Source organism: Hevea brasiliensis, chromosome 2, assembly GCF_030052815.1.
Source record: "Hevea brasiliensis isolate MT/VB/25A 57/8 chromosome 2, ASM3005281v1, whole genome shotgun sequence".
Classification (NCBI taxonomy): domain Eukaryota; kingdom Viridiplantae; phylum Streptophyta; class Magnoliopsida; order Malpighiales; family Euphorbiaceae; genus Hevea; species Hevea brasiliensis.
Window position 1 is genome coordinate 98,074,785 of NC_079494.1, and position 72,089 is coordinate 98,146,873.

The 72,089-nt window shown below is 37.3% G+C and overlaps 2 protein-coding genes across 2 annotated transcripts; both read right to left on the bottom strand.

The window, feature by feature from the left end:
• Window positions 1-11,790: 11,790 nt before the first annotated feature.
• LOC110636722 (uncharacterized) lies at window positions 11,791-12,540 on the bottom strand. Its single transcript, XM_021786544.2, has one exon. The coding sequence runs from the start codon at window positions 12,418-12,420 to the stop codon at window positions 12,124-12,126; it is 297 nt and encodes a 98-aa protein (XP_021642236.1). The 5' UTR covers window positions 12,421-12,540; the 3' UTR covers window positions 11,791-12,123.
• A 3,775-nt stretch (window positions 12,541-16,315) lies between these two features.
• Window positions 16,316-18,571, bottom strand: LOC110636721 (uncharacterized). The gene has a single exon (XM_021786542.2). It carries the CDS (start codon window positions 18,496-18,498, stop codon window positions 16,447-16,449), a length of 2,052 nt encoding a protein of 683 aa, XP_021642234.2. The 5' UTR covers window positions 18,499-18,571; the 3' UTR covers window positions 16,316-16,446.
• Window positions 18,572-72,089: the final 53,518 nt, after the last annotated feature.

The following is a 72,089-nucleotide window of genomic DNA, read 5'->3' on the forward strand; positions in this document are numbered from 1 at the left end:
ACCATGAGATGGTGACACATGGCACTACACATAAGCTTGCCATTTGTCTTTTAATCATGTAAGATGATCAAAGTCAAGATTAAATCTAGGTTTGACACTTGGCACAATATGATTGGGTCAATTAAATCAAGAGCCAATTGGGTGATGACATGTTGTAAGGGTTTTAAGTGATGACCTAGCTATATAAGGGAAAGGATGAAAGAACAAAATAACAATCTACTCTTTCTCTTTGGTGCCGCCACCTTTGAGCCTCTCCCCTCTCATCTTCTTCATCTCTCATCAATTCAAAGAGAATTGCCAACATTCTCTTGAATTAAAATTGCTAGAAATCGTTTCTATTATCCTGTATGCATCTGTAATCTCTCTAAAGGCAAAACCTAAATTTCAAATTGATTGGAAAGGCTTGAGAAGCTGTTCAAGGGGCTGCCATTGGTGATCTTGGTGTGGACAAGCTAGAGGGACAACATCTGGTGTCCTAGGTGCATCCCAAAGGTACCAAACACAACTACAGTGCATCAAAAGGTTAGTGCACTTGTTCTTGATTTAATCTAGGGTTGTAATGAATTAATCTGTTAATTCTAAAATCTGAAATGGCAAATGTAAATCCAAAAACATATTAAAAGAGTTTTAATATGCTGTTTAATATTGAAATCAAATAGATAAACAATGAATCTTGCATGATGCATGACACCCTAGAAGAAAAATTTTGAATTTCAATGATCTAAACTTATGTTTTTCATGCTTCCACTCCTTCAAGCCAGTGGGTTCACCGATTGCAACAAATAACTCTCTTAAAATTCAGGATGGCAGCATCTTAGCAAATGCACAACTATATCACAGCCTCATTAGTTCTCTTCAATATCTGTCTTTCACACGTATAGATATTCAGTTTGCAGTCAATAAGCTCGCCCAATTTATGCACTAGCCCACTAACACACATTGGCAAGCACTGAAGCAATTGCTTTGTTATTTGAAAGGTATAGTGTACTATGGTCTCCATCATCGTCCTTCCATGTCCATGTCTTTGGCTGCTTACTCTGATACTGACTTGGCCAGTGATAGGGATTGATTTCTCTCCACTAGTGCATACATTATCTATCTTGGTGGTACATTGATCTCATAAACCTCAAACAGATAGCGCTCCATCGCTCGGTCCTCCACAAAGGTAGAATACCGAGCTGTCGCTACTACCACATTAGAGATTATTTGGCTTTTTTTCATTACTTCAAGAGCTACAACCTTCAATTCAATACAAACTAATAATATTCTATGACAACATTGGAGCCACATACTTCTATGCTAATATGATTTTCCACTCTCGCATGAAGCACTTGTCTTTGGACTATCACTTTATTCATAAACGTGTCGCTGTAGGTCAATTACAAGTTCATCACATCTCTAGTAAAGACCAGCTAGCCAACCTCCTTACAAAGCCATATCCAAAGCAATGTTTACAATAATACAAGTCCAAGATTAGTGTCTCTGATGAAACCACCATCTTGCGGGGGCATGTAAAAGATAAGCTCAAGTCATCTGTAACAGTCTTAGTTACATAACAGATCCTATCTCTTGTTTAAATATTTCTGCTGTAACTTATCTTGTGTTTATCTTCATTGATCTCCTGTATAACTGATCTTTAGGAGTCTGTTATTTGATGTATCTATATATTATTGTACTTAAAGTAGCTTTCTCACCTCTTCTTTGCCAATGATATGGTGTTGTTTGGGGAAGCCTCTGCGGTGTAAGTGGAAGTGATGAAGGGTATCCCTGAGGATTAATTTGCTTCTTCAAGGCAAAGGGTTAGTTTTATGAAGTCTCAATTTTTCTTTTCTAAAAAAGTGAAGCTGATGGAGAGAAAAGAGTTTAGTAGACTAGTGGGGATTAATGAGTCTAATAACTTGGGAAAGTACCTTAGAGTGCCCTTACTTCATTTGAGGGTGAGGAGGGGTATGTATTAGTATGTGCTTGATAAGATGAAGCAGAGGATGTCTAATTGGAACACCTCTCAACCAACCTCAGTTGGTAGGATCACTCTAGTTCAAGTGGTGTTGTTTGCCATTCCTTTGTATACTATGCAAACATCTCGGCTTCCCATAGGGGTGTGAATGAGGCTAGTAAACGATGTAGACAGTTAATTTAGGGAGCTACAGATGGTAAGAGAAAGATGTCCCTTTTGGCTTAAAGTAGTGTGGAGAAGTCCAAGAGGGAAAGTGAGCTTAGTTTTTGTGAAACACATAGATTGAATATGGCTTATTTTATGAAATTAGGTTATGGTTTGATTGCTAAGCTTAACGATCTTTTGGTTAGAGTTTTAAGATCCAAGTATAAGTTGCATCAGCAAGTGTTCCCTAGAGAGATTTTGTGTGCTAATTGTTCTGTGATTTGGAAAGGTATTTGGAAAGTTTAGCAGTCTGTTTTGAAGGATATTAGATGATCAATTGCGTGATGGGGCTGGTATAAGGTTTTAGTTAGATTATTAGTTATCAGAAGATATGAGGTTGATTGATTTAGCATTAAGGGAGTTTCTAATGAGTGTGGTGGGTAGATGTATTATGGATTTTGTTAATAGTGCAAGGAGTTGGAATTAGTCAACTTTTGCTAGCTATTTACCAGAAGAGGTTATCTTGTTAATTGATGGGATTTTACCTCCTCATGATTCTTAAGGGAGAGATGAAGTGTTTCATGGAGCTTTGAAGAATGTGCAGTTTTTTTATTAAGCGTGCCTATGAAATGTTAGAGGAAAGGGATAACATAGAGGATAGTAGAAATTGGATAGTGATTTCGATATGGCAGGGGCCACAAAGAGTTAGAGTTTTTTTTATGGATGGTGCTTAATAATGGCTTGCTTACAAATGTTGAAAGGCAGAAAAGGCATACAACTTAGTCAAGTGCCTATCCTATGTGTTTATTTCATGCGGAACTGCAAGAACATATTTTAAAAGATTGTGTGTTTACTGCTTAAGTGTGGGAGAAATTGTATCCTAAAGAATTTTTAATAGTTTAGTGGAAGGAAGTAGGGACTGTAAGGGCTGGGTTATGGAGAATTTGAAGCCCCTGTTAGGCATAGTAATGGGGTGAAGTGGCCTGCTCTATTTGGAATTCCATGTTGGCAGCTATGGACTAGGAGAAATAAGGTTATCTTCACGGAGGAGGCTATGAATGCTGAAGGGTTAATGCAGCCCTATATGGTTTATGTTTAGTCCTTTTTTTTTACTGTTACGGAGAAATTAGGAATGAAGTTAAAAGTCAAAAGTCAAGTTGAGAATCATTTGATTTGATGGAAATGTCGTCATTAGTCTTAGTATAAGTTGAACATAGATGGGGCCTTTAAAAAGGATGCTGGGCGTGCGTATAATGGCCGGCCAATACGTAATGACAAGGGGCAGTGATTAAAAAGGTTTGTAGTTAACTTGGGCAGGTGTGGCATTACTGGTTAGAGGTGTTATAAATAGCTTGTATGTTAGGCAATATAGAGAGAGAATTCCTATATTGTTAAAATATAAGAAAGTGAAGGAATGACAAGAGTGAAATATGTATAGAATTATATATATATATATTATTCTATTATGGCACTTGGCACATATATGTGGGAAGTAAAATAATTATCTTATTGTAATTTTCATGAATAAATTATGAACAGATGTGTTTATTAACAAGTAGATATGTCTATTAATAAACAGACATGTCTATTTTATACAAACAGTCACAACTATTTGTATAAATGTCTGTTAATAAATAGATATGTCTTTTACACAAACAGTTATATCTATTGAAGATAGATAGATGTGTCTATCTAGAAAAGGTGCTATAACTTTTCATTCTTTATAAATATGGATGAGTTTTTCAATCCAGATATATATACTACTTCTACTTCTTCTTCTTTTCTTCTAGTCTCTCTAAATTTGGTTTGCATAAAGAGTTCTTAAGGGAAATCTTCAGGAGTTACTATCTGCAGATTTCAGGCTTTGTTGTATCCTAAAGGTATATTGCCATAACCTTACAGCAATCTAGTGGAGGCAATTAATACCTTAAATATAGTAATTCATCATGCCTCAAAGCCTATTCTACACCCACTGCCTCAACAATTTTAAGGTATTATCGCAATGGAGTCTAAGGCTGTTTCCGTGATGATTCAAAAGTTCGTGAAACTTGATCGTTTTGATGGGACAAACTATGTTCGCTAGAAAGACAAGATGCTATTCTTACTCACCACATTGAAGATTTCTTATATACTTGATCCAAGTCTGCCTACCATTTCACCACCAACTCCAGAAGATTCTGAACAAGTGAAAGCAGATCGAGACAAATGTGAAGAAGATGAATTGCTATGCAGAGGTCATATTCTTAACAACTTGTCAGATAGGCTATATGATCTATTTACTTCTGTCAAGTCTTGAATGGAAATCTAGAAATCACTGGAGTTCAAATACAACTCAGAAAAATAAGATGTGGATAAATTTCTCATCATGAAATATTTTGAATTCCAAATGGTTGATAATATATCTGTATGGATCAAGTCCATGAGTTACATGTTCTTGTTTCAAAACTTAAAGATGTTAAAGTGATAGTTCCTGAATCATTGCAAGTAGGAGGAATAATAGCAAAACTTCCTCTTAGTTGGAATGATTATAGGAAGAAATTACTACATACCACAAAAGATTTTTCTCTTGAATAGATTCAGAAACACTTGTGCATTAAAGAAGAGACAAGAAATCGTGATAAGAAATTTGTTTCTGAATCTACTACAAAAGTTAATTTTGTGCAAAGAAGTCAGAATTTTCAAAAGAAAAATTCTAGAAGCAAGAGAAAGTTTTCTGAAGCAGCAGGCAACAGTACTAGTTATGGCAGCAACAACAAATCAAAGAAAGGAAGAACTTGTTATAATTGTGGCAAGAAAGGGCATTAAAAACGTGAATGCAGGTTTTTAAAGAAACATAAGAAAGAAGATACAAATAATAGTGCTCAGAATTCCAATAAAGCAGATATAGTTGAACAAACTACTGAATTTATTACAATGATATCAGATTTGCATATTGGAATGGTAACAGAACTCAATATGGCTACAACAACCAAATCCAATGATTGGTGGTATGATTCTGGGGCTACTGTTCATGTTTGCAATGACTAGACTTAATTTAAAAATTATGAAGAAGTTGTAAATGGGCAGAAAGTTCTAATGGGCAATCATGATTCCGCTAAAGTGGTGGGAAAAGGAAGTGTTGAATTAAACTTCACTTCTAGAAAGAAGCTATTATTAGTAAATGTGTTGTATGTGCCAGAAATAAGAAAAAATATTGTGTCTGCTAGTCTATTGTGTAAGAAAGGTTATAAGGCTATTCTGGAGTCTGATAAAATAATTGTGTCCATAAATGGACTATTTGTGGGAAAAGGTTACTCATGTGATGGAATGTTTAAACTCAGTATTAATAATAATATGAATATTTCTGTTTATACTGTTGAGTCATCTTTATCTTTATGGCATGATCGTTTAGCACATATTAGTTTTAGATCTTTAAAATTTATGGCTAAACATGGTTTAATTTCATATATAGATAACAATAAAAAAATCTTGTGAAATCTGTATACAAGAAAAAATGATTAAGAAATCTTTTCCAAAAGTTGAAAGATCTTCTAAGTCATTAAAACTTGTGCATTCTGATATTTGTGAATTAAATGGAATATTGACTAAATGAGGAAATACGTATTTTATAACTTTCATAGATAATTTCTCCAAATATACTTATGTTTATTTAATGAAAAATAAAGATCAAGCATTCCAAATGTTTCAGATTTATTAATCTAAAGTTGAGAATCAAAAAGAAAAAAAAAATCAAAATTTTGAGAAGTGACAGAGGTGGTGAGTATTTTTCCATTGAATTTTCTTCATTTTGTAAAGAAAATGGAATTATACATCAAATTAGTGCACCCTATACACCACAACAAAATGGGTTGGCAGAAAGAAAGAATAGAACCTTAGTGGATATGCTTAATTCTATGCTTATAAAATCTAATTTGCCAACAAACTTATGGGGAGAAGCTTTACTTACTGCTTGTCACTTACATAATAGAATTTCCTCTAGAAAATTTAAGATTTCTCCATATGAATTATGAAAAAATAGAAAATCTAACTTGAACTATATAAGAGTATGGGGCTGTTTAGCATATTATAGAGTTCCAGATCCTAAAAGGACTAAATTAGGTCTTAGAGCTTTGAAATGAGTTTTTGTTGGTTATGCTGAAAATTCCAAAGCTCATAGAAATTTAAATTTAGACTCAAATGTAATTGTAGAATCTAGAGATGTTGAATTTATTGAAAATAAATTTCATAATGACCCTATACATGAGCCCATGAATAGTTCAAGTCAAAGCAATGGTTCTAGTATTGATATTAATTTTGAATCGACTTCTAGCAACAAAAGAAAGTTAGATTCTTCTAATAAAATTAGAAGAAGTCAACGTATTAGAAAAGAAAAGAATTTACATCCAGATTTTATATCTTCTCAGGCTATTGTTTTTCTAGAAGAAGGCAATAGGTCAGTTGTACATAAGAAAATACCAATTTTGTTAAATGTAAAAGATGATCCTAAAACGTTTCAAGAGGCAATGACTACAAGGGATGTGGCTTTTTTGAAAGAGGCAATCAATGATGAAATGGATTCATTATTATTTAATAATACATGGGTTCTAGTTGATTTGCCACCTGGTTCCAAACCAATAGGATGTAAATGGGCTTTCAGAAGAATATATAACACAGATGGATCGATTCAAACTTTTAAAGCTAGATTGGTTGCAAAGGGTTTTAAACAAAAAGAGGGAAATGACTACTTTGATACATATGCACTAGTGGCTAGAATAACATCTATTAGAGTACTTTCATCTTTAGCATCAATGTATAGTTTATATGTACATCAAATGGATGTTAAGGCAGCCTTTCTAAATGGTGACTTAGAAGAAGAAGTATATATGGAGCAACCAGAAAGATTTGTTCTACAAGGGAATGAAAGAAAAGTTTGTAAATTAATTAAATCTTTATATGGTTTAAAACAAGCATCGAAACAATGGCATAAGAAATTCAATTCTGCAATTTTGGAATATGGCTTTAAACATAATAGTGCTAATAAATGTATTTATTCCAAGTTTACAGATAATTTTGGTGTGATAATTTGTCTTTATGTTGATGACATGCTTATAATTGGAACAAATATGGAAGGTGTGAATGATACAAAGAAGTATCTAACCTCAAAATTTAAAATGAAAGATTTAAAAGAGGTAGATACAATCTTAGGTATCAAAGTAAAAAAACATTGTGGAGGTTTTGCTCTTTACCAATCTCATTATATTCAGAAAATATTAAATAAATTTAATCATTTAAAAGTCAAAGAAGCAAAAACTCCATATGATGTTTCTTTCAAATTAACTGAAAATTCTGGCAGGGCAATTGCTCAAATTGAGTATGCTAGTGCAATTGGTAGCTTAATGTATGCTATGCATTGCACTAGACCTGATATTACTTTTACAGTATGTAAATTATCAAGATACACTAGTAAGCCTAGTATTGAATATTGGAAAGCAATTTCAAGAGTTCTTGATTATTTAAAAAGAACTATAAACTTTTGTTTATTTTATAATAAATTTCCAAGTGTGTTAGAAGATTATACAGATGCTAGCTGGATAACTAGTATTAATGATAATCAATCAACTTCCGGTTGGGTTTTTACCATAGGAGGATGTGCTATTTCTTGAGCATCAAAGAAACAAACTTGTACAACTCATTCTACAATAGAATCAGAATTTATAGTTCTAGCAGCAGCTGGTAAGGAGGCAGAATAGTTGAGAAATTTTTTACTAGATATCAAGTTGTGGCCACAACTAATGCCTGCTGTTTCCTTACATTGTGATAGTCAAGCAAAAATGTCTAGAGCTTATAATAAAATTTATAATGGAAAGTCTAGACATATTAGCTTAAGACATGAGTACATGAGACAATTAATCTCTTGTGGAATTATAACTATTACTTATGTCAAGTCTTGTAATAATCTGGCAGATCCGTTTACAAAAGGGCTCTCAAGAGATATGATAAAATATATGTGTGCTGGATTAGGATTAAAAATATTCTATTAAATTTACTAATGATTGAAACCCTACTTTATAGTATTATTACTAAATAAAGTTTAAAGGGTAACAACAAGTCATTAGTAAATACTGTAATTAAGTACTTAGTGTACTAAATTAATAGAATGATGATGAGTATTTATACTCTTAATGAAGTTTAAAATTATTACAAAAGAAACTTCACCTATATGAACATAGGAAGTGGTGCCGCTTCAACAAAAATGAGAATAACTTTTGTAAATGTTCATGAAAACAGGAAGTAGCACAAGGCCATATTCGTGCTAAAATTTTGGTGAACTTTTTAAGTCAAACTAATTGATTTGTGTGTGTAGTATTTTCGATTCTATTTAATAGGAATCTAGGTTTAAGCTAAGGCTACCATGATTTCTTTAGAACTTTAAAATACTTATACTAAGAAAAAGTTTAAATCGAAAGATACTTTTCATTATGCATAAAACAATGGGATCTAACAATACAAGCTAAGTAGGAGATTATTATAAATAACTTGTATATTAGACAATATAGAGAGAAAAAATTCCTATATTGTTAAAATATAAAAAAGTGAAGGAATGACAATAGTGAAATATGTATAAAATTTTATATATATATATATATATATATATATATATATATATATATATATATATATATATATATATATATATATATGTATTATTCTATTATGGCACTTGGCACGTATATGTGTGAAATAAAATAATTAACTTATTGTAATTTTCGTAAATAAATTACGAACAGATGTGTTTATTAACAAGTAGATATGTCTATTAATAAACAGACATGTCAATTATATACAAATAGTCACAACTATTTGTATAGGTGTCTGTTAATAAACAGATATGTCTTTTACACAAACAGTTACTTCTATTGAAGATAGATAGATATGTCTATCTAGAAAAGGTGCTATAACTTTTCATTCTTTATAAATATGGATAAGTATTTTAATCCAGATATATATACTACTTCTACTTTTTCTTCTTTTTTTCTAATCTCTCTAAATTCGGTTCGTATAAAGAATTCTTAAGGGAAATTTTCAGGAGTTGCTGTCTGCAGATTTCAAGCTTTGTTGTATCTTGGAGGTATATTGCCATAACCTTGCAATAATCTAGTGGGGGCAATTAATACCTTAAAGATAGTGATTCATCACGCCTCAAAGCCTACTCTACACCCACTGCCTCGACAAGAGGTGTGGGCTATTTTTGTTGGTTTGAAAATTGTTTAGGAGTTGGGGATAAGGAGGATCATTGTTGAATGTGATAGTTTAAGTGTAGTGCAAATGATTTTGAGTCATGAAGATGTAACGGGTTAGCTTAACTTTCTGTTTCGGGCTATTAACAGTATGTTGGAGCTGAATTGGGAAGTTAAAGTTCTTTATGTTTATAGGAAAGCAAATGTTTGTGCTGATAGAATGACCGGATTTGCTGAGACCTTTTCATTAGGTGCTCATGTGTTTGATTAAGGATTTGATTGAGTTGTTGGAGCATGATCAAGTTGCGATTGCTTATCCCAGGACTGTTTGTGTTTAGCTCTTGTTGCGCTCTCTCTTTTTTATTTTAAAAAAAAAAATAGTGTGTGTGTGTGTATATATATATATGTATACACCTTTCATTTCACATACTAATTCTGCGAGTTTACTCGGTGAACCGATAACTAAATATAAAATCGAGTCTGTTCTCTTATTGAACTGGATAAGGAATTGACTCAAAAAAAAAATTAGATGACTCGGTGGTTGAACCAGTAATCCATTGACATAATGATCCATTGACCAACCTAAATTGAAAATTTTTTAAAAATCAATAATATTAATATTTTAATAATTAAAATTTTATATTTACATTTAATCAGTAAATAAGATATTATTTAACTCTTTTATCTTTTTATTTATAGTTAAAAAGTTTTATAAAATGATATGTTTATTTTTTATTTTTAATATATAATTAATATTTCATAAATACTAGAAGATAGTTATTTAAAAAATATTATTCAAAAAAATTTTTATTCTATACGTTAATTATATATTTCATAAATACTAGAAGACAGTTATTTAAAAAATATTATTCAAAAAAATTTTTATTCTATACGTTAATTATATATTTCATAAATACTAGAAGATAGTTATTTAAAAAATATTATTCAAAAAATATTTTTATTCTATACGTTAATTATAAATTTTTAAAATAAAAAATATTAAAAATTTAAATATATTTAATATATTTATATAAAATTAATACATACATGTATAGACACACACACCTGGAGAATATCAGGTTGAAACCAAGTAGCGGGAATTAGTATAGTGCCTCTGTGCCTGCAAACTTCAAAGTGGAAAGACGTCCATTAATGATACGTCCTAGTTGCCGGCCAAGCTTGACAATGTCAACAGATTTTAGTGTCACCTACTTTCACAGCCACTTGATGTAACCAAAAATAAATGCCCACACAATAATTTGTTTAAAAAAAAACATAATAATATAATTTAGGTCAATTGAATAAAAAAAAATAAAAAATAAATATTTTTATTAATTAATAATTATATCTAAATATACTAATTTTAAATAGCATATTTCAACCTTGAGGATTGATAATAATTACATTTATATTTCACCATTTTGTAATTAATTTTGTTAATCACAATAAAAATTATTATTTATTGATTTTTTTTATTACTTTTTATTACCAATCACTATTTTATGTGGATAAAATTTAAAATTTTTCAAATTAATTTTGAGGTTGTAGCTATAGTTATTTTCAATTTTAAAAATTTAGATATACGATATGAAATTAGAATGTTTGAATATAATTATCAATTAACAAAATCATTTAGTTATTTTTTCTAATAGATCAGCAATTTATACCCATAAGAAAAAATAATTCTAGTGGTAGCCTGATCCACTTTTTAATTTATTACCTAAATTTAATTATATATATATAACACCAATATTAAATAAGCTCTTAATTGATTTTATTGGGTTAATTTAATTTAGATGAAATCGTTTCTTTCAGGAATATAACTTTGTTTTTTTAATATATTAGAATTTTTTTTTATTTAATTGACTTAATTGAGATTTTAAATTTAAAATGCCAAATCTTTTTATAAAACTGCAATTTAATTATTCTAATTTTAGTAATTGTAATCAAATTCAATATATTTATTGCAATTTTTATCAATTAACTAAAATTAGACTTTCAATTTTTGATAATTTTAGCTAATTTTTGTCAATTTTTATAAAAAAAAAATTATAATAATGGAGATGTCCATAATTATGTAACATCTTGCATTTAGTGAGGTGGGTAGTCCAAACTAGAGTCATGTAGAGGAACAGGGACGCAGGTTGAGTCAATCCAAGGGACCATGTGGGGGCATGAATAAGCTATCCCACATTAGAAATGAAGGAAGACGAGGTCTTCTTAACTATGTATTGGTCTTTTAGGCCTAATATTAGCGAAGTTCAAAGAACAAGTCTGTAAAATTAGGTAGGCCAAAAGTAAACAATATTATGCAACCGAGCCTGTCCATTACAATTAGTCTTAAAGTGGTTTGGAGATGAACAAAGCAAAAGCTAATAGGCCTGTAACATCTCGTGATCTTGAATCGTGTAAAGGAAAGGTGATTGTAATTAGCTAATTGCAAGCCAGCTATTAGTAATGAAGAAAAAGAGATTGTAGAAAACATTATTAACGGCCATATATACATGTGACAATATTCTTAATTTTAGATCTCTTTCAGATTTAAAATCAAGAAATTAAGGTATGCTAATCTGGGATAGAGCTCACAGGCATCCTACTATCACAGCTAGCCCTAGCAGCTTCATCTCTTCAACTTACAGACAACACAGAGAAAAATGGGTGATGAAGTGAACGAAACATCTCACACTTATGAATTCTGAAGAGAGGAGAGAGTTGATGTACGCAGCCAACACAGAGAAAATTGAAAAATAAAATAAAATAAACAATTAATGAACAAGAACATAAAGATTTGATCTTGTTTTTTCTCTAGGCACCTGTAACACAAGAAAACATTCTATGGCTCCTGAACCTCACAAGCTGCTTCCGAGGAGGAGAAACATGGGTCACCGTGAAATCTTCTACAGAACTGAATCGCCTGTGGAGTTTTTTCCCTGCAATATTCCCTTTCTCGTTTGAAGCTGCAGCTTTGAGGAATACCTCAGCTTCATTATGAAAATCCGCAGGGTTGTAACCAAGAGCAGAACCAGAAGACAGACACTCGTATTGCTGGCGGGTTTTGTTGTTCTTTATTGCCTTGTACACCAAAGGAATGAGGCCCTCCATTGATGGACTTCCTTTGTTTCTTTTGTAGTTGTTTCTGTGGTGTGGAAAGTAGGAAGAAGAAGTTTAATGTTTGGACAAGGTTTGGGGTTTAGAGAGACTTTTGTTTTCAGTATATTGGGTTTGGTGGTGATATATACTTCCACAAACACTTTTCTTGTTTTGGGGTTTCAAAAGTCCAACATGTAAATTTTGATTTTTTTGTAATCGGAGAAAAAAAAAATTATTAATTCAGAGATCACAACTGTGATGTCTAAAAAAATTAATTTTTTATTATAATTAGTTTATATTCTCTAAACTTTCCCTTATCTTTTTCTTTTCTTGTAAATTTTTTAGAGTAATCATCTGTACATATTTATTTTTTTTTTCAATAATTTCTAAATTTACATTCTTTAAGAGCATATTCATGTTTATCTTCGATCTATTCTTATTAATATATCTAGATTTTATCGACTTCTTTAAAAGAATTTGATATTTCTCTTTTATTATAGATTTGATATTTTTTCTTTTACAGAAATTTATTTATTTCTCCATTACAATAATATATTTTTCTTTTTATCAATTCAATAATTGAAAGTATAGATTTCCTCTTCGTGAAAATATTAATAATTTTTATATTAGATTTATATAAAGACTATGAAGTGAAACACTGATAGAATACTATTAAGTGAAATGTACTTTCTGTTTAATAATTAAATTAAATTAAGATAATTATTATTATATTTTATATAAGTGATTTATTTTAAATTTTTTTTATGTAAATATGAAATTTTATATTTTAAATTTGTATTTTATTTTTATAAAACTCTACTTTTTATTTTCTAAAAAAAAACTGTGATATTTAATTAATTATATTACAAAAAAATCCCCATCATTTAATGAGAATAATATTGCCGTGATACTCGAAGTGTTAAACTCACATCATCCAATAACGAATCATTATTTTCAAAAAAAAAAAATAATTAATTAATTATTAATGATAGATACATATAACAACAAAACGTAAATAAAGATCATTGGCAGCATACACAGTGGCCAAGTATTGAACACGCAAAAGATAAGAAATAAATGAAAATTAATAAATCTAACCACCATAGAAGTTTCTTCTTCAACTTTCTTTTCTTCTCTTTAGTTTTATATATTATTTAGAGGATAAAGAAGCATATCCCTTCTTTTCATTTACTCAGTCAAAGGTTGCGCATGCCATCTCAACGAACTTATGCTTGCCCTTTTAAATTACCTATTCAGTTTGCATTTGGCTTCTCGCCTTTTCCAGTCAATTCTCCATTGGAAAAAAAAAATTTCTTATTTCACAATTATATATTGACTTCATTTTTAAATAAAACCAAGTTGCAAACTGAGAAGGAAATTTCATGGAGATATGAACAATTAGACACGTCATGAAGTTGATAGGCTAATTAAGGTCTCTAGTCACTGAATTATTACCAGTTACATCTGCCTGCTCATACTTAATCTAATATCAGATTAGTGTTATCTATTGACTATTGTCCACACAAGCATAAATTGTCATATTAAAATTGTTTTTAAAACTGTAAAATCTAAAATTTAAATTTCAAAGCAAATAAAAAAAAAAACAACTGTATTTGTTGATTGTCTTAACAAAACACAGCCGCCTTAGGAGTGTTCAATGAACTAATTGTTCTCTACAGTTGATAGCTGACCATGGCCGGCATAGTGGGTGGATATTGTGTTCTAGAACAAGTCACATAGGCTCTATTGTTTGTCTTTCTTGTCACCTAATCCTCTTAGAAGATTTCTGAGTGATATAACTTAGAAAAGAAAGCGTCACAGATGATTGTATATGTAGTTTAACTAATTCTTTGCCTCTCTCTCCTCATTGGGATAGATATTATTGCCAATGAGCTTTAATTCAATGGTTCGAGTTTCAGTCAAAGTCAATTGTATCAAAAAAAAAAAAAACTAAATTAGTAATTTGGTCTTTCGCAATAATTGTTATTTGGACTAAGATTATGCATGATTTTTTGTTCTTCGGATCAAATCTAAAAAATCAACATCATGAGAATCAAACCATATCGGACCAAACCAAGAAACAAGAATTGGATCGAATAACCCAAAACTTCAGTTCAGGTTTTAGTTTCAGGAAAAAAAAAAATGTGATGTAATTGTTTAGAATTTTGTCAACAGAAAAGGCATGTGCAGCACACATGAATTTTATATATTTCTTTAGAAACCTAATAGGATGTTTTCTTAGGAATGTTAATCTGTGATTTCTGGATGCATGACATGGTTGGATAAGCTTGATAGATAGTTCAGTTGAAAATTTGCAATTTAGGCATATCTCTCTGATGTGGATTTTTCCTTGTAGGATCATCCTTTACAAGCATATCTAATGGAAAGTCTTCTCTACACCATCTAATTTATGTTTTGTTTTATTCCTGCTTTTTACTTCCCCCTGCTTTGTCCCATACTTAACGCAAAATCACAGTTTGATCTGCAACATCTCAGAAAAGAAAAAAGAATGCCAAAATGAGCCATGATTACTTAGTATCAATATGCTATTAATTATAGCAAGAGGTACCTGTTAAATACATTATCCTTAAAAAAAACAAGAGCAAATATTTGATGAAAAGAAAATAAGATACTGCAGAAAATTTTGCCTGAAAGTCAAGGTGTAGTTTAGGATTTCACATGCATCAAGAAATTGAAGTTTTCAAGAAAAGAAAATAAGTTTTATTGTTCATGAGTTGGGTATTAGCTATGACAAACAAAGATCAAAATGAAATATTTTGGGAAAATAGATTCCATTCTCAGACCTGTTCAAGCTCTTATGGTCTTGCAGAAAGTGCTCCTCTAATTGTCGTCCTCTGCAAATGCAACAAGAAGTTCATTTCTTCTACAATTACACAACTGCAATTATTCAAGAATTGGAGTTCTTCTCTTATCTATAAAAATGTTTCCAAAAATAAAGTTGCAACTCTTCTAATAATTAGTCTTCTTCCCTGATGTATGCCTTTGAGAATCAGGAATCAAAACCAGTCTGAACCATGTGCATTAACTCATACCATGTGACATTTTAGAATGTCAATCTGCTGTTAATTACTTTTCCCATGGTAAAAGTTCATTCTATATTTAGCATAGTTGTTCATTTTAACAAATTTTTCTGCCAATCATGATCTCAAACTCCACTATAAATGGATCACTCATTCATCTCTGTCCAATAAGCACCTCTGCACACAGTTACCACCTCTTTATTTATTTTTTTTTTCCATCCTGCAATTGTTAATGTAGCATTCCACAGTGGATCACTTATTATTTCTTTGCACTAAATGATAAAACAACCATCTTTCCATGTAGAACAAATGGATTTTCTTAACTTATATTCACCGCCCTAGTTTTCCCTATTCTGTGCGGCTGAACCATTTCCTGGCTATCAATCAAAGGGCTTGCTACATATCAATACCTTCAACCTCCGAAGATAATCTAAAAAGTTTATATTACTGTAAGGGTTCACACACACCTAACAGACACTGGATAAGCATATTTGCAAGGATGAAGGATCTATACGATTGCCCAACCATGGAACTAGTTAGTTACATATACAAACAGTTGCCTAATAACAAAGGGTAGCATCTCACAGAATTTCTCATAGATATGCCTACTGCAATACTCTACATTGAAAAACGAAAATTTTTATAGTAAATGATCCCTCTGGTGCGTCTGTTTTGTTCATCTTTTTTTATCATAACAGGAATGAATGATACAAGCAACCAGTAAAATATATAAGTGTAGCAAAACATTCGGTAAGCTCTTGAAATTAAAAAGAAATGGGTTGAAATTTTAAAAAGAAAAAGCGGAAAAAAGTTCCTAAATACATTCAAGATGATACAACAAAGAGCAGTATCTTAAAATTAAGAAATTCAAGAAAACCGGAATTCAAATACAAATTATGGAACAAATAGATTACAGTGGTGGTCCTTGGGAACCTTTTTGAGCTGAGGCTAACAAGGTTATTCTATTTGAGCTAAGGAATAATAAAGAGGGTCATCATTATGATTGAAACAATTGGTTCTTGTAGCATAAGGTCCAATCTGAATCCTCTGAACAAACAAGACCACCGCCATCAGTGCTTATAGACTCTGCACATGAACATGGTACCTGAGGAGTTCCATCAATTCCATGTTCACTGTCTACAAATATGGTAGATACAGAACCATTAGTTGAAATATTTTCATTCACTGCATCAACATTGAGATCAGGACTCCAGAGAGATTTTAAGTCATCGTTGCAGCTCTTGGCATCATCCTCTTCATCTGATAAGCATCGGCATGAATCAAATTCTTCCATCTCAAAGATCCGACTAACCAATCCTTCCCTCCATGATATCCTCATTTGAGATTGTGAGACACGTTCTGTTGCTGAATTAGAAAACCAAGAAGCCTGATCATCCAAAATTTTCTGAAACTGGGAAAGGTCAATAGAATTGGAAGATGTAGCCAAATGATCAAACTGAAAACTTGAACTGGTTGGATCCCATATTGACACATGGCTCTTGGGAGATAAATTAGCCATCTGAAGATGCTGAGCTACTGTATTGAGTTCGCAATCGAAGTTACTATTCTTTCTATCACCGTCTTTATTTAACCAGGATATGCCAAATCGTCCATCTGAGCTAGAGTCAGACTGTGGGGTTTGAATTACATTTCCATTCCCCAAGGAATCTATGGACAATGGGGAGTTCTCTTCATCAAGTTCATAGCAGTTCTTCCTCCCTTCTTCCGAACATATAACAGCATTATGATCAAACAAAGGAGGCCCCACAAGTCCTTCCCTTGGGGAAAGCAAAGATGCACTCCTTGTCTTGCTCCTAGGACTGGTAGTAGAAATACTTTTATCAGTGTCATTATTGCATAAATGTGATGAGAACACATTATTGCCACATGAAGGTGAAGCAGGAAAATTGTGTATGGCAGTCTCCTTTAACCTCCGTATACAACATGAACCGTCCTCAGAAATTTCATTTTGATCCTCATCCTCATTACAGGGCGATAAAAGCCAAAGCATTGAAGCCTCAGCAGGCAAAGGCAACATGGGAATACTAGAATTGTTGACAATAACTGGGGCATTCTCTTGTTCAGATTCATCATCGCTATCAAAACAATCAAGAGGCTTAGCTTCTCCTACAGTGAGTATCCCTCTAGGCCTACACTTCCTCTTGTCAGTGACCCCCGACACAACATGGCCAGCACCATAACAAACTGGGGTGATTGTTTTCGTTGTCGCAGACATCATAGATGACCCGCATTGTATCTCTGGAGATACTGAGGCCTGAACTGGAGGCGTCTTACTATTACTACTTGTTGAGTTTGTGTTAATATTAGTTTTAGTGTTTGATTTCTCGTCATCACCATCCTCATTTCTAACCTTATTGTCGACTACGAGATTCAAACCCGACCCATATGCCACCTTATTTAAAGGAGTCGAATTTGATCCATCACAGTCTCTAACTCCATCAACTACTACCTGTTTCAACTCTCTAGAGCAAGTTTTCATTTTATTTTTAGGACTGCCACTGCTGTCCAAAACTGAAGAAAGTTTCGAATTTGAAACATTCCTCGAGTTGGGTTTGCTTCCAGATTGAGGAAGGCCTAACGTAACTTTCTCCAACTTCTGCGAAATGGGTTTACAAAAAATGGTTCTTCTCGACAAGTTCTCCTTCGCTGGACGCACATTAGGGGCAGTCTTAGGAGTTTTCGAGGAAAGGAGTTTTACTCTAGTGGGTCTGTGACTAGTACTAGTGAAAGGGGTTTTGGTAGAAGAAGAAGTATGAGAGAGAAAGAACCTGAGACAGCCCTTAGGAGCTTCAACGGAGGACAAAGAAGAAGCATTGCTGCAACTATCATGGCCATCGACGTTGGTGCCGGAGCTAGTAATGCCGCCACCATTATTGAGATCTTGAAATGGGTTTCTAGACCTCTGTTGGTGCTGCTGCTGCTGCTTCTTCTTCTTCTTTTGGATCGTTATAGTCTCAGGGCTTCCAGTGGAGGATTTGGATTTGTGGGTATGGGATTTTGATGAGGATGATGATTGAGATTGATTCATGTTGTAAGCGTGTGAGAGGTAATTGGGTAGCGGAAATAGAAAGGTGAGAAATGATTCTGATTTGAAAATGGAGCACAGAGAGGGGGAAGTTCATCTTTTTGTCAGTTTCCCCCTTTTTTTTGGTATTATTTCGGAAATGCCATTGATCCCGTCACCAATGTTAACGTTTGTTTTATCTATAGGTCGGCCCAAATTCAAATCTTCGCCCCTTTTGGTCTCCTAATTACAATCAAGGGGGACATTAATGAAAAAACAAAAATTCAAATGAGCCCTTAATTTTACATCGAAGTCCAATTAAGTCCCCTTTTTTCTTAATAATTCCAAAACTTTGTATTTGAAACAAAACAAGTATTTTCTTGGCAAAAAAAGTTAAAATAATAAAATTTTAATTTTTTTTAATAAAATATGAATTTTTTATTTTTAAATAATAAAAATAATTTATTATTTAATTAAAATTAGGAAATTTTACAATTTGATTTCTAAATTTTACTCTATATTATACTTTAGTCTCTGAATTTTAAAAAATTAATTATTTAGTCCTTAAATTTTATACTAAACCTAAATTTTGAGAAATTAACTATTTAATCCCTTTAATTTTAATATATAGAATAATTTAGTATATGTAATTTAATATTTGCAACAATTTCATTTATTGATAAAAGGACTATATTGTTCTATATATTAAAATTATAAATACTAAAGTACAATATAATATAAAATTTAGGATCTAAATAATTAATTTCTCAAAATTCAGGGAATAAAATGCAATATAGTGCAAAATATAGGAACTAAATAATTAATATTTCTAAATTTAGGGACTAAAGTATAATATAAGGTAAAATTGAGAGACTAAATTATAAATTTCCCCTAAAATTAAATTAAAAACAAAAAAAAATATGAATAACCAAGAATCACCCAACCCCAGATTGATTACCCAAAATCACAAAACCCAATTTGCTCTTCTTCTTCTTCTTCTTCTTCTTCTTCTTCTTCTTCTTCCCTCACCACCCCCTGCACCATCCCTTTCAGCAATTATCAAATCCCACCTTACCCACACTAGCTTCAATCCCCATTACAGCTGTCGACACCATATTTTGGTCGATCCCCAAAATCAATAAAACTTCGAAACTGATCCCCAGTACTAAGTCTCCCTGTGATAGCTAATCACATTTCCGATCCCTCTTTGATAGACAGTCACATTTCCGATCTCTCCTCACAAAGAATTGAATCAATGCTAAGTCCTCACATCAGTCAAAGCCTTACCAGTCTATTAAATCGCTCACCGATCTCTCAAACCCATTGTCGAATCTCCGGACCAGTCAAGTATATTCCTGATCTCTGTTGACAAACGAAATGAACTGATACTAGATCTTTTCTTACCAGTTTTATTGCCGATCTCCCTTTCAAAGGTTTAAGAGCTAAGGTTTTGGTCCGGTTTAATGAGGATTCCGATCTTAAGTGTTCAAGTCAAATTTCCAATTTTAATCAAGTCCCGTTTAGCATTTCTTCCCTACCGATCTCATGCTTATTGTTCTTTCCGATCTCTTACGCTTAGATTAATAATTGCATTTAGTTCTTGTTTTGCTATGCTCAGATAATCAAATACTTAGGCAATTCAGAGATTTTCCAATCACATCCAATCATTGAACAAAGAGCGATTTCATTTCATACCAACATTTGTACAAGTCATTCCCCCAGCCTGATCTACATTTTGCTCATTTTCTCTCTCACCCTCAGCCTCCTCTTCGCTTTCCTCCTCGCCTCCGGGAGCCAGGTCGGCCATCCAAGAGAAGTCCTCCTCTGGGTAACGCTTTTGGAGCTCGGCCAAGAGATCCTTGTGAGCGTTCACATAAGCACCGGCTATTCCTGTCACCATCTCTTCATCTTTTGCCTTAAGCTCCTCAGTAAGGTGAGCGACCTGAGCAGCTTCGTTGGCCCGGAGCGCCTGGACTTCTCCAAGAGCATGATCCCTTTCAGCCAGAACATGAGTCTGTTCGGCCAGCTTATCCTCATAGTACTTCATACGCCCCTCAATTTGAGATATGTAATCCTGAGCGGATGAGAGTTGGGATCGGAGGGATGCCACTTCTTGGCTCTTCTTCTCGACCTCCTTACCCAGGCGGTGAGCCTTTTCCTGACTACGTCTTTGGTTCACGGGCACTCTACATTGAACTCATGGATCGGGTCAGGATGTCATCAAGATTGTCCGGAGACAGTCTGTCCCGATCCTCCCGAAGGCAGATAGAAGACCCCAAGACTTTGGCAAAACCGGGGTTCTCCCGAATAGTCCGGTTATTCTCCAGGGAAGTGATCAGCACTTGAGCGCCACGAGAAGGGGGCCTCGCAGAAGGTCGAGAAGGACCCCCTTCTGTGCTTGGAGCAACTGGAGGAGGTCGAGGCGGCTCTTCTCATCGAGGAGGAGATCGGACAGCTTCTGCGATCGGCAGTCCCGAAGGTCGGGGCGGGCCTCCTTGTGTCTCCCCAGGTTCATGACCGGGAGTTTGAAGCAGTTCCGAACGCTTCATCTCTTTCACCTTCCGGGAAATCTCTCTTTCTTTCTTCCGCTTCCTGGAACCCTCACCACCCGCCATACCTGCACAAAGAAGAGGTCAGTGAGATCGCTAAGGTCCTGAGATCTGAGATGTAGAAAATACCAATGCCGAGGTCAGAGAGCGGAAGTTCGCGATCTTGGCCGGTGATCAGCTGTATGGTCCAATGGTGCAGCTCGGCAGTCACCGCATCTAAACAGGAGAACTTCTGAGTGGCCGCCTGATTCTTCAGTTCCATCACTATTAGGCTTTCCTCCTTGTTCAGGGTAATACGCTTCGGAATCAAGGGCCCCTGGTGCCACCAGCTACGGGGGAAGTCCTCAAAGCAGGTCGGATTTTTGCTCCTCAGAATGAAGAAGCGGTTCTTCCAATTCTTAAGGGAGGAGGGCAGATCGGTAAAGAGCCCACAATGAGGCTTCGCCTGAAAAAACCAGTGCTCATCGTCCTTTCGGCGAGTTAGCCTGTGCAGTTCGGCGAACACCTTAGCCGTAGGACTGATTCCCTTAGCTCGGCACAGGCCTCGGAAGGCTACTAAGATCCGCCACGAGTTAGGGTGAACTTGAGCAATGCACACTCGGTGATATTTTAGGACCTCCTTGAAGAAGTCATCCAGAGGGAACCGAAGACCGGCCTTTAACTGTTCCTCGTATACCATAACCATGTCATTCTCTTCAAAGAAGTGATCGGCTCGGTGATCGCCGTGACACCGGATAAGTTCGTACGAATCAGGACGAATATTGTACTCCTGGCTAAACGATTGCAGATCGGATTCTTGCAAGATCGATGGCAGCTCGTCCATAGGAAGATTCTCCCTCCCTGAAGAAGGTACAAGCCTCGATGGTGCGTTTCGCCCCCGAGCTGGAACGGAGACCCTAGGAGGTTCTGGTCGTGCGCTTGGGCCGACCACCTCTTCTTCATCAGACGACCACGAGAACTGAATGGAAGGAGGGCTCGTCGCTCTCTGACCCTCGGCATCGCTCATTTTCAAAAGAAATAAAGAATTTAAACTAAAAGAAAGATCAAAGCCCTTACCGAAATCTGATCGGCGTCGGAAGAACTTGAGAAAACGAGAGGATTTTGGGTTTGTTCGCGAGAAACTGAAAATGGAATAAGAGAGCAACTGGCTAACCCCGCCCCCTATTTATACTCGTCCGAGCATTTAATGCTCACGATGTTCCAGGCACTGCATCGGTTAGCGGGACTCGCCAGCTGTTCTGACACGTCTCATGCATATTCCCAAGATTCCATAAAGAGATCGGTTAATTATAGAGCGGCAGATCCAGGTGTTTCGAATTACGGATCGGATAAGTGTCATTCAGGTAAAGAATCAGATCGGATAATCATATTAGAGCTCGGAAAATAATTAATAAGATAATTATTGACAAAATAAAATCTTTATTTCCAAAAGATCGGATTACATCATTTGGGCGATCTCAAGAGATCGGAATACATTTCCAAAAGTCAGATTACATAATTTGGGCGATCTAAAGATCGGAATACATTAGAGATCTGATTACATCAAAAGGTCGATCTCTAAAAGATCAGCGGAACATCCTATCTAAAGAGGCCTGTGTCAATAGTCAACATTGTGACTGATCCAAAGGGGTGTCACCGACCAGAACCGAGGCGTATTTAACACCCAATGTGGAGGGAAGTCGCTGTCGGAACACCCAATGTGGTGAGAAGTCAAATAAACTTGGAAGAGCAACCGTCAAGGGTCGGCAGAACATCAACAATTTACTCGGTCAAAATCGGTTCGCCGATTATGCCAATTTAACGACTCGAGATCGATACAATCGAGGTCTGCAATCCAGATCGGTTAATTGATTTAGTTCTCTCACCATCATCAGATAAGGTCATCACGATTATTCGATCACCAGGGTCATGAGTTTTCAGTCGGGGAATAAAATGGTCCATCGAAAAAGATCAAAAACCACAATCCTACCGGAACAACGGCCGGAACGACTGCCCGAATAACTAGAATAGGAAAGTAAAGAAGAAAAGAGGAAAATCAGATGGAGAAAGTTTTGGGTTAGGGGGTATATATAGGGGGAAATCAAGCATTTATTGTCGAAGGTAAAACGGCGACGCCGGAATTGAGGGGAATTAATGCTTTGACCGGACCGGGCCTGGTTAAGGGAAGTATTTGAATAATAGAGATCGGAAGAGGGAAGATCGGCATGAAAGATCGGAGAAGGACCATGTTAAGAAGATCGAAAAGGAAGAGAGAACAGAAAACGAAAGGCGCCACCGTCACCATAATCAGAGCCGAGGTAGTTAAAGCATTGCCAGGTAAAATCTCAACCGCACGCCCCAGAATTGCCCACATTTCTGACATGCGCTGTACATCCTAATCTCCACCGTTGATCCAACTTGTAAGGACGAGCTCAGAGCCCTTGGATCAAAGAAGAAGACGACAAAACCAGCGCCTTTCACTCCTAGCCCTCAGATCCCCCCGGACAAGAGAATTTGGGACCGTCTGATTAGAAGAAGAAAATGACAAATTTTCTAAAGAGGATCTCAGCCGTCCGTTCTGATCCTCTTTAATTCTTGAGCCTCAGATCATGTCCTTCAAAATCCTGACCCTCCATCTCCCTCAAAATAGATCCTGACCCTTCATGGGGAGCACCCGGTTCCTATAAATACCTGCATGAAATCTGTTCAAAGGGGACGGGAAAAAAGAAAGAAGGTTGTTACTATAGTGGAAGAACTCTGAAATTTAATTCAGATTATTACTCTGCTTTCATAAGAAGAGCTTGTGGAACCAGTTTCCTGAAGTGTTTTCTTAAAAGATTTTGAACACGAACTTTTCATTTTCACTGCTCATTATCCAGTAGCATTCCCATTTTTCAGTTCCTGGTTATCTGTATTTTTATTTCCGTCGTCCATGTTCAATCTCATTTAAACTCGGGTATAATTCTGACTCGATTGCATTTAGTGAAGTACTCTTTGTTCCAAGGCGGACCTTAGTCTCCTGGCTACCAACTTGCGATTTTATTACGTTCTGTGATTATGTAGTTAGCTCACTAAATCCGACTTCTTACAGGTCAGTGTTCATATTGCCATTTTATTTAGTTCTTGTTTTGCGTATTTCCTTTTTTCTTTTTCATGCATGTTATTTTCTTTAAGGTCATATCACACTTGAAAATGCAAAGGTAGGTCGTGCTTCAGTTGGCTTCTACGTCGGCCAAATCATATTTTTGTTGATCTTTATTATTTTGGAACGCAAGTCATCTAGTCCTGAATAATATATAAGTGGTTAGGATAAAAATAGGTAACTGTATTTTAGGGGTCTCTTTGAAAAAAGAGGGTCTAAATAACACGTCAGGGGAAATAGCTAAATTGAATCACTAGGCTGACGTAGAAGATAGGCCGGCATAACACCATAAGACGGAATAAAGATCAAATCTCAGATGAGTAAAATGGAACAGAGGGAATACTGGTAAGGCGACCACATGGGAGGTCGGTAAAATTCAGTCCGGCATCCCTTATTTAGTCACAAAGTACCAATAAGTTAAAGGAAGCCTTATTACGACCCTTGGCATCTTTAAATACTAGAACTCTTAAACTTAGGCTCTTAAGATATATAGCTGTGATCAAATTTCGAAGAGATCGGAGGAGAGTTCTTATCCGGTCTTAATTCAAAATTTTAATAAATACTTAATAAAGATCGGAGGAGAGTTCTTATCCTGTCTCAATTCAATTTTAATCTAACGAGTATCGGAGGAGAGTTCTTATCCGGTCTCAACTCAAAATTTTAATAAATATTTAATAGAGATCGGAAGAGAGTTCTTATCCGGTCTCAACTCAAAATTTTAATAAATATTAAATAGAGATCGGAGGAGAGTTCTTATCCGGTCTCAAGTCAGAATTTTAATAAATATTTATAGAGATCGGGGGAGAGTTCTTATCCGGTCTCAACTCAAAATTTTAATAAATATTCAAGAGTTCGGAGAAGAGTTCTTATCCAATTCTTAAATTAAATTTTAATAAAATATTCCTTTCAAATAAAATTAACATACAACAGTAACTCACTAAGATTGTCTCATTTACTTATGTATCTGGGTGATCCGAATTTAGTGAAAAATTAAAATTTCCTTTTGACAAAAGGATTAACATCTCCATCCGAGCCCTCCTAACTAATTTATGAAAAACGCGAAGTTAAATCTACTTGCCCTTATTGAGGGACGAGGTGGGGTGCCTAACACCTTCCCCACCCGTTTACGGACCCTGAACCTAGAATCTCTGTCTTGAAGTGGTTTCATTTCAATCTATTTTCACAAATGGTTTTCTTTAGTTTCCCTCAAAACTAAGGTGGCGACTCCTCACTCTTTCCCACTTCGGTGAGGGTTCGTTCAGGCGACCGCAAAACTCCTTGCGACAACAGCATAGAAATCCCACCTCCCATTCTCTTCTCATACAAATCTTGCTAAGTAGAAATCCAATTTTAAAGGATGTACAGCTGTGTTGGATGGTGTTTTTGCCCATGACTTTTACTTAGTAACAAATCTATATGACACTAGGGGAAAGTAAATATTTTTTTGTGGACTGAACAATCTAGTTTGTTGACATTGAGAAGAAATCCATGAAGAAAATAATTGTTAAGCAATAATGGTGTCAGTTTATTGATGAAGAGAGAAGATGATGAGTTTGAATGTTGAATTTCTTGAAGAATTTCCAAGTTTTGGGTTTCATATTGAATTTATGGGTTTTTGTTGAATTTTTAGATTTTTCTTTTGGGTTCTTTAATTTTGAGTTTGAATTTATGGTTTGTTGTTTGTGTTCTTGAATTGAATTTTTATTGTATTTTGGGTTTGAATTTCTAATAAAGATGGATTGTGTTTTTTTAATTATTTATTTTTATTTTGATTAAATAATTTTGAATATTTAAAAATTATAGAAATATACTTCCTTTGTTTTTTTTCAACAATGCAAATCTATTAAGTCTTAGACAAGCAAAGAAAAGTGTACAAAGTTAAATTGGTCCAAAGGATTACAAGTGTCGACACCATATTTTGGCCGATCCTTGAAACCAATAAACTTTGAAGCCGATCCCCAACACAGTCTCCCTTTGCCAACTAACCACATTTCCGATCTCTCCTCAAAAGGAATCTAATTAACACTAAGTCCCCATATCATTTAAAGCCTCACCGAACTCTCAAACCAATTTTCAAGTCCCCTGATCAGTCAATTATATTTCTGATCTTTCTTGTCAAACGAGATTGAACCAACATTATGCCTTCATGCCACCAGTCTTATTGCCGATCTCTCATTTAAAAGTTTGGGAATAATAAAGTTAAGGTTTCGATCCGATTTAATGATGATCCCGATCTTAAGCATTCAAGTCAAATTTTCAATTTTAATCAAGTCCCGTTTAGCGTTGGTTATTGTGTTTTCCGACCTCTTACACTTAGATTAATAATCACTTTTAGATGTTGTTCTAATATGCTTAGACAATCAAGTGCTAATGCAATTTAAAGACTTTCCAATCACATCCAATCATTGAACAAAAAGGGAATTTCATTTTATATTAAAATTTATACAGGTCATTCGGCTGGGGGATCACCCCCAGCCTGATCTACATTTTGGTCGCTCCCTCTCTCACCTTCAGCCTCCTCCTCACTATCCTCACCTTCGTCCTGGGGAGCCAGATCTACCATCTAAGAGAAGTCCTCCTCGGGATATCGCTTCTTGAGCTCGGCTAAGAGATCCCTATGAGCGTTCACATAAGCGCCGGCCTCCCTTGTCACCGCCTCTTCTTCTTTAGCTTTGAGCTCCTCAGTGAGGTGAGCAACTTCATCGGCTCGAAGCGCCCGAACTTCTTCAAGGACATGAGCTCGCTCGGCCAGAACTTGAGCTTGCTCGGCCAGCTTATCCTCGTAGAACTTCATTCGCCCATCAATTTCAGATATGTAGTTCTGAGCGGATGAGAGTTGGGATTGGAGGGAAGCCACTTCGTGACCCATCTTCTCCACCTCCTTACTCAAACGATGAGCCTTCTCCCGGACTATGTGCTGGTTCACCAAACTCTCCACGTTCAGGCTCATTGTCCGGGTCAGGATGTCATCAAGATTGTTTAGGGATAACCTATCCCGATCCTCTTGTAGGCAGATCGAGGCCCCCAAGACCTTGGCCAAGCCCGGATTTTCCCGAACAGTCCGATTCTTCTCCAGTGAGTGGATCAGAACTTGAGCGCCAAGGGAAAGGGTCCTCACAGGAGGTTGGGAAGGACCCCCTTTCGCACTCGAAGCGACTGGAGGAGGTGGAGGCGGCTCTTCTTGGTGAGGAGGAGACCGAACCACTTCTATGACCGGTGGTCCCGAAGGTTGAGACGAGCCTTCTTGCATCTCTCCGGGATCATGGATAAGCGTTTGAAGCAGCTCGGAGCGCTTCATCTCCCGCACTTTCCGAAAGACCTCCCTCTTCCGCTTTCGGCTCTCCTTGGAAGCCTCGCCGCTTGCCATACCTGCACAAAGAAGAGGTCAGTGAGATTGCTAAGGCCCAAAGATCTGAGATATAGAAAATACCGATGCCGAGGTCAGAGAGCTGAAGCCCGCGATCTTCGCCAGTAATCAACTCCATTGTCCAGTGATGCAGTTCGGTGGTCACTGCATCCAAACAAGAGAACTTCTCTCTAGCCGCCTGATCTTTCAGTTCCATCACCATCAGGCCTTCTTCCCTATTCAGGGTGATGCGCTTCGGAAGCAAGGGGCCCTGGTGCAGCCAACTGCTAGGGAAACCCTCAAAGCCGTTCGGAATTATGCTCCTCAGAATAAAAAAGCGATTCTTCCAATTCTTCAGGGAGGAGGGCAGATCGGTAAAGAGCCCACAATGTGGCTTCGCCTGAAAGAACCAATACTCGTCGTCCTTTCGACGAGTTAACCTATGTAGTTCGGCGAATACCTTAGCTGTAAGACTAAGTCCCTTAGCTCGGCAGAGGCCTCTGAAGGCTACTAGGATCCGCCACGAGTTCTGGTGAACTTGGGCGATGCACACTTGGTGAAATTTTAAAACTTCCTTGAAGAAGTCGTCAAGAGGGAACCGCAGCCCGGCTTTTAATTGTTCTTCATATACCATGATCATATCATTCTCCTCTAAGAAGTGATCGGCACGAAGATCGCCGTGACACTTAATCAGCTCGTATGAATCAGGCCGAATGTTATACTCTTGGCTGAACGACTGCAGGTCGGTTTCTTGAAGGATTGATGGCAGTTCGTCCATGGGAAGATTTTCTCTCCCTGAAGAATGCACATGCCTTGATGGTGCTCCTTGCCCCCGAGCTAGAACAGAGGCCCTAGGAGGTTCAGGTCGCACACTTGGTCCGACCACCTCCACTTCATCAGACGACTATGAGATCTGAATGGAAGGGGGGCTTGCCGCTCTTTGACCCTTGGCGCCGCTCATTTTCAAAGGAAATAGAGAATTTAAACTAAAAGAAGGATCAAAACCCTTACCGGAGCTTGATCGGTGTCGGAAGAACTTGAGAAATCGAGAGAATTTTGGAATCGCTCGTGGGATGCTGAAAATGACATAAGAGAGCAACTGGCTGACCCATCCCCTATTTATACCCGTCTGAGCATTTAATGCTCACAGTGTTCCAGGCGGTGCATTGGTTAGCGGGACTCGCCAGCTTTTCTGACACGTCTCACGAATATTCCAGAAATTCCATAATAAAAGAGATCGGCTAGTTATAGATCGGTGAATTAAGGCGGATCGGTTAAGGGTTGTTCAGTCAGGAACCGGATCGGATAAACATATCAGAGATCGGAAAATAATCAATGCAATAATAATAAAAATGATAATTGACAAAATAAATTTTATTTACAAAAAGGGCAAATTACATCATTTGGGCGATCTCTAGAGATTGAGTTACATTAAAGGTCGGATTACATCATTTGGGCGATCTCTAGAGATCAGGTTACATTGAAAGTCAAATTACATCATTTGGACGATCTCTAGAGATTGGCAGTACATCCCATCTAATAAAGACCTATGTCAAAGCCTAGTCTCGTGGCTGAATCAAAAGATGTGTTAGGCCAGCCATCGACATCGGACAGATTTACAGCTCAGATGGGGGGATTATGACTCTCATGAGGATGAGAGAGGTCGTCATCAATGTTATTGCTCGGAACCGAGCCGCTGTCGGGACACCCAATGTGGTGAGAAGCCAAATGAACTTCAAGGCGCAGTCACCAATGTTAAGGGGAATATTAGCAGTCTTCTCGCTCGAAGTCAATTCGCCGATTATATCGGTCGAACGATTCGAGATCGACATGATCAAAGTCCTCGATCCAGGTCGGTAAGTTAGTCCGGTTCTCTCACTGTCATCAAATAAGGTTATCATAATTTCCCGATCACCGGGATCATAAATTTTCAGTCGGGGAATAAAAAGAACAATCGGAAAAAGATCAAAAGCCACTATCATGGCCGGGACTACTGCCGGAGCAGTTAGAACAGGAAATGTGAGAAGGAAGAGGAGAAAATCAAATACGGGGGGCTTCCCGGTTGAAGGTATATATATAGGGAAAATCCGAGCATTTATTGCGAACAGAAAATGAAGCAGATGCCTCGGAAATCGAAGGAATAAATGCTTTGACTGAACCGGACCGGATGAAGGAGAAGATCGGAAGAGGGGAGCCCGGCATGAGAGAGCGAAAAAGGATCGTGTTAGAAAGATCGGAAAGGAGGGGAGGTCGGAAAACAAAGGGAATAAGACAACTTCCGCTAACTGTCATCATAATCAGAGCCGAGGTAGTTAAAGCGTTGCAGACGAAATCTCCACCGCACGCCCCAGAATCACCTGCATTACTGACATGCACCAGAGTATGTCATGACAGTGCAGTACATCCCAATCTCCACCATTGATATTACTTGTAAGGACCAGCCCGGAGCCCTTGGATCAAAGAAGAAGACGACAAGATCAGCACCTTTCACTCCCAGCCCTCGGATCGCCCTTGACAAGGAAATTTTGGGTCGTCAGATTAGAAGAGAGAAAGGACAAATGTTCTGAAAGGGATCTCAGCCGTTCGTTCTGATTCTCTTTAATTCCCGAGCCTCAGATCATGTCCTTTAAAATCCTAACCTTCCATCTCCCTCAAAATAAATCCTGACCTTTCATGGAGAGTACCCGGTTCCTATAAATACCTACATGAAAACTGTTCAAGAGGAGAAAAAAAATAGTGGCTATAGCGGAAGGACTTTGAAACTTAATTCAGTTCGTTACTCTGCTATTTTTAAGCTTTCATAAGAAAAATTTTTGAAACCAGTTTTTTGAAGTATTTTCTTGCAAAGGGATTTTTGAATACTGAAACTCTCCATTTTCAGTTCGTTCATTATCCTGTGACACTCTCACTTTCTGTCTTTGTTATCTTTATTTCCACTCCCGTTGTCCAAGCTCAACTTCATTCAAACTCGGTTATTATTTTGACCTGACTTCATTTTACCAAAGTATCCTTCATTTCAAGGCGAACCTTAGTCCTCAGGCTATCAGCCCGCAGTCCTATTACGTTTTGTGATTCCGTAGTTAGTTCAGTAGATTCGGCTCCCTACAGGTGAGTGCTTATATCGCTGCTTTATCAAGTGCTCATTTTATTTTACGTATTTCCTTTATTTTTATGTTTGTAATTTTCACTAAGTTTATATTGCGTTAAAAACGCGAAGAAGGTTATTCTCAAGTTTACTTCTTTGTTAATCAGTCCATTCTTTTGTTAATCTTTGTTACTTCTAAATGCAAGAGTTCTAGTCCCGAGTAGTGTATAAGTAGTTGGATAAAATGTAGGTAACTCTATCTTAAGTGTTTCTTTAAAATAATAGAAGGTCTGAATAACAAGTCAGGAAAATAGTAAAGTTGAATAACTAGACTAACACAGAAGATAATTGGGTAAAACGTCATAAGGCGGAATAAAACCAAATCTCAGATAAATAAATGGAATAGATCGGGTATCAAAAGGTACTGGTAAGGCGACCACATAGGAGGTCGGTAAAATTCAGTCTGGTATCCCCTGTCTAGTCACAAGGTACCAATGAGTTAAAAGAAGCCTTATTCCGATCTCCGGCATCTTTGAATGCCAGAACCCTTAGTCTTAGGCTCTTGTGATGTGTAGCTGTAATCAAATTTCGAGAGGTCGGAAAAGTCCTTATCCGACTCCCATTAAAATAAAAGAGATCGGAGGAAAGTTCTTATCCGATTCTCACATAAAAATTTTAATAAATATTTAAAAGAGATCAGAGGAGAGTTCTTATCTGATTCCCAAGCCTAAAAATTTTAACAAATATTTAAAAGAGATCGGAGGAGAGTTCTTATCTGATTCTCAAGCCTAAAAATTTTAACAAATATTTAAAAGAGATCGGAGGAGAGTTCTTATCCGATTCTCAAATCTAAAATTTTAATAAAATAAAAGAGATCGGAGGAGAGTTCTTATCCGATTCTCACCTAAAATTTCCATAAATATTTAAAAGAGATCGGAGGAGAGTTCTTATCCGATTTTCAAACCTAAAATTTTAATGAATGTTTAAAAGAGGTCAGAGGAGAGTTCTTATCCGATTCTCAAGCCTAAAAATTTTAATAAATATTTAAAAAGAGATCGGAGGAGAGTTCTTATCCGGTTCTCAAACCAAAATTTCCATAAATATTTAAAAGAGATCGGATGAGAGTTCTTATCCGATTCTCAAATCAACTTTTAAGAAATACGTAAAATGATCCCCCCTAAAATAAACCTAATACATATGACAACTCACTAAGGGTCATCTTATTTATTCGTGTATCTGGGTAACCCGAATTGGTGAAAAATCAAATATTCCCTTTTACCAAAAGGATTAACATTTCCATTCGAACATTTCCATTCGAACCCTCCTAACTATTAATTTTAGTTTATAAAGAGCTTGAAGTTAAATCTGCTTACCCTCATTGAGGGACGAGGTGGGGTGCCTAACACCTTCCCCACACGTTTACGGACCCCGAACCTAGAATCTCTGTTTTTGAAGTGGTTTCATTTTAATTTATTTTCACAAATGGTTTTCTTTAATTTCTCTCAAAATTAAAGTGGCGACTCCTCACTCTTTCCCACTTCGGTGAGGGTTCGTCCAGGCGACCGCAAAACACCGTGCGACAGCTTGGCGACTCCGCTGGGGAATATTTGACTTAACCCCGGTCCAGAGGTCCAAAAGTAGATTTAATTTTGCGATCAAATCATAGTTAGGTGGGCTCACTCCGCAAAATTCTATATGTTAATTATTGTTATTCCTGCTAACTATTTTGCTTGTCTTGCTTGTTTTACTTCCTACAGCGCTCTTCGTTTAAAAGAAAAAAGAGTAAATTTCCCCATACTGGGAAGAGGTAAAGGTGTCCCTTCACACACTGAACACTCACACGAAGTCCTCACACACTCCAGCCCTATACCCGGGCTTTCTTACCCTTTTAAGAAGTAGGAGGGAGTCATGTAGCGGTACCCGTAGGTTTTACCCCGTTAGTATCCGTGAAGGCTTCTGCTCAGATTGAAACTCGTTCTATCTACTGTGATACCCGTGGAACTTTCCCGACAGTATCATGGGGGATAGAATGGGGCTCTACTGTTCTGATGAGGGCAATTTGGGAACCTGTGGCTTTTAGAAAATTAGACCTTGAGCTAAACTGTCACGATAGCTGGAAGTCGTAGCAAGCTACCTTATAAGATAGAACTATCCAATTAGGTAGCACCTAGCCGATACTAAGACTCTTCTTATTTTAGGACAAAAGGGGCATACTTACTCTTACCCTATTCCGCTTGTATTTATTTTGTTCTTATTTTTAAGGGTAATCTTGAATTATACTGTTAAGAAAACCTACACACTTTCCTACTTTGATAAATGTGTAGGTGTCACTCAGCCAACAGTATAATTCAAGACTACCTGAATTTATCCTGCTAACAAGTCTTTCCTACAGGCATCACCAAAATAAGGTCTTTTAAAGGATAAGCATCATTTTTAATATGGCATCCTCGAGTCAGTCGGTAGAAGAAGTTCTTAAATCAGAACAGAATGCTAAACCATGGCCCGAATCGCCTTATAGTCCAGTGCCTCCACAAAGTGATACTAGCTCATTACCTCCATTGGACCTGAGCAAAATTAAAGTCAGAATGAACAGTCTCGAGGGTCTGGCCAATGGTTGGAAGTCATTTCCCGATCAGGTCAAAGGATAATTTGAGAAGAGATATGGGAGGATTGCAACCTTGATACGAGTTAAAGTTCAAGTCCCGGCATTAAAGGCCATGTTGCCAATTTGGAATCCTAAGTATGGGGTGTTCTCTTTCAATGATATCGATACTGCTCCCACTGTGGAAGAATATCAAGCATTGCTAGAAATCCCTTATGCGGCGCAGAATCGGATTTACCTACACCTCGAGCATAGGCAGACCTGGAAACGGTTCGCACATATGTTGGGGATTCCACCAGAAGAAGCAAAGGCGAGGGAAACTGTCAAAGGGAACACGCATGGATGGTATTGGACTTATCTCAAGAAGTGGTTGGATCAATGCATCTAAGATGAACAGTGGGATCAAGCTTCATTGATGCTCGCTTTAGCAATCTACGGCCTGATCTTATTCCCTGGACCTTCCGGAATCATAACCTGTGGCGTTGTGGAAATGTTCTGGGCAGTAGAGAAACAAAAGGTCAATCCAGTACCGGCAATTCTTGCCGAGACTTTCTTAACCCTTACTTACTGCAGACAACAAGGCAAGGGATCCATTAAATGTTGTTCTCAATTGTTGCACCTCTGGATCATTAGTCATATGTGTCCTGTGGAGACGAAGGGATTAACTTGGTACCTTGACCAACCTCTCATCGAGAAAATGACCCGATTAGTAATCAGCCCGAAGGATGAGCCGCAGTGGCAAAAATGGATTTTGAGCTTCAACAGCCATGACTACTGCTGGAGGAAATTGTGGACATTGGGTCAATCCATTTTGGTCGGCACGGGGGGTAATCAATCAGTATCCCTAATCGGAGTGACTGGATACACAAGTTACACTCCGGCATTAGTAATGAGACAATTCGGCTCAACACAGTTCAGAATCAACATTGAAGAATACCACCAAGGTCATTTCTACCATGAGCTCAAGGAAGAGGAAGGGTTGAAAATAGCTCGCAGATCTTAGGAAGACATCACTCTGATGGAGAGGTCGCCTAAAGGCCCGAGTGCCACGAGCGATTATCTTAAATGGAGGGCTGACAGGGATCACGAACACTTGACTGCAAATCCAACAAAATTCGAAGACAGCAACCCTCGTCGAAACGTCCTTTCAGAAAAAGATGGTGATCGTTTAGCTGACTCCCTATAAAAGGCAAACACCGAAAACTCGCAACTGCAAGAACAAATAAAACAGTTGGAGGACCAATAGCAGATCCTCAAAAGAAAAGTAAGAAGGCTCAGGGAAGAGGCAAGGACCGAAAAGATGGGGTTCGAAGAGCAAGACATACGGTGGGAAAAGGAAAAAAGCTCTCTCCAAGCTGTAATAAAAGAAGCAGAAGTACAGAATAGCAAGCTACAGGAGAAAATGAAATATCAGGAGATACTCATGGAAGAGTATAAACAAGAAAGCAAAAAGAAGAAGCTTGAACTGAAGGAACAAACGCTGCTTATCAATGATATTCTGAAGGAATGTGCTAAAGAAAGGAAGGAAAAAGAAAGACAAGCTGCTCTCTATCAGGAGCTGAAAGAGAATGTTGACCAGCTGGAAAGAATGATAGCACGGGGAAAAAAAGAACTCCTACCTGAATCTGAGTATGCTCTGAAAGTGTTCAACCCTGCCAGACAAGAAGAAAGGTTCTATGAGTATCTCAGAAAATGTCATTACATTATAAAGAACCTCCCTGAGCCTAGGCTGATGTAAAGAATGCTGTGTACGAATTATTCAGTTAATAGAATAATTTTTGGGCCATTGTTTAGCAAAATTATGAATGAATAGTATAACTCCTGTAGGAACCCCCTCGCTAGGGTTATGCGAAAAATTGGATGTGCCATATGGACAGGTATCATAGATGCGCATTCAATCCAGTCATTCACAGTCAGACTATCGAACGATGCTATGATAAAATTGATGCAATCATCCTTCTGCAGATTTCATTTTGGCTCCCAAATGCCGCTGTATCCTTTGTCCGAACCAGGACCTTTAGTTTTTTTTACGAAATTCAAAATTTATTAAAAACTTTTTTTACTTCCCTACAGAAAATCAACATTGCTTCAAACAAAGCAAGTCTGACCAGACACACAGTTCAACCCAAACGAGTGTACTTAACAAGATCACGAACAAAGAAGATAATGGAAGACCAGGAACAAGTCCAGAACCTACAAGGACAGGTTTCCGAATTGAAAGACCAAGTCTCGGAGCTCATGAGACTAATAAGGGAAATGTCCCATAATAAGCCTGCTTCAGACCCTAACTTACCACTACCTCCCCCGCCTCCTACAACGGTTGATTCTCACTATGCTTCAACCTCTTTCACTTTCCAGCCATCGATCCTGGATCCAACAATCACTGTCAATCTGGCCCCACTGAATAATGAACCACCTTTCTCCTATTATCCGGCTATCTCAAATGCCAAACCATCCCCTTCAGTCCTGATCCCTCCAATTCATTCCGCCCCTCATTTCCCAACTGGGGGAATACCTCTTGCAGCAGGAGGGGAAAATAAGACGAGAGAAAACGAGAAGCTGTTCGCTCTCGAAGAGAGGTTGAGAGCTATAGAGGGGCTGAACATGTATGGTTCAGTCGATGTGGCATCACTTAGATTGGTTCCTGATGTGGTGGTGCCGCCCAAGTTCAAGGTACCGGACTTCTACAAGTACACCGGGAACTCAGACCCCCGCATTCACCTGGCCACCTACATCACTAAAATGTCTGCCTTGACAGAAGACAACAGACTTCTAGTCCACTTCTTCCACGAGAGCCTCTCCGGGGTAGCTCTGAGATGGTGCATTCAGTTGGACAGGAGCAAACTGCGCTCCTGAAAAGATTTGGCAGATGCTTTCCTGAAGCAGTATAAATTTAACTGCGATGTGGCCCCCACAAGGAGAGACCTCCAAAACCTAGTACAGAGAGACAGGGAAAGCTTCAAGGAATATGCCCAAAGATGGAGGGAGAAGGCTGCAGAAGTATATCCCCCAGTGACTGACAATGAACTATGCTCTTTGTTCATAGAGACGTTAAAGGCTCCTTATTTCAATCTGATGATTGGAAATACCTCCAACAGCTTCTCAGATATTATCCAAGCTGGCGAGAGGATAGAAGCTAATTTAAGGATGGGACGACTGCAGGAGTTCACTGAGAACCCTACAAAAAAAAATGCCAATTTTGGCAAAAAGAAGGAGGGTGATGTGCATTCCATCACCCGGCAGAACAATCACTCCCCCACTTCCTCAAAATAACTACCGGCCATATCCTCCCCCTCATGGCCAAACCATTGCAAACGTTCCACCCCCTTTCCCAAATTATCCTCACCCATGCCCACAATACCCACCACCTACAAATTACCAACCCAGACCACCTCTTCCACCTGCTCAACCTAGACCACCTCAAAACAACCCGAGACCACCTAGAAATCCGGATCCACCTCTTCCCCTGCCACTCAGTGAAATATACCGATATCTCATCAGTATAAACCAGATAGTACCCATTCCCCTTGACCCAATTCAGCCGCCATACCCTAGGTGGTATGATGCCACTGCCCGGTGTGAGTATCATGGAGGGGCGCAGGGGCACTCGACTGACAATTGTGGGGCACTCAGAGGGAGAGTGCACGCCTTAATTAGGAATGGGTGGTTGAAGATTGAGGGAAATGGTTCCCTCCCCAATGTTACCTCAAACCCGTTGCCCAATCATAATACGGGCAATGGTGTAAACATGATAGAGTCAGACGGAGAATTCGGCACGAGAGGTAGGCAGTGATTCCTCACTTTGAGGAAATTTTTAGAATGGCAATAAGGGAGGGTTACCTCCACCCTCAAGCCCCAGAACCTGAGGTTGAAACCGGATGCCCCTATCATGGAGGAGCAGCTGGCCATGAGCTGCAAAATTGTGAAGAATTTAAGCAAGAGGTCCAGAACTTATTGTCCCTCAAAGTTCTAAGATGCCAGGCAAGGTCCAAAATGGAGGAAGGAGTAAATACAGCCCGACTCGGCCAAAACGCCTCTACCCCTAATCACAGAATCACTTTCTCACCCCCAGTATTCTCACCTCCAGTGACAATTATACGAACCCCGCCTCAGCTCCCTGTCACAAACACCCATGCCATACCTTGGAATTATAACTTCCAAGTTTTTACCTAAGGAGCGTCAAGCAGTACATCGGCTCCTAATCTTGTTTCACCTTCGGCACTTCCAAAACCGTGCTTCACTCCTCATGAGCATTTCAAGAACACTTATGCCGGACCTACCAACAGTACTACTCCCCAAGCTAGTCCTCAGCCCGTCACTGCCACAAAATCCTCCCCACCTGAGCAAGAAGTCAAGTTTATAACTCGAAGTGGGAGATGTTACAGGTATGAAGAAAAAGAAAAGAAAAGAGGGAAAGTAAAAATGGGAGAGCCCCAAGAGAATACAGGAGAGGAGGTTGAGAGAATGGAGAGAGGAGAACCCGCCGGGTCAAACAAAGAAGAGGAGTTGTTGCTTCAAATAATGAAGCAGAGTGAATATGACGTGGTTGAGCAATTAAGGAAGACACCTGCCTGAATTTCACTATTGTCACTAATTTTGAGCTCAGAGGTACATCGTCAAGCCCTGCAGAAAATCCTGGATCAGGCCTTTGTGAACCCTGACATCACACCGGGGCAGTTCGAGAAGATAGTGGGATAAATTCAGGCATCCAGTTTTGTCACCTTTTTCGAAGAAGAGATAGACCTTGCAGGCTTAACGCACACTAAAGCTCTGCATTTGACAGTGAAATGTAAGGGTTGTATAGTGGCCAAGGTCCTTATTGATAATGGATCCGCGCTCAATGTACTGCTTAATGCCACCTTGGCTAGGCTACCGGTTGACCGTTCAAATATACGTCAGAGTGCTATGGTGGTAAGAGCCTTTGACGGTACAAGAAGAGAAGTGTTGGGAGACATTGACTTGCCCCTCCAAATTGGCGCATGCACCTTCAACGTCACATTCCAAGTAATGAACATTGAACCTGCCTACACTATGTTGCTGGGGAGGCCTTGGATCCATTCAGCGAATACCGTTCCTTCGACTTTGCACCAGAAGATAAAGTATATTATGGACTGCAAAATCATCGCTGTAAGAGGGGAAGAAGCCATATTGGTCACCAAGCCACAATCACTTCCTTATGTGGAAGCTGCTGAGGAGTCGTTGGAAAGCTCCTTCCAGGCCCTCGAATTACAAGAAACCATCTCAAGGAATGAAAGGGCTATGGCTATGGTAGCCAAGGTGATGTCAAGGAATGGGTATGAAGAGCGCAAAGGGTTAGGCGCCACATTGCAAGGGATTGTTGAACCTATACCGGCTATCCAGAAGGTAGGCCGTTGCGGTTTGGCTTATGAGGAGGACGCCCTTATGGATGGGCGGTTCTGGATGAGGAACAGACTTCGGGATCAAAGATTTGAACAGAAACTCGGGAGAATGAAAGTAGTCCCAAGAATCACAGAGGTATTCACTAAACCGGTCATTGAAAATCCGGCAGAGGTTGAAGAATCACCCGATGAACCATCCATCGATGTCATCCACTTGGATTCCTTGTATGAGGCCCTGGTCTCGCCAATAGCTGAAGGGCAAGAACTGGACAACTGGACAGCAGAGGACATCCCTATACTTAATTTCGAGTAAAGTACTTCTGGTTATCTACACTTGATCATTTTGTCCATGGTGGCAAGTGTAATATTGTAAATGGACCCTTTTCTTATGTCATAAGTGTTAATGAATTAATAGCGCATTTTATATCCAATTCTCTTTTTCTTTCCTTTTGAAAATCATTCTTATAATATATTCCATTTTTGTTCATTCAGGACCATTCATCAATTAGCACCTAATAATTCAATAGACTCAAAAATTCCTCTGGTTAATTTTGAAATCCCCATAACTACCATTACTTCAAATGATTCTGAGGTGGAACTCACAGAGGAAAGGAATGAAAGAGATGAACCTTCCCTAGTGCCTTGCGGAGACGAAACGCACACCATAAACTTAGGCACGGAAGAAGTAAAAAGGGAACTTAAGGTTGTGGAGAGTGAAGAATTGGGAGATATGATCAATTTGCTCAAAGAATTCCTAGACGTGTTTTCCTGGAGCTATGATGATATGATTGGTTTGGACCCTCATGTAGTGACGCACAAAATTCCCCTAATTCCGGGGACAATCCCGGTAAAGCAGAAATTAAGAAGAATGAATCCTGACACACTGCTCAAAGTTAGGGATGAGGTCAAGAAACAGTATGATGCTGGGTTCCTGGAAGTAGTCAAATATCCCCAATGGATAGGTAACGTTGTCCCGGTAATGAAGAAGGATGGGAGAGTCAGGGTGTGCATTGATTACAGGGATCTTAATAAAATAAGCTTGAAAGATGATTTCCCTCTCCCTCACATTGATGTGTTAGTAGACAATGCTGCGGGATTGGGCAGGTGTTCGTGTATTGATGGGGCATCAGGGTACAATCAAATCCCAATGGATGAGGAAGACAAGGAGAAAACTGCTTTTATCACTCAATGGGGGGTATTTTGCTATCGGGTCATGCCTTTGGGGTTAAAGAATGCTGGAGCCACCTACCAACGCGCTGTGGTCACAGTATTCCACAATATGATGCACAAAGAAGTGGAGGTGTACGTGGATGATATGATCATCAAATCCAGGGGAGAAGAGAGCCATGTGCAGGTAATGAGGAAAGTATTCGAGAGACTCAGGAAATATCAGCTGAAACTGAACCCTGCCAAATGCATATTCCAAGCTAGATCTGGGAAATTGTTGGGATTCATAGTGAGCGAGAAGGGAATAGAAGTTGATCCGGACAAAGTCCGAGCCATTCAAGAGATGCCATCCCCAAAAACAGAAAGGGAGGTGCGCAGTTTCCTGGGGAAGTTGAACTACATATCAAGGTTTATTTCCAATCTCACCGCTAAAGCTGAGCCTATTTTTAGACTACTCCGAAAGAACAACACTACTCAATGGGATTCAGTTTGTCAAGAGGCTTTCGAGAAAATCAAGCAGTACTGGTCCAACCCACCAGTATTGGTTCATGTGGCGAAGGCGTGATTCTGTATATGGCAGTCCAACAAAGCTCAATGGGATGTGTTTTGGGGCAACATGATGATACCGGGTGAAAGGAGAGGGCTATTTATTACCTAAGCAAAAAGTTCAATGATTGTGAGTCGAGGTACTCTTTCTTAGAAAAAACTTGCTGCGCGTTAGCCTGGACAGCAAATCGCCTCAAACACTACATGTTGAATCACAAGACATGGCTCATCTCCAGGATGGATCCTATTAAGTATGTATTCGAAAGCCCATTCGTGCCAGGAAGGATAGCCAAATGGCAGGTCATACTCTCCCAATATGACATTGTTTATATGACCCGGAAAGCAGTCAAAGGTAGCGTGATAGCCGATCTCCTAGCAGAAAACCCTATCCAGGATTATGAAGCTCTAGATTTTGAGTTCCCCGATGAGCATATTAACGAAGTGGACTGCGGAGAAGAAGAGCCAGCTGATGTATGGGAAATGTATTTCGACGGAGCTATCAATTTGTCCGGTAATGGAATCGGAGCTGTATTGGTATCCCTGGATGGAAAACACTTCCCGATAGCTATCAAGTTGAGATTTGATTGCACCAACAACATCGCAGAATACGAAGCTTGTGTGATAGGTTTACAAGCTGCCATCGAAATAAAAGTCAGGAAGTTGGAGGTATATGGAGACTCAGCCCTGATCATTTATCAAGTCAAGGGAGAATGGCAAACTAAGGATCCGAAGCTAATCCCATATCAGAAGTATTTACTGGAGCTGATTAAGAAATTCGAGGAAATCTCTTTCACTCACCTTAGTCGAGACAAGAATCAATTTGCAGATGCCTTAGCCACCCTGTCTGTTATGGCTCAAATGGAAGAAGGGCAGACAACTCAGGTATTAAAAATTAAAGCAAGGAGTGAGCCGGCATACTTCTTCATGATCGAAGAAGAACTTAATGGTAAACCTTGGTATCATGACATCTTGCTTTACATCAGAACCAGAGAATTCCCCTCAGGGGCAAGCAAAAATGAAAAGAGGATGATTCGGAGATTAGCATTGGGATACTTCCCCAGTGGAGAAACCCTATACAAAAGGAGCTCCAACGGCGAATTATTGAGATGTGTGGATGCAAAAGAAGCGAAGAGAATCCTTTTCGAGACTCATGAGGGAAACTGTGCAACCCATGCCAATGGGCATATGATGGCTAAGCAAATCATGAGACGGGGGTATTTTTGGACCACCATGGAAAAGGACTGCGTCGAGTATTTCCAAAAGTGCCATAAGTGTCAAATCTACGCGGATCCGATAAATGTTCCGCCTCGCCATTTATTCAACCTCGTTTCACCATGGCCTTTCGCAATATAGGGCATCGATGTGATTGGTCCCATCAACCTTAAGGCATCCAATGGGCATAGATTTATCCTGGTGGCTATCGATTATTTTTCTAAATGGGTCGAAGCAACATCATATGCTCACATTACACAGAACACATTTCTCAAATTCCTCAGAAATAATATCATCTGCCAGCACGGCCTCCCAAATGAAATCGTCACTGACAACGCCAAGAATTTGAATGGTTCAAAGATTCAGAGATTATGTGACCAATACAAAATCCGACATCTCAATTCCTCACCATACTGTCCCCAGATGAATGGAGCAGTGGAAGCCGCAAACAAAAATCTCAAAAGAATAATTCGGAAAATGACAGTCACTTATAAGGATTAGCATGATATGCTTCCCTACGCCCTTCATGCATACCGGACTACTGTAAGGACATCAACTGGGGCAACCCCATACTCACTGGTTTACGGGATGGAAGCTGTACTACCTATTGAGGTAGAAATTCTTTCTCTAAAAATTCTGAAAGAATCAGGGATTGATGAGTCAGAATGGATCCAAGTCAAGGTTGGACTAATTAAATTTGCTAGATGAGGAGAGGCTAGCGGCGGTATGTCACGGGCAATTATACCAAAGAAAAATGGCCAGGGCATTTAACAAAGGGGTTCGCCCACGTGAATTTCAACTAGGGGACCTAGTCCTGAAGAAAGTGCTTCCGAATCAAAACGATCCCCGGTGTAAATGGTCACCAACCTACGAGGGACCCTATATGGTTAAAAAGGCATTTTATGGCAGGGCCTTGATCTTGACCCACATGGACGGTGAAGAATTTCCAAGACCTGTGAATGCCGACACCGTCAAAAGATACTATGCCTGAAAAAAAAATAAAAATAAATAAAAAGAGTAGGGGTGAAAACCCGAAAGGGCACTCCTCGCAAAATGTGTGAAAGAAGGCGAAAACCCTGGAAGGGCGCTTTCTGTAAAATGAGTGAGGAATGAAAACCCGAAAGGGCGTCCTGAAAGAGCGAGCTAAAAAAAAAAACAAAAAAAAGAAAAATCTAGGGGTGAAAACCCGAAAGGGCATCCCAAGAACCAAAAGGGAGAAATAAGGAAAGGAGCATGAAACCGAGAAGGGAAATAAACCGTCATGGCATGAGACTTCAGAGTACTTGAAATAATGGCAGTTAAGAGACTTCAAAGCTAACTACAAGGAATATGTGAGATCTATCCTTGTACCCTTTTTTCTTTGAAACTGTACCTTTGTTTCTTAAAACCATAATAAAGTCATACTTTCTTTGTGTTTATCTCTTTGCTTTTATCTTTCCCTATACTCACTCTTTAATATTGTCCTTCTTCAATCTCTTTATCTAATGCGCTATTAATCAGTTAAATTTTGCCATAAGATTAGGATTTGAAAATTGATAACCTCACGTACTTTGCTATGAGATTTGCAGGAATTGGCCTAAAAAAAAAAAAAAAACTAGAGGTGAAAACTTGGAAGGGCGCTTCTAGTCAAATGGGCGAAAGGAAAGTGAAAACCCACAAGGGCACTTTTCGCAAAATAAGAGGAAATTCGAGAACAGAAAAGGGGCATCCGAAGAAATGAGGTCGTAGGTTAAGTTTTGTAACTCATCCTCCATTAATCATCGGCCTTCGGGATCCTGTTAAGTACACTTCATCAGGAAGGAACTTCTCGTGTCGAGATTAGACTTACTTTGTAAGTTGATTTTAATTTTTCAACATTTAAATTTCCTGTTAATCAACCTCTAGTTCCTTGATCTAAGTTGATTTTAATTTTTCTGCAATTAAATTTCTTGTTAATCAACCTCTGGTTCCTTGATCTAAGTTGATTTTAATTTTCCTGCAATTAAATTTCCTGTTAATCAACCTCTGGTTCCTTGATCTAAGTTGATTTTAATTTTTCTGCAATTAAATTTCGTGTTAATCAACCCCTAGTTCCTTGATCTAAGTTGATTTTAATTTTTCTGCAATTAAATTTCTTGTTAATCAACCTCTGGTTCCTTGATCTAAGTTGATTTTAATTTTTAGCATTTAAATTTCCTGTTAATCAACCTCTAGTTCCTTGATCTAAGTTTATTTTAATTTTCCTGCAATTAAATTTCCTATTAATCAACCTCTGGTTCCTTGATCTAAGTTTATTTTAATTTTTCAACATTTAAATTTCCTGTTAATCAACCTCTGGTTCCTTGATCTAAGTTGATTTTAATTTTCAGCATTTATATTTCCTGTTAATCAACCTCTGGTTCCTTGATCTAAGTTGATTTTATTTTAATTTTCCTGCAATTAAATTTCCTATTAATCAACCTCTGGTTCCTTGATCTAAGTTGATTTTAATTTTCCTGCAATTAAATTTCCTGTTAATCAACCTCTGGTTCCTTGATCTAAGTTGATTTTAATTTTTCAACATTTAAATTTCCTGTTAATCAACCTCTGGTTTCTTGATCTAAGTTGATTTTAATTTTCCTGCATTTAAATTTCTTGTCAACCAACCTCTGGTTCCTTGATCTAAGTTGATTTTAATTTTCTAGCATTTTAATTTCCTGTTACCAATCTCAGGGTGCCGACCCAAGTGGGTTTTAGTTTCCTCACTTTAATATCAAATTTCAAATTTTAATCGTCCAAAATATGGGTCTGAATCTTTACATAATCCCTACACATAAATTTTTTCCAGTAGGAATTATGTAAAGGGGGGCAGTCGTCGACACCATTTTTTGGCCGATCCTCGAAACCAATAAACTTTGAAGCCGATCCCCAACACAATCTCCCTTTGCCAACTAACCACATTTTCGATCTCTCCTCAAAAGGAATCTAATCAACACTAAGTCCCCATATCATTTAAAGCCTCACCGATCTCTCAAACCAATTGTCAAGTCCCCTGATCAGTCAATTATATTTCCGATCATTCTTGTCAAACGAGATTGAACCAACATTATGCCTTCGTGCCACCAGTCTTATTTCCGATCTCTCATTTAAAAGTTTGGGAATAATAAAGTTAAGGTTTCGATCCGGTTTAATGATGATCCCGATCTTAAGCGTTCAAGTCAAATTTCCAATTTTAATCAAGTCCCGTTTAGCGTTGGTTATTATGTTTTCCGACCTCTTACACTTAGATTAATAATTACTTTTAGATGTTGTTCTAATATGCTCAGACAATCAAGTGCTAATGCAATTTAGAGACTTTCCGATCACATCCAATCATTGAACAAAAAGGGAATTTCATTTCATATTAAAACTTATACAGGTCATTCGGTTGGGGGATCACCCCCAGCCTGATCTACATTTTGGTCGCTCCCTCTCTCACCTTCAGCCTCCTCCTCACTATCCTCACCTTCGCCCTGGGGAGCCAGATCTACCATCCAAGAGAAGTCCTCCTCGGGATATCGCTTCTTGAGCTCGGCTAAGAGATTCCTATGAGCGTTCACATAAGCGCCGGCTTCCCTTGTCACCGCCTCTTCTTCTTTAGCTTTGAGCTCCTCAATGAGGTGAGCAACTTCATAGGCTCGGAGCGCCCAAACTTCTTCGAGGACATGAGCTCGCTCGGCCAGAACTTGAGCTTGCTCGGCCAGCTTATCCTCGTAGAACTTCATTCGCCCCTCAATTTCAGATATGTAGTTCTGAGCGAATGAGAGTTGGGATCGAAGGGAAGCCACTTCATGACTCATCTTCTCCACCTCCTTACTCAGACGATGAGCCTTCTCCCAGACTATGTGCTGGTTCACCAAACTCTCCACGTTCAGGCTCATTGTCCGATTCAAGATGTCATCAAGATTGTTCGGGGATAACCTATCCCGATCCTCTTGAAGGCAGATCGAGGCCCCCAAGACCTTGGCCGAGCCCGGATTTTCCTGAACAGTCCGGTTCTTCTCCAGTGAGTGGATCAGAACTTGAGCGCCACGGGAAAGGGTCCTCACAGGAGGTTGGGAAGGACCCTCTTCCACACTGGAAGCGACTGGAGGAGGTGGAGGCGGCTCTTCTTGGTGAGGAGGAGACCGGACCAATTCTATGACCGGCGGTCTCGAAGGTTGGGACGAGCCTCCTTGCAGCTCTCCGGGATCATGGCTAGGCGTTTGAAGTAGCTCGGAGCGTTTCATCTCCCGCACTTTCCGGGAGACCTCCCTTTTCCGCTTTCGGCTCTCCTTGGAAGCCTTGCCGCTTGCCATACCTGCACAAAGAAGAGGTCAGTGAGATCGCTAAGGCCCAAAGATCTGAGATATAGAAAATACCGATGCCGAGGTCAGAGAGCTGAAGCCCGCGATCTTCGCCAGTAATCAACTCCATTGTCCAGTGATGCAATTCGGCGGTCACTGCATCCAAACAAGAGAACTTCTCTCTAGCCACCTGATCTTTCAGTTCCATCACCATCAGGCCTTCTTCCATATTCAAGGTGATGCGCTTCGGAAGCAAGGGGCCCTGGTGCAGCCAGCTGCGAGGAAAACCCTTAAAGCCGTTCGGAATTTTGCTCCTCAGAATAAAGAAGAGATTCTTCCAATTCTTCAGGGAGGAGGGCAGATCGGTAAAGAGCCCACAATGTGGCTTCGCCTGGAAGAACCAATACTCGTCGTCCTTTCGATGAGTTAACCTATGTAGCTCGGCGAATACCTTAGCTGTAGGATTGAGTCCCTTAGCTCGGCAGAGGCCTCTGAAGGCTACTAGGATCCGCCACGAGTTCAGGTGAACTTGGGCGATGCACACTTGGTGAAATTTTAAAACTTCCTTGAAGAAGTCGTCAAGAGGGGACCGCAGCCCGACTTTTAATTGTTCTTCATATACCATGATCATATCGTTCTCCTCGAAGAAGTAATCAGCACGAAGATCGCTGTGACACTTAATCAGCTCGTATGAATCAGGCCGAATGTTATACTCTTGGCTGAACGACTGCAGGTCGGTTTTCTTGAAGGATTGATGGCAGTTCGTCCATGGTTTAGATTTTCTCTCCCTAAAGAATGTACATGCCTTGATGGTGCTCCTTGCCCCCGAGCTGGAACAGAGGCCCTAGGAGGTTCAGGTCACACACTTGGTCCGACCACCTCCACTTCATCAGACGACCACGAGATTTGAACGAAAGGGGGGCTTGCCGCTCTCTGACCCTTGGCGCCGCTCATTTTCAAAGGAAATAGAGAATTTAAACTAAAAGAAGGATCAAAACCCTTACCGGAGCTTGATCGGTATCGGAAGAACTTGAGAAATCGAGAGAATTTTGGAATCGCTCGCGGGATGCTGAAAATAACATAAGAGAGCAATTGGCTGACCCATCCCTTATTTATACCCGTCTGAGCATTTAATGCTCACAGTGTTCCAGGCGGTGCATCGGTTTGTGGGACTCGCCAGCTTTTCTGACACGTCTCACGAATATTCCACAAATTCCATAATAAAAGAGATCGGCTAGTTACAGATCGGTGAATTAAGGCGGATCGGTTAAGGGTTGTTCAGTCGGGAATCGGATCGGATAAACACATCAGAGATCGGAAAATAATCAATGCAATAATAATAAAAATGATAAATGACAAAATAAATTTTATTTACAAAAAGGGCAAATTACATCATTTGGGTGATCTCCAGAGATTGGGTTACATTAAAGGTCAGATTACATCATTTGGGCGATCTCTAGAGATCGGATTATATTGAAAGTCAAATTACATCATTTGGGCGATCTCTAGAGATCGGCAGTACATCCCATCTAATAAAGACCTATGTCAAAGCCTAGTCTCGTGGCTGAATCAAAAGATGTGTTAGGCCAGCCATCAACATCGGACAAATGTACAGCTTAGATAGGGGGGTTATAACTCTCATAAGGATGAGAGAGGTCGTTATCAATGATATTGCTCGGAACCGAGCCGCTGTCGGGACACCCAATGTGGTGAGAAGCCAAATGAACTTCAAGGCGCAGTCACCAATGTTAAGGGGAATATTAGCAGTCTTCTCACCCGAAGTCAGTTCGCCGATTATATCGGTCGAACGATTCGAGATCGACACGATCGAAGTCCTCGATCCAGGTCGGTAAGTTAGTCCGGTTCTCTCACTGTCATCAAATAAGGTTATCATAATTTCCCAATCACCGGGATCGTAAATTTTCAGTTAGGGAATAAAAAGAACAATCGTAAAAAGATCAAAAGCCACTATCATGGCCGGGACTACTGCCGGAGCAGTTAGAACAGGAAATGTGGGAAGGAAGAGGAGAAAATCAAATGCGGGGGGCTTCCCGATTGAAGCTATATATATAGGGAAAATCCGAGCATTTATTGCGAACAGAAAATGAAGTAGATGCCTCAGAAATCGAAGGAATAAATGCTTTGACTGAACCAGACCGGATGAAGGAGAAGATAGGAGTTGGAGAGGTCAGAAGAGGGGAGCCCGGCATGAGAGAGCGGAAAAGGATCTTGTTAGAAAGATCGGAAAGGAGGGGAGGTCGGAAAACAAATGGAATAAGACAACTTTCACTAACTGTCGTCATAATCAGAGCCGAGGTAGTTAAAGCGTTGCAGACGAAATCTCCACCGCACGCCCCAGAATCGCCCGCATTACTGACATGCACTAGAGTATGTCATGACAGTGAAGTACATCCCAATCTCCACAGTTGATCTTACTTGTAAGGATGAGCCCGGAGCCCTTGGATCAAAGAAGAAGACGACAAGACCAGCACCTTTCACTCCCAGCCCTCGGATCGCCCTTGACAAGGAAATTTTGGGTCGTCAGATTAGAAGAGAGAAAGGACAAATGTTCTGAAAGGGATCTCAACCATTCGTTCTGATTCTCTTTAATTCTCAAGCCTCAGATCATGTTCTTTAAAATCCTAACCTTCCATCTCCCTCAAAATAAATCCTGACCTTTCATGGAGAGCACCCGGTTCCTATAAATACCTGCATGAAAACTGTTTAAGAGGAGAAAAAAAATAGTGGCTATAGCGGAAGGACTCTGAAACTTAATTCAGTTCGTTACTCTGCTATTTTTAAGCTTTCATAAGAAAAAGTTTTGAAACCAGTTTTCTGAAGTATTTTCTTGCAAAGGGATTTTTGAATACTGAAACTCTCCATTTTCAGTTCGTTCATTATCCTGTGACACCCTCACTTTCTGTCTTTGTTATCTTTATTTCCACTCCCACCTGACTGCATTTTAGCAAAGTATCCTTCATTTCAAGGCGAACCTTAGTCCTCAGGTTATCAGCCCGCAGTCCTATTACGTTTTGTGATTCCGTAGTTAGTTCAGTAAATTCGGCTCCCTACAGGTGAGTGCTTATATCGCTGCTTTATCAAGTGCTCGTTTTATTTTACGTATTTCCTTTATTTTTATGTTTGTAATTTTCATTAAGTTTATATTGCGTTAAAAATGCGAAGAAGGTTATTCTCGAGTTTACTTCTTTGTTAATCAGTCCATTCTTTTGTTAATCTTTGTTACTTCTAAATGCAAGAGTTCTAGTCCCGAGTAGTGTATAAGTAGTTGGATAAAATGTAGGTAACTGTATCTTAAGCGTTTCTTTAAAATAATAGAAGGTCTAAATAACAAGTCAGGAAAATAGTAAAGTTGAATAACTAGACTAACACATAAGATAATTGGGTAAAACGTCATAAGGCGGAATAAAACCAAATCTCAGATAAATAAATGGAATAGATCGAGTATCAAAAGGTACTAGTAAGGGGACCACATAGGAGGTCAGTAAAATTCAGTCTGGTATCTCCTGTCTAGGCACAAGGTACCAATGAGTTAAAAGAAGCCTTATTCCGATCCCTGACATCTTTGAATGCCAGAACCCTTAGTCTTAGGCTCTTGTGATGTGTAGCTGTAATCAAATTTCGAGAGGTCGGAAAAGTCCTTATCCGACTCCCATTAAAATAAAAGAGATCGGAGGAAAGTTCTTATCCGATTCTCACCTAAAAATTTTAATAAATATTTAAAAGAGATCGGAGGAGAGTTCTTATCCGATTCCCAAGCCTAAAAATTTTAACAAATATTTAAAAGAGATCGGAGGAGAGTTCTTATCCGATTCTCAAACCTAAAAATTTTAACAAACATTTAAAAGAGATCGGAGGAGAGTTCTTATCCGATTCTCAAACCCTAAATTTTAATAAAATAAAAGAGATCGGAGGAGAGTTCTTATCCGATTCTCAAACCTAAAATTTTAATAAATGTTTAAAAGAGGTCGGAGGAGAGTTCTTATCTGATTCTCAAGCTTAAAAATTTTAATAAATATTTAAAAAGAGATCGGAGGAGAGTTCTTATCCGGTTCTCAAACCAAAATTTCCATAAATATTTAAAAGAGATCGGAGGAGAGTTCTTATCCGATTCTCAAACCAAAATTTCCATAAATATTTAAAAGAGATCGGAGGAGAGTTCTTATCCGATTCTCAACCAAAATTTTCATAAATATTTAAAGGAGATCGGAGGAGAGTTCTTATCCGATTCTCAAATCAAATTTTAACAAATACGTAAAATGATCCCCCCTAAAATAAAACTAATACGCAACAGTAACTCACTAAGGGTCATCTCATTTATTCGTGTATTTGGGTAACCCGAATTGGTGAAAAATCAAATATTCCCTTTTACCAAAAGGATTAACATTTCCATTCGAACCCTCCTAACTATTAATTTTAGTTTATAAAGAGCATGAAGTTAAATCTGCTTACCCTCATTGAGGGACGAGGTGGGGTGCCTAACACCTTCCCCACCCGTTTATGGACCCCGAACCTAGAATCTCTGTTCTTGAAGTGGTTTCATTTTAATTTATTTTCACAAATGGTTTTCTTTAATTTCCCTCAAAATTAAAGTGGCGACTCCTCACTCTTTCCCACTTCAGTGAGGGTTCGTCCAGGCGACCGCAAAACACCTTGCGACAACAAGCAAAAGTTTCACTATGGAGCATTTTGTTAACAATAAAATAAGCTACCCTATTACATTCTCTATTCACAAAATGAAAATCACATGCATCAAGATTATGGGTTAAATATATCATTCAAAATACCCAAAAGATCACTAGAAATAACGCTTCATTTAACCATAGAAATTACTAATTGTGAATCTCCTTTAAACAAAATCGAAGTGAAACCTTTATTCTTATCAAGTAAAACCACTTCTCTACAAGCTAGAGCGTCCAAGGTAAGAGGATTAGTAATACTTGTATATCATCTAGTAGACTAGCTTAGAGGATGTCTTGATGCATTCCTTTCAATAGCAACAATGTTGCCTAAATTCCTTCTTCTATTCATCGCATCATCAAAATTAATTTTGATGGTATAAGAAATTGGAGGTGTCCAAACAACATGCCTGTGAGGGTGAGGAACCTGACTAGGATGGCAATCCAAAGGGGTGGAAGCAAACTCTTTAGCTGCTTTAATGGCATTAACAATCACCTCTTGGAAAGACCATTGCTCATTATCAAAAATAAAGGCATTCCTACCTTTCCAGATGTACCAAAGCAGAAAAAAAAAACTAGTAATTGTGATAAAAACTTATAATCATCATGCTAAGATAAAGCAGCTAGTAGTTTTACCAAATAATTAGCCAAATTGGAACTAGTGAGAAGTAAGGATCTCACTCTGAATGTTGAATGAAGCCAAAATGAAAGAAGAGATATTGAAGAGATTCAACTATTCCATAAAACTTACATTCTAGAGGAATAGAAGGAATTCTGCGATTTAGAAGTTCACCATAAGGCAAACGCTCTTTAGCCGACTTCCATAGAAAGATAGATAATTTACTAGACACATCAATATTCCATAATAATTTCCAAAACTTGGAATTAATTGTCAAAGAAGTAAGCCCTGGATTTGTAAGGACAATGGAAGAAGATAAAGAATGAGTGTCTCTTACCGCTTGACAACCTATTTGACCGAATAGGCACCAGATTTGGTATAATGCCAAATAAGTTGCCAGATTTGGTATAATGCCAAATATTTTGATCTTCCTTTTTGAATAAAGAAAGAGGAATAGATAGAATATTAACTACTTCCTTATCATGGAAATTTTCTTATAAAGCTTGAATGTTCCATTCACCAATAATAGGGTGCATAAGTTGTGAAACCTAATGAATAGAAGGATTGTGAGAAGTTTTCGCCTTAGGCAAGGAAGGGAAAGACTTTGGAATTCGTTTATCCCCTTTACAAAGAACTGAAGTTTTGAGTGCCTTTTTTCCAAAATAGATTGCCCCCACATAATACTTTGCCAACCAATAAAAGCACTAGATTGTAAGAGTAGCATTCATAAAAGAAGAATGAGGAAAGTACTTTCTTTTGATGACCCTCGCAACTAATGAAATTTGGATGGGAAATAAGTCGCCACCTTGTTTAGATAGAAGAGCTTGATTAAAATCCTATAAATCTTTGAATCCCATACCACCCTTAGCTTTATGTTCACACATAGTTTTCTAAGAAATCCAATGTAACTTTTTTTCATCTTGTTTTTAACCCCACTAAAATCTGGCCACCATTCGATTCATTTCCTGACAAAAGTGTAGGAGAGAGGCAAAAACAACTCATAGCATATACTGGGATCGCCTGAGCAACCACTTTAATAAGAATTTCTTTGCCTCCTTGAGATAGCATTTTTTCCTTCCATCTTGCTACATTATTTTAAATCTTGTCTTTATTAAAGAGAAAGCTTGTTTCTTGGAGTGAGGGGTATGTGAAGGAATACCAAGAAATTAATCATAACCTGAAGTATTCTGTATATGAAGAATATTCGCTATTTCTTGAACAACATAAGAAGGCGTATCAAATTTCTAAAGGTTAATAGATTAGCCATTGAGATTAATATATTGATAATGAGACGAGCTTCATGAGGGGAAGCTTTGGAAAAAAAAGATAGAATCATCAATAAAGAGCACATAAGTGATGGTAGAGCCCCTCTTGGAGATAAAATGGCCTTGAGTCCTTGCTTCTTTTATCATATGAGAAAGCCCTTTAGCACAAAAGAGAAATAAATAAGGAAATAATGGATCACTTTGTCAAATACCACGTGATGGAGTGAAAAGCTTCGTTTGATTGCCATTTAATTGGAGAGAGTAAGATACAGAAGTCACACACTCTATGATCTAAGAAATCCAATGAGGATGAAAACCAAATCTACAAAGCATGTGGTGAGGGTATTTCCATTCAACACACTCATAAGCTTTGCTAATATTGAGCTTGAATTGTCATGCCTCAATTGAAACCCTTTTTTCTTTTAGAGAAAGTGTGCATAACTTCATGACAAATAAGTATGTTATTAGAAATCAACCTTCCCTTGGTGAAAGCACTCTGTTTTTACCCAATAAGCAAATCCATAAAAAATTGGAGTCTATGGACAAGAATCTTCAAAATGATCTTATAGAAGTCCGAGCATAAACCATTAGGATGAAGATCTTTCATGGATTTAACATCTTTGAACTTGGGGATTAGAGATAAAATAATGTGATTGAAAGCTTGAATAATAGAACCTGATTGGAAGAATTCTAACACAATTGTCTACAGATATGTTTGAATAATTGGCCAATAAGATTGAAAAAAGAGGGCAGTAAAGCCATCCGCCCTAGGAGCCTTGGTAGGATTGATGGAGAAGGATGCATGTTTAATCTCCTCCATGGAAACTAGTTGAACTTATTGAAGATTCATAAGCTTTGCTAATATCGATCTTCATTACCATGCCCCAATTGAAACCCTTTTTTTCTTTTAGAGAAAGTGTGCATAATTTCATGACAAATAAGTATGTTATCAAAATCAACCTTCCCCTGGTGAGAGCATTCCGTTCTTCCTCAATAAGCAAATCCATAAACAATTGGAGTCTACATGCAAGAATCTTAGAAAGGATCTTATAGAAGACCAAACATAAACCAATGGTATGAAGATCTTTATGGATTGAACATCGTTGACCTTAGGGATTAGAGATAAAATAGTGTGATTGAAAGCTTGAAGAATGGAACCCGATTGGAAGAATTCTAACACAATTGTGTGCAGATATGTTTGAATAATTAGCAAGTAAGATTGAAAAAAGAGGCAAATAAAGCCATCAACCCTTGGAGCATTGGTAGGATTGACAAAAAGACTGCTTGTTTAATCTACTCCATGGAAACTGGTCAAACTAACTGAAGGTTCATAAGCTTTGCTAATATCGAGCTTCATTGCCCTCCGTAGTTGAAACCCTTTATTCTTTAAAAAAAGTGTGCATAATTTCATGAAAAATAAATAGGTTATCAGAAATCAACCTTCCCTTAGTGAAAGCCTCTATTCTTCCCCAATAAGAAAATCTAAAAAAGATTAGAGTCTATGGATAAGAATCTTAGAAATGATCTTATAGAAGACCGAACATAAACCAATGGGACGAAGATCTTTCATGGATTGAACATCTTTGACCTTGGGGATTAGAGATCAAACAGTGTGATTGAAAGCTTGAAGAATATAACCAGATTGGAAGAATTCTAACACAGCTGTATGTAGATCTGTTCGAATAATTGGCTAGTAAGATTGAAAAAAAAAAGGGGGCAATAAAGCTATTCACTTCAGGAGACTTGGTCGAATTGATAGAGAAGACTGCCTGTTTAATCTCTTGCATGGAAACTGGTCAAACTAATTGAAGATCCATTGATTTTGAAACTCTAAGCTAAAAATTAGGCAAAGCATTGTTAGTGATAAAAGGCTAGAAGCATAAATACGACAAAAATAATTGAAGATAATGTCCTTAACTTTTAGGAGCCCATGTTTCCAAATTCCACATTCATGCTTAATTACATGGATATGGTTCCTTCAGTGTCCTTAAATCACTTGAGCATGGAAAAAGGAAGTAATTTTATCCCCAAGTTTTAGCCAATCCTGCTTAGCCTTTTGCGTGCAATAGGCTTCCTTATTTTTAATTTCAGTGTTAATTCTTGTTCCAACTGGTGAATGTCAGTTACATTGGTACCATATGAACTATTTTTAATGCAAGCAATATGATCTTTCAAGTGCACAGTATGAGATTGAGCATTGCATTGATGATTCTTGCGCCATTTGGAAAGCTCAAACCTGTAGTTCAATTTAGAAATACTTGAAATAAGTCAGTACCCTCATGCTAAAAATTCCAAGCATTTTCTACAACCTATTCAACTTCCTGATTTTCCACCCATTTACTATCAAAGTGAAAAGGTCTCTTCGCTCTCAATTGAGGAGGGAAAGTAATGATTAATAATAGCCTATGATCAGAGCCTTGATAATCCAAATGTGTCATAAAAATGGAATGATAACTAAAAAGCCATTAGGAAGAGACTAAATATCTATCAATTCACTCTTGAATATTGTTTGACCCATCCCTTCGATTATTCAAAGTAGTTGGATGACTGTTAAAACCAATGTCTACTAAACCTTATTTGTCCATAAAATCTTGAAAGATAGACATCTTAGGTTGAAAAGTACTGTTACCTCCTATTTTTTCTTAATTAGACAAAATTGAATTAAAGTCCACAACAACAATGCATTCATCATGGATATGAGCCTTATAGATAAGAAGATATTGGAATTGATCAGAGCCTATCTCCTCTTCACTACTAGCATGAAAAAAAATGGCATCCCATATCTTATGCAATAAGTTATCAGAGATGCGGCAATGAATAAAAAAATTATCCATGGTAATAGTGTCTACTTGAATAAGATCATCAACCATCAAACTAAAACCACCAGCAATGCCTTGCAATTCAACCATATGCAAACTATAAAGACCCATTCTGCTGAGTTTCTTGGAAACAAATTGAAATTTGTTCTCCGTTTCCATAATAAAAACATATTCAAGTGAGTGCTCTTGGATCATAGAATTAAGATGATTAATGGTCAATTGATTTTGTAATGCTTGACAATTCCAACACAACAATCGCATGATTTATACCAAGAACACCAAAGACCATAACAATAATAAGAAAAAAATAATAATATGAAGAAACCTTAAGTGAGTGGAGCATTTCATCAAACACATAGAGTGCATTCAAAGAATTAAGAGGAATAACACATGCCCATCATAGGACAATCACACAATAGCTATAAAGCAATTAACCATAAAAGCAATGTAGAAACTTAAATCCCCAATCAATGTAAAGCCAACTCAAATATCCAAACTGCAACAAGAAAAAGCCACAGGAGACCTAGTTAGTGAAAGAAGACTTGTCCTATTGACGAGAGAAGCTTGACATCCAGTTGAAGAGTAAAATTGAGATCCAGTCTTCAAAGTAGTCCAGATTGAAAACACTGAAGCAAGAAAAGCTCAGCTGTTGGTGAGAGAAGACTCGACGAGAGCCAAATAATCAAAAGTTTACAAAAGTAAAGATGACTGTCACGACCCAACCTATGGGCCGGACTGGCACTAGGACCTGGGCCAGCCTAAAGCCCCCGAGACCCGTAGTAAGCCTAACTATTCCTCAACCCATGAGTAGGCCTATAATTTAGGCCCAATATGCATATAAAATAATTTAAATTAAACTGTTATAATTTTATTTCGGGCCAACTTAGCCCAATAATTATCAAAAACTAAAATTAAGGGAGCCCAGCTCAACCCTGTTATATTATTTACAAATTATTTAAAACTCATAAAAATTTTCATTTATTAATACAAAAACTTAAATTCATGCAGTCTCTGACAGAATTAATGCTACTACTAGTACATGTGGAGTCCTAAATTACAAATTTAGAGAATAATAATACAATTAAGTAATCTTTTCATAACCTGAGAGGAAAGGACAGGTTATTCTGAAAAACGTCTCCTCCTATAGCCTGGAAAAATATGGTGAACAGGAGTGAGCGTTCGACTCAGAGAGTAAAATATCAATTTTAACCATAATCTCTATAACTATCTAAAGCTAATGCACCATGTAGAGTGAAATGCAACATCAGAAATAATTTTCACATCATAACAACAAAAAGGTAATTTGGAGCACTCACACACCCAGTAATATCAATCAATACATATATGGGAGCTGATCCCCTATACAGCTCTCTTAATCCAACCTGTGCCAGCGAAGAACTCAGCTCGGACTTCCACTTAATAACCAAATCGGGGTCCCAGCGAAGAACTCAAGCCGTGTCTACCCCGAAGGACCGGGTCCCAGCGAAGATCTCAAGCCGTGGCTACCCGTCCTATCCATAGTCAACACCACATCACACGCACACCAACGCACGCGCACTGCTCCAAATTACCACAACAACATCCATGGCACTTTAACAGTTATGAATACAACATAAAACGTGCCTAGAGTTTAACTACATAGATACATACATATAAGTGATGCATGGGCATGCTTAAACATATAATAATATCGAAATTATAATTAAAATTTATATTTTACTCACTGTACACCGATGACTATTGTGGCTGCTGGATGCAGAAAAATAGCTAACCTTGATTACCTAATAATTAAATTATAAATTTATTAGTACTAAGTTAAGATAAAACTCTAAAAGGCAATAGACAGCCTAATTCATGCCGAAAATCCGGCAAAGTTTCCTCTATACCTGGAACCTACCCAACCTGCAAAAAGGCTTAAATAACACTTCTAAATTCAACTCATATCTCATTATCATTATATGGCCCCTCCTGGGCCCTACAAACCAAGCAATACTGATAACCTTAAAAATTACATTTTAGTCCCTATAATTGACATTTTGTAAAAATCCACTCAAACAAGCTCTAAAAATTCTAAAATATTGCCCCGCGGTCCTTAATAATATTATAAGGCTATTACAAAATGAATTGTAATTTTCTAATCACCCATGAATATTTTATTCAAGAATATTACTCAATTTCATAAGTTTTCAACAGCTAACATATTCTTAATTCAACCACATTCAATATTCACATATTTAAATCTCCATCCTCAAGCTTCAACCAATCATATAAAATTTAAATATCTTAATTTCAAATAATCTTATATACCTATATGTTAAAAATCTAACTAAAATCCATCTATATTTTTCAAAAATATTCTACAATCACTCAAAAATTCAACAAACACCATAGAATATCTCCAAATAATTTTACTTTCATCATATATTTTTCTTAGAATTTTTCTCCAATTTTTCCTGTTTAAGAAACACTGTATTTATGCTCCACAGACAGAGAAATAGTGAAAATAATCTTACCCGAAGTTTATCTGTGTCTCAAAAATTCTAAAAATTTATGAGGAAGCATCTAGAAGTTGAATCATCTCCAAAGCCCACCGGAGCCACCGCCGGAACCACCGCGCACGGTGGCCGGCCGTCGGTCTCTAGCGACATTTGCCGAATCTGATCATATCATCATGTTCCTCCCCTCTTCCTCAGTCCATATGTGGTCTCGGATCGTCGATCCAACAGTCGAATCGTCCTAGATATGACGAAAAAGCTTGAAAAATCCGAAACTTCTCTCCTCCATATCTCATTCATCCGACCTCCATTTGCTGTAAATATAGGTATCAAAAGAAAGCTCTCGGAACAAGCTTTCTAACGCCACCTGAATCGCCTCGATCGGACGTCAGATGAAGCCGGAATCGCGCTGGAAAGCCGCTGCCTACTGTGTGCACGTTTTCTTTCTCTTCTCCCTCTCTTGCTGCCGTTTCTGGTAGTTCTGGCCGTCGCTGGAGGGTTGCCGACCGGGTGGGGAGCCGCTTGGGAGGTCGCCGGCCAGTCACCAGAGAAGGAAAGAAGAAGAAGAGAGGGGAGGAGAGGAGAGAATAGAAATTGGGGGGGGGGGGGGTCCTCCTCCCGATTTTGACCCCCTTTTTTTTTTCTTCTTTTTTTAAACTTGGCAGTGACAGTGGAAATCCACTGTCACACGCCAACTCCCATCCTTTGACCCTTTTTTTTTTTTTGTTACAATGACAATCAAAATATACTATTTTATTATTAAGAAATAATATTTTATTAGTTTATGGCTTATTTAAACTTAAATATAATGTTTTCTTTGTTAGAAAAAATAAATATAAAGTTCTGGGTTTATTTGGTCAAAAAGATGAAATTTGAGTTTATTTGGACTTCCATGAAAGTTAAGGGACTTATTTGAATATTTTTTCAAAAATTAATATTTAATTTTTCTATTTTAATAATTTATTATTCAGTATTTTATTTTTAAATATACATTTGTTTATTTTATATTTTTATTTCTTTTATTGTTTAATTTTTCATCTAATTTAAATCAAATTTTCTGTAAATCAATGTTTCCAAAAAGAGAAATTAGGATATTAATAGTTCAAAAGTTAGAGAATAAAGAGCTTTTATAATTTGTGTTTTTCAATTTATAAGAACTGAATAAAATTTAAATTAATATCTAAAATAATTAAAAGGACTAAAAAATAGATGAAATAAAAATAAATAAATTAATTAATATATTTTCTAAAATAAAAAATTAAATAATTAATTTTATTAAAATATAAAATTTAAATACTAATATTCCGCATAATAACCTTATACTTGTCTTTTGCTTAGATAAAACATTTTCTTTAATGAGAATTGAAAATAAAATTATTTTAATATATTAATATAAATAAATTGATACTGTTTGGTAATGAGTTTAAAATTTAAATCTGTTTTGAAAAAATATATATATAATTAAAAAATATTTTAAAAATTAATTTTAATATTTTTATAATAAAATTTATTAAATTTAATTTTAAATTATTTTTTAATACTATCTCAATAATATATTTAAAAAAAAATATTTTTCTAAACAACGGCCTAACAAAAACACTAAATTCACTCAATATTTATCATTTGTTAGATACAATGATTGGCTATGGACTGATTAGGCTCAAAATTGGACATGAATTAGCCTGGGTCAAATTTTTGTTCAGTCTCGATCAATAGTTTTAGAGCCTGAATTGGCTCATTGCAGTTAATGGGAGAGCTGGCTTTGGGCCTCTTTCTTTGAATTTGAATTAAATTTAACACTTTGAACCACTGATTTTGTTCAATTTAAATTGATTTTAAAAAATATGGCAATAACAGGAGGCACCACGCTGCACAATCAGCACACGATGCATGACGCGTACGAAAAGCGACGTGTGGCACGTCCTCCCTGGTACACGCCCCTCGCCTCGTGAATTTGTTAGCCAATAGTCAAATTCTTTATCGTTGGTCCCAAATTGATTTTTTTTTTCTCTTTTTGCTTTATTTTTTTAATGATGAGAAAAGACAAATTTTCCTTTTATAGGATTCCTAAAATAAAATAACTAAGCTTTTTAGGACATTTTGAGAATGTGTAAAATTATTTTTCCTATAAATACAACACATTTCCCACAAATTTCACATTTCCCACAATCCTATAAATTTCTCAGCTCTCTCAACAATTTAAAATTTTTCACTTTGAAAACTCAACCCACCAATTTTTTTTTTTTCATTCTCTTAATTTTAACTTAAAATTAATCGGTAGTTTTTCTTTTTTTTAAAAAAAAAAAATTTCCTTATGGAAAAAGAATGTTAAGCGAAAATTTGTCAAGCATATAAAAACCAATAAAGAAAAAGAAAAAAATTGAAAAAACTCAATTTTCCTTTGTTTTAAATTTTTTACTACTCCGTATCAATACTCTTATATTATAGACTCTTATTTTTTGTGACTTTGTGGGTATGTGAATTGAGGCCGTGAGAAATTCGATGATAAAAAAATTTGTATGACTTTGAGATGTATTTAGAGGTATTAATAATGAATAATTATATATATGGTATATTTTTTAGAGAAAATAATTTTAAAGAGTAAAAAATATTTAATTGAATTTAAATAAAATTTATTTTTTATTTCAATTTAATTTTGAGAATTTATTTTATTAAAAAAAACTAATTGGACCTAATTGAGCTCTTTAAGGCTAATAAGACATTCAAAGAAAAATAAAAATTAAATAGAAAGATTTCCACTTTAAGACTCCTTAAATTTTCTTATTAAGAAATTACATAAATTTTTTATATAATTTTTTAACCTAAACCCTATAAATAACTTACAGAAAAAAAGAAACAAAGTTAGAGAGAAAGGGAGATGAGGAGAGAATAACAAAATACAAGAAAAAACTCTCACTCTATCTCTTTAATTTAGTAAGCTTTTCACATCTCCATCTTTCTTTCTTCTTTTTTTCTTCCTTTTTTTTTTTCTTTAAGAAACCTTCAAAATTTCTTTAAAATATGTTTTCTAAATTATGAATATTTAAAAAATATGCCATATATTTATTCTTTCATGTTTATGTGCCTCTAGATAGTGTTATATATTCATAACATTTATATATATATATGATAAATTTGAGCGTGATAATAACTCTGCACATATTTTTGTTTTTGTCACTTCATTTTGCATTAATTTTTGTGTACTTATGTTTTTGTAAAAATTATATTAAAATTATATTTGTAATCTTCATGAAATTCTGATAATTTTAACCTAAAGAATCATGAAAAAAAGCTATTAAATTAAATAAGTTATATCTATCCAAAATTAGGGTATCTACAGATTACAATTTGTAGTGTAGCTGATATTGAATGCTTATATTTTCCTCAATTCTTTATCTTTATCTGCGATTTTTTGGTCTAAATTTAAACTCAAAATCTTATCTAACTTTTCACATTGGTTTTATGAAAAAATATTTGTAGTTTAAGAAATATAGCAGCTTTAAAAAAGTAGTATAAATTTGTCATTATTAAAATTTCTGATTTTTATAAATTATTTGGTAATGATTTTGACCTTGTTATTAATTTTATAATTTAATATGATGTTTGATCTTGATCCTGTAATTTTTCTATAGTTTTTATACTTGTTTAGATAGTTTTAGAAATTCCAATACAAAAGCACAGTGAATCTATCAGATCTGAAAATTTCATTTTGTTTTTTTTTTGTTCAAGTTTTAAATTGTATCTTGACCTAAATTTAATGATGTATATGATGTGATATAGTATAATGAAATATTAGAATTAGGTTAGATAGACCCATGGCCATTGTATATTTTTCGCCCATTAAAAGTCCATATTGTAAGTGATTAAATTTTTAATTATAATGTTTATTTTATTTTAAAAAATAAATTAATACGTAACTTAAAATAAGTACCAAAAAGAGCAAATAATTGTGTAGAGCTTAGTGCAGCTTAACGGGAGTAAGATAGAGATTAACTTGCCATACTAGAAGAGAGGTCTTTTTTTAAAAGTAACTTGCCTCAATGGCAACTGTAAAAATTAAAAGGTAAGTTTCCCTTCAACTTTCTTAAGATAATAATTTTGTATGTAATATGTAGTAATATGTAGTAATAATAGGATTTACTTGGTAAATAATAAAATCAATTTTATTTATATCTTTAATCCATTTGTGCATTGAAATTTAATTAAATAAATATTAGATAAACTAAAATTAAATTTTGCTTGTATAAAAAACTAACTTTGGAATGTAAATTAAATCTAATTAAATACTTGATAAATTGTAAAATAAATTAGCATATTAGAAATAATTTTTTTTTATGTTATAATTGTTTGGGACCTTTATGTATTTATTAGAATAAATTATACATGTACATAATTTATTTAGTTTAGTTATCCTTAGGATAACTTGGTAAGTAAATAAATTAATTAGTTATATAGAAACTTAGAGTTGTTTGTAAATTGAACTTGTTTATAAATTAAATTGTTAATAATAAAATAATGTTAGTCATTTGATAAATTTCATTTAATTTAATTTAACAATTCACTTGTATATGAAAATTATTTGTAAACAACAACCCTTCTTTGAATTACTTGTGTGTCTAAGTTTAGAAATTACATTTTTAAGTAAGAAGTTTGATAAAAAAAAAATAAACATGAATTTTAGAAATATTAGTAAAGGATTGACACTCGAATTAATGAAGTTAGACCAGACATAAGGGGTGCCTAACCTAGACATTGGGCTATGGTGATGATAGTTGTGAAACCTCTATAAGGAGTAACTTGTCATCCATGACTCTATCAAAAAATTGAGTGCATCAATCAAGTTCCTTAGATTGTCTCTTTGGAAATTAATGTCTCATTCAAATATCCCTCGAAAGAAACAATGAATATGTCCCAGTTATTACTCAGGTTGCGACTCTTGTCTATCTATACCTTTGTAGCATAAATTTTTAGTACCGTTGTAGTATTATGGGAATACAATACTTACCAATGGACTTGACTCTATTAAGATTATATAAATTGCATGTTTAGGAAATACTGTCTAAGGAGGTGATACTCAAGTGAGACTGATGTGATTCCACCATCATTCTTAGAAATCTTGAGTCTTGCTTTTCAGTTCGTTTTTCATTTTTGAACCAAAGTTCAAACCTCAGTGCCAAAAAAGAACCTCTTAGAGGTTATTTAGTTCTAGTACACAATCAAGGACGCCTATGGACTCGACACACTTTGACCTAACTTAAAACATATTTTGACATACTGACTTAGATGTTCCATCAAATGATAAGAGAATAAAATACCTAAAATTGCATCCATTGTAACAAAATATTGTAAAAAATGATCAGACATGTATATGAAATTTACTATGGTTGCCATTTCAAAAATCTTTTTCTTTCACATAATTGGGCCATACTTTCTAGTTTTCTTGTATTTTTTTTTCTTTCTTTTATTTTCTTTATTAGTAGTTAGGTCCAAGCTCATAAACCTAGGGTTTTGATACCAACTTTACAATGACCTAAAGCTAGGATCGTTGTTGGCGCTAGGGAACGAGTAGGCATAAGACTAATGGAATTTGAGGAAAACTAAAACATGCTTTTCTTAAACTTTTATAGGACCCATGTAAGTTATAAAATACTTTATGTAACACCCATGATTTTTTATATATTATTATTGGGCTTCGTGTAGGTATCCTCAATTCGCGGAAATTCCACAGTTGTCCGGATCTGTGAATTTCCGGCCAGACAGACCAGCTACCGGAAAAGTCTCCGAATTGGATCGAGATTTTGGCTACCCCACCATTGTTAGGTATCCTGAGCACGTTCCCGAAGTCGGAATCGGCAAAGGTAAACCCGAACCTTGCTTTTTCGTAATTTTCTAGTGCTTAAATAGGATTAAAAATCTATAAAATATTCGTGGTAGCTTAGAAAATTACGATTCTTTTTGCAATAGCTTAGTAATATTTCTAAGGACCGTGGGGCAGAGTTTTATAATTTTTAGAGCTTATTTGGGCAGTTTTTGCAAAAATGGTCAATTAAAGGGACTAAATTGAAATTTTACATATTGTGATGGATGATTGATTTGATGGGCCCAGGAGGGGCTGTGTGATGTGATTGAGTTGTGGATATATGGATTGTGAGTATAGAAGTGTATTTTGAGCCCTTTTGCAGGTTGGGTAGGTCCTAGGTATAGGGGAGACTCTGCCGGATTTTCGGCACGACTTAGGACGTATTGGTCTTTTTCTTTGTTTGTATTGAGTCAGATTGTATTAAATAATTGTAATATAATTGTCAGGTGAGCCGGGACAGCCTTCTTCCTCCGCCCAGCCGCCACAGTGATTGTCGTCAAGTCTGTGAGTAAAATATTAATTTTAATTGTAATTTCGATATTATTATATGTTCAGCATGCCCATGCATCACTTATATGCATATATTTATGTAGTTAAACTCTAGGCACGATTTATGTTGCATTCATAACTGTTAAAGTGCCATGAATGTTGTTGCGGTAATTTGGAGCAGTGTGCGTGCGTTGGCGTGCGTGTGATGTGGTATGGACTATGGATAGGACGAGTAGTCACGGCTTGAGTTCTTCGCTGGGACCCGATCCTTCGAGGGGTAGTCACGGCTTGAGTTCTTCGCTGGGACCCTCGATTTGGTTATTAAGTGGAAGTCCGAGCTGAGTTCTTCGCTGGCACCAGGTTGGATTTAAGAGAGCTGTATAGGGGATCAGCTCCCATATGTTATGATTGATGCTACAGGGTGCGTGAGTGCTCCAAATTACCTTTTTGATGTTATGATGTGAAAATGTTGTTGCTGTTGCATTCACTCCACAGGTTGCATTAGTACTAGATAGTTATAGAGATTATGGTTAAAATTGATATTTTACTCTCTGAGTCGAACGCTCACTCCTATTCAATATTTTTTTTCAGGCTACAGGAGGATTTTATTTTTGGTTAACCTGCTTTTCTCCTTCGCAAGTTGTTTATCAATATTTGTGTAATTTTATTTACTCCTAGAATTTTCGCATGTGTTAGAAGTATTTATTTGATTATGGTCTGTAATATTATTATCATGTTGGACCTGTAAACGTATAATGATATGTATGTTTGATGGATTGGATGAGGGAGCTGAGCTCCCATTTATTTTTATGAGGATATGAGTATGTGGAGGGTGAGCTGAGCTCCCTAATTGAGTATTTATTATGTTTACAGGTCGGGTGAGTCGAAAACTCCCCGTTGGAAAGTCCATTTTATGGCCGGACTCTGTCCGTTTGGTTTCTTGAAATTGGGCCCAAATGGGCCTTAGAGTTGGGTTAATGAACAGTTAGGCTTACTACGGGCCTCGGGGGCTTTAGGTGGCCAGTCCTAGTCTTGGTCCGGCCCATAGGTTGGGTCATGACAAATGTGGTATCAGAGCTTAGGCTCCAGATTCATAGGGAAAAATCATCTAAGTGTTGGGAAGAGTCTACTAGGAGTCACATGCGGAGTATAGGATTACATTTTCGTCTTTTCTGTAATTCTTTGTTTCTAGATTCTACGTTATACCTCGGGAAATATAAGATTACCTCAGTTAGTGTCTTGATTTTCGTGGAGTACATAGAAATGTGAAATAGAGTTAGTAGACATGTGAGGTCTATCATGAGGATACGTACTCTAAGAAATGTTATATTTTTGTCAGTATGGGTTTAAATGGTGTGCCCATTTCGTGTAAGGCACGAGTACATAAAAGTGAGTCTTAAAAGTACAGTTGCCCTAGATAAGGATGAGGATATCACTACTGGCAGTCATCAGTAGATGACCCAGTCAGAATAAGTTTGTGATAATAGAAGATTCAGGAGAGATAAGAAATTAGGAGACCTAGTCTGTCAGGACGTATCGTAGTAACTATACAATGTTCTCGATGTCTGCTCTGTAAGCTGCAGATTACAGTACCGACATGAGATTATTGTGTAGAGCTGCGTGCATCCCCATGGTGCTCCATAATGAGGGTGTTTGAGATGGCTTCTGTTTATGCGATTATGCGAGCGAGTTACGTATTTGCAGGGGAGTTGGGAACTCTTGGTTAAGAGTCTAGAGTTAGAATATTGAAAGGTCACAGTTGGGTGATAACTAGAGTCAGTGACTCAGTTACCCCAGCATGAGCTAGAGTTACATCAAGAGTTGCCATCAGACCAGAGGTTTCGGACTAGTTGCAAAGTAAAGGTGACACTTATAGAGTGAGAATAGTATACCTTGTGTGTATCAGTATGGAATAAAGTACAACTCTACTACCTAGAGAAGGTCGAAACTATGAATTGATGATTTATAGAGCTATGATCTGATAAAAGAGTCATTAACTTGACATGGTTCTGGCAAGGTGGTAGATGTAGTACCTTTGTTGCAGTAAGTTAGGATATAGTCCTATCTTTTCAGAATGGATCGAAGGTTATTACTGATAATGATGACTTATGGAATAGTGTCCCAGATGGGACTGTAGAGTGTGGTAGAGAGTAGTTGGCTCGGGTATCCTGGAGAGGATACAAGTTCCATTATAGGAATCATATATAATCAGATCATGATGGATGTAAATCCTTTGAATTGGATGACAGGTTTGGGTGCCCGGAATCTTAAGTTTTGGCTAGTTGAGTAAACATGGAAAATAATAATAATAATAATAATAATAATAATAATAATAATAATAATAATAATAATAATAATAATAATAATAATAATAATAATAATAATAATAAAATTACTGCAAAATTAGTTCTCGAGGTAGTAAGGGTATTATGTAAGCTAAAGGATAAGAATAGAGATCATACAATAAAAGTATGACAGTAATTTCTTTGAGTTCCTTTCTAATTTCAAATTATTCAAAACAATAGTATAATCTAATTATAATAGTGTTAAGAGTAATAAATTAGCGAAGATAAATCACAGAAGGCCAATGGATAAAGAAAGTGCAGAATGAAAGTTTGGACAATTGATTGCAGATGCAATATAATCTAAATGCTAGTGGAAGTACTAGCTAGAGTAGTCAAAGGACCAAATCTGAGTAGCACAGACATATGATAACGCGATAGAGACTCTGAAAGATATAGTTAGCAAGTACAGCTATTATGTTAGGAAAAAGAATGGAACCAGGGATAGAATAGTCAAGTTCTATTTTGGGTAAGACAAAGGAAATAAATGAAAGGACAACCTAAAGAGCGCATAATAAAAGGAACAAAGTTAAGATATAGGATAGGCTAAGTGTTATTCTTGGCAAGGAGAATGACAAGGATGGAAAACCCAAAATGGGACCACATTAGTGAGAAAAGTGATGGAGGTATGGAATACAAAAATAATGAGTAAATGTTAGAAGGTGTGCGATGGTATTGCGGACTACCTAAATAGGTAGAGAAAGAGAAGTTAGTAAGCAGTAAGTTGAATAAAAGTCAGTCTAAGGGATCAAATAGGTATGATGAGAGGAAAAGAATGATAGATAATGACACATAGGTTTTAGGTTAGACTTTTGAGATAGTGAGAAGGTAGTTAGAGGTTCGTTATGAATGTCAGGCAAACATTTTTAGTGTGATCAACAGAATCACTTTGTAGTGAAGCAATAATGACAGGACAATAGTAGGGGTAGAACGAAAAGTGACAAGTCTGGATGGTTATAAATCACTAGAAAGTTCAAGGATCAAATTAATGACCCTAGATAAGGGTGGAATTAGTGTTGGAAGAATTTATTAGTGAGAGAAATCTTTCAGGAATCAACAAAAGTTAAGGGCACAATAAAAACGATGATAGATATGAATCATAGGTCGAGTATAAGTAAAGTTAATAAATTATAAAATATTATGTCAAGAAGGAAAATGGTACGGTAAAGGGTTCATGCAGATGATACCTTATAGGTAGAGCATAATTGTGCTAGGAGATGATGAAATTTGGAGAGAAAGACCAAGAAACTTAGGTGAAACGTTATAATATGACAATCCGGTGTAGTTGAATATAAGAGGATATTTTCTTTCTTTTCAAGTTTAGCTTATGCTTTTGGTTCTAGAAGGTTATATAAGGAACAGAAACTGAGTCAAGGAGACCTAGTTATTGAGAGTTTGGTAGGCACAAATTCATACATAATTTCCTGATATGAGAATGACAGTAAGTGCATACCTAGTATTAAGTATGAAAGGACAAACAGAGTAATGACAGGAGTTAAATTGAGTTAGCTACTAAGGCTTGCAACTGTTTTAAACTATGAGCTAGAGGAAATACTAATTGTGGATGAGTTTCAATAGATGAAATTATTGCTAATGGGTAATTTGAGGTTGAAGTTTGGAAAGTTGTGGGCAGTATATGTGATTATATTAAAGAGAATAAACACGTGAAGTATCTTATTTAGAATTAAGGCATGACACACATTTCCCACAGTAGTGTTAGTTCGGATGGAACTTATAGTTTCGGAGCTCCTATCCATCCAGATGAGCAATTTCCTACTAAGGCTGGTAGGGAATGATAATGTTCGATAGTTAAGTTGGGAAAGGGGTTACAAAAACGAATTTTCTATAGTTAATTATAAGTGTTACAAAAGGTGAAGAATGTGCTGGCAGGAGTAAGCCGTAAGGTTAGAATTTTCGAAGTAATGGAACTAGTAATCAAGATAAGACTAAGAAATAAAAAGAAAGTTAAAGTTGATGATGGGATAAACGTCTTTGAAGGAAAAGGTGTAAGGATGAGATAGGACTAAAATTAAGGAATAAGTACAGCAGGTTGAAAAGATACCAACAATACCAAAAATAGGAAAAGGGAAGTGGATAAGATGCACAGGACAGGAAGAGAGCTCGATAGAGTCAGTTATAATGACGAGGATAAGGAGTGTCTAACCACTGCCCCTATGTTAACACTACCTATGAGCGGTGAAGGATACACCGTGTATTGTGACCCCTCCAGAGTTGGCCTAGGGTGTGTTTTGATGCGGAATGGAAAAGTAGTGGCTTATGCTTCAAGGCGGTGAAGAGGCATGAGCGTAACTATCCCACCCATGATTTGGAAATGGCGGTTGTAGTCTTTGCACTAAAAATGCGGAGACACTACTGTATGGTGAAGTGTGCGAGATATACACGACCATAAGAGTTTGAAGTACATCTTCCAACAGAGGGATTTAAACTTGAGATAGAGGAGATGGATGGAGCTTACGGAAGACTATGATTGCACCATCGGTACCACCACAGGAAGGCCAATGTAGTAGCAGATGCTTTAGCGAGAAAATCTTACGCGGTTTGGCGCACATTTCTGAGAGAAGAGACCGTTGATTCGGGAAGTACATGAGTTGATGGATCAAGGTTTAATCCTAGATCTTTCGGATGAGGGGTATTGTTAGCTCATTTTTGGTGAGGCGGACTTGCGGGACAGAGTTAGAGTTTCCGGCCACGAGAGACCAACAATTAATGAAGATCATAGAAAGAGTACAGCAAGGTGAAGGTGCTGAGTTTGGATTTGCCAATGATGGTGCCCTAGTGCAAGGTTCTAGGATATGTGTGCCCGATGTGGACAATCTCAGAGATGAAATCATGCGAGAGGCACACTATACACTGTACAATGTCCACCCAGGTTCCACCAAGATGTACCATGATGTGAAAGATAGCTATTGGTGGAATGGCATGAACAGAGACATAGCAGACTTTGTGTCCAAGTGCTTGACTTGTCAGAAGGTGAAGTTTGAACACCAGAGACCGTCAGGGAAGTTGTAAGAGCTCCCTATCCCAGAATGGAAGTGGGAAATGATTTCTATGGATTTTGTGACTGGGTTGCCTCGTACCACGCGAGGATATGATTCGATATGGGTAATTGTAGACCGCCTAACCAATCAGCTCATTTCTTGCTTGTGAAGACTACATATTACATTTGCACGATGCGCCCGACTCTATATTCGAAATCGTCGGATTGCATGGAGTTCCAGCTTCCATAATCTCTGACAAAGGGCTGATTCACTTCTCGATTTTGGAGAAAGTTGCGGGAGGCACTTGGCACAGTTGAACTTGATGCGGCTTTCCATCCTCAGACAGACGGACAGTCCGAAAGGACAATCCAAACACTGGAAGATATGCTTCGCATGAGTGTTTTGGATTTTGGAGGTCAATGGGATGATCAGCTAGCTTTGGTGGAGTTTGCCTACAACAACAGTTACCATTCCAGCATAGGGATGGTACCCTATGAGGCACTATATGGAAGAAAGTGTAGGTCTCCTCTGTGTTGGACAGAAATGGGAGAAGCGAAGGTGCATGATGTAGACCTAGTGCAGTACACTTCAGAGATAGTTCCTTTAATCAGGGAACAATTGAAAACAGCTTTCAGTAGGCAGAAGAGTTATGCAGACCCCAGACGGAGGGATATGGAGTTTGCAGTAGGCGACTATGTATTCCTGAAGGTTTCTCCGATGAAGGGAGTCATGAGATTTGGAAAGAAGGGCAAGTTGGCACCTCCGTATATTGGACCTTTTGAGGTTACTGATAGAGTTGGAGCAGTTGCCTACCGGTTGGAGCTACCACCCAACATTTCTCACGTTCATCCCGTGTTTCACATCTCCATGCTCAGGAAATACATTCCAGATCCTTCTCATGTACTACAACCAGATGTAATAGAGCTAAAAGAGAACTTGACATTTGAGGAGCAACCTGTAGCCATAGTGGACTACCAAGTGAGACAGCTAAGATCAAAACAGATCCCTATGGTTAAGGTTTTATAGAGGAGTCAGTCAGTGGAAGAGTGCACCTGAGAGTCAGAACGGGACATGCGTAGCAAGTACCCTTATCTGTTCAATGTGTAATCATGTACTTTATTCTGCCTTGTGTAAAATTCGAGGACGAATTTTCTGTAAGGGGGGAAGAATAACACCCCTGATTTTTTTTTTATATATTATTATTGGGCTTCGTGTAGGTATCCTCAATTCGCGGAAATTCGACAGTTGTCCGGATCTGTGAATTTCCGGCCAGACAGACCAGCTACCGGAAAAGTCTCCGAATTGGATCGAGATTTTGGCTACCCCACCATTGTTAAGCATCCTGAGCACGTTCCCGAAGTCGGAATCGGCAAAGGTAAACCCGAACCTTGCTTTTTCGTAATTTTCTAGTGCTTAAATAGGATTAAAAATCCATAAAATATTCGTGGTAGCTTAGAAAATTACGATTCTTTTTGCAATAGCTTAGTAATATTTCTAAGGACCGCGGGGCAGAGTTTTATAATTTTTAGAGCTTATTTGGGCAGTTTTTGCAAAAATGGTCAATTATAGGGACTAAATTGAAATTTTACATATTGTGATGGATGATTGATTTGATAGGCCCAGGAGGGGCTGTGTGATGTGATTGAGTTGTGGATATATGGATTGTGAGTATAGAAGTGTATTTTGAGCCCTTTTGCAGGTTGGGTAGGTCCAAGCTATAGGGAGACTACGCGATTTTAACACGACTTAGGGCGTATTGGTCTTTTTCTTTGTTTGTATTGAGTCGATTGTATTAAATAATTGTAATATAATTGTCGTGATTGGCCGATGACCTTCTTCCTCCGCCCACCGCCACGATGATTGTCGTCAAGTCTGTGAGTAAAATATTAATTTTAATTATAATTTCGATATTATTATATGTTCAGCATGCCCATGCATCACTTATATGCATATATTTATGTAGTTAAACTCTAGGCACGATTTATATTGCATTCATAACTGTTAAAGTGCCATGAATGTTGTTGCGGTAATTTGGAGCAGTGTGCGTGCGTTGACGTGCGTGTGATGTGGTATGGACTATGGATAGGACGGGTAGTCACGGCTTGAGTTCTTCGCTGGGACCCGATCCTTCGAGGGGTAGTCACGGCTTGAGTTCTTCGCTGGGACCCTCGATTTGGTTATTAAGTGGAAGTCCGAGCTGAGTTCTTCGCTGGCACCAGGTTGGATTTAAGAGAGCTGTATAGGGGATCAGCTCCCATATGTTATGATTGATGCTACAGGGTGCGTGAGTGCTCCAAATTACCTTTTTGATGTTATGATGTGAAAATGTTGTTGCTGTTGCATTCACTCCATAGGTTGCATTAGTACTAGATAGTTATAGAGATTATGGTTAAAATTGATATTTTACTCTCTGAGTCGAACGCTCACTCCTGTTCAATATTTTTTTTCAGGCTACAGGAGGATTTTATTTTTGGTTAACCTGCTTTTCTCCTTCGCAGGTTGTTTATCAATATTTGTGTAATTTTATTTACTCCTAGAATTTCTGCATGTGCTAGAAGTATTTATTTGATTATGGTATGTAATATTATTATCATGTTGGACCTGTAAACGTATAATGATATGTATGTTTGATGGATTGGATGAGGGAGCTGAGCTCCCATTTATTTTTATGAGGATATGAGTATGTGGAGGGTGAGCTGAGCTCCCCAATTGAGTATTTATTATGTTTACAGGTCGGGTGAGTCGAAAACTCCCCGTTG

Excerpts from the sequence above, each read along its gene's own strand:
- LOC110636721 (XM_021786542.2), bottom strand. The coding sequence starts at position 18,498 with ATGAATCAATCTCAATCATCATCCTCATCAAAATCCCATACCCACAAA.
- LOC110636722 (XM_021786544.2), bottom strand. The coding sequence starts at position 12,420 with ATGGAGGGCCTCATTCCTTTGGTGTACAAGGCAATAAAGAACAACAAA.